At 42.6% G+C, this 72,089-nt stretch overlaps 1 protein-coding gene across 2 annotated transcripts; it reads right to left on the reverse strand.

Moving 5' to 3' along the window:
* Nucleotides 1-16,872: 16,872 nt before the first annotated feature.
* Nucleotides 16,873-58,902, reverse strand: LOC147619683 (uncharacterized). Of its 2 annotated transcripts, XM_086773377.1 has the most exons (7): nt 58,227-58,902; nt 31,571-31,702; nt 31,206-31,451; nt 30,944-31,060; nt 17,788-17,970; nt 17,428-17,642; nt 16,873-17,299 (listed from the first exon to the last, which is right to left on the reverse strand). In XM_086773377.1, the coding sequence occupies exons 1-7, from the start codon at nt 58,851-58,853 to the stop codon at nt 16,972-16,974; spliced, it is 1,848 nt and encodes a 615-aa protein (XP_086629503.1). In that variant the 5' UTR covers nt 58,854-58,902; the 3' UTR covers nt 16,873-16,971. The 2 variants fall into 2 exon arrangements, with proteins under 2 accessions (XP_086629503.1, XP_086629504.1); XM_086773378.1 differs by lacking the exon at nt 30,944-31,060 and having other exon boundaries at nt 58,227-58,901.
* Between the last annotated feature and the right edge of the window lie 13,187 nt (nt 58,903-72,089).

Raw genomic sequence — 72,089 nt, forward strand, 5'->3', positions numbered from 1 at the left:
TCTCTCTCTCTCTCTCTCTCTCTCTCTCTCTCTCTCTATATATATATATATATATATATATATATATATATATATATATATATATATATATGTCTCTTACTCTCTCTTTCATTGTCTCTCTATCTCCCACTCTCACTCTATTCTCTATGTCATCTTATTTACTCTCCATTCTGTTACCCTATGAATCACTCATGCTCTCTCTATCGTGTTTTCCCTTTTTACACTTATCTTACGCTCTCCCTCACTTGATCACACTCTTTCTTTATCTCCATGTTCTTATTTATATTGTCCATTTTTCTACCCACAACTTTAGTTTATTACATTATGAGAGAGAGAGAGAGAGAGAGAGAGAGAGAGAGAGAGAGAGAGAGAAGGGTAGGTGGCATGCATGATTTAAAAATATTGTTCTTAAAAAAATTATCTTCTTTGTCAAACACACGCACACACACATGCTCTCTCGCTCACTTAAAGAACATTACAAAATACCAAGGCATGATGTAGGAGAAATTGAAAAACCCAAAAAATAGAGGGAGGAATAAAAGAGAGCTATGTTGTGATGTTAAATTTTGGAGAGAAAGGGTGGAGGCCCTTTATAAGAGGAAGCCCCATGCATTCATGCTAAAAATAGGTCACTCTTTTTAGCATGAATGTATGCTAAAAAAAGTCATATGTTTTAGCATGCATAGTCTTGAGTAGAGAGCGAAAGGGGCATAATTGACTTTGATGTGACATATAGTCAAGTGCTACATGACTTAGATGCTAAGGTACCTGACAAGACCACTTAATTGAGACCATGGAAATGTATAGTGCTCATTGAGATACACTTGATTTGAAAAGTATAAAGTAAAATCACATATCAAAAATTTGATACAACCATGAAAATGTGCTTAACTAATTGTAATAGATTCCACAAATAGTGTTATGTGTGCTATCAAAATTTCTCAAAAAAAGTTGTAGTCTTTTTTATCAAACACACATGCTCTCTCTCTCTCTCTCTCTCTCTCTCTCTCTCTCTCTCTCTCTCAAAAGAAGGGTGGATGCTCTTTATAAGAGGAAGTCCCATGCATGTAGGCTAAAAATAGGTCACTCTTTTTAGCATGAATGCATGCTAAAAAAGGGCATATGATTTTAGTATGCATGCATAGTATTGAGTAGAGCAAGGGGCATAATTAACTTTTATGTGACATATAGTCAGTTGCTACATGACGTGGTGCTAAGTACTCATCATGACAAGGCCACTTAATTGAGAACATGGAAATGCATAGTGCTCATTTAAAAACACTTGATTTGAAAGATATAAAATAAAATCCCATATCAAAAATTTGATACAACCATGAAAATGTGCTTGAATAATTGTACTAGATTCCACAAATCTACTTGAATAATTGTACTAGATTCCACAAATAGTGTTGTTATAGGCTGCACCATCCCTCCTCTACTGTAAAGGAAAATGCTCACCTTAACTTATTGTGGGGTACTTGCCAATGTCCAAGCTTGTATCTCGGTAAACTCCAAGCTTTGCTAGTGGTAGCTATCACCACTCTCTTGCATCCTCCTTAAGCTGTCACCATGAGAGGTTGCCATGCTTCACACAAGGACATTCACTCCTCTCAACTCTCACACTCTAGTACACAAGCATAAAAGGAACCTGTACCAAGAATGTATCTCTCTCCTCTCAACTCTCTCTCTCTCTCTCACACACACACCATAGACAAAAAAGAGAGCAAGGATATAAGACTAAACTCAATTGGCACAAAGAGGGATTATTTCATTTATACATCTAGCCCTTCACACTTGGGTACCCAAAACTTATTAAAAGATGGACTCAATGGTTATAAATTACATGGTTTTGTAGCATAGCCAACTATTCTCATAATTACAACCTTTAAAGTGCCGTTACATAACACTTATTATGCTATCTCTCATGTGTAATGGAGAGATGCTAGGTTAAACCCAAAATGGGGTTAACATCCCCCCTACCTTGATCCATATTTTTCCTCGAACCACAGGACTTGCTGTCCCAAGTATACCTTGTAGAGCGGCTTTTTTGGCTCTAGAGGACATGCAATGTACGGTGCAAGAAGTACAATGATCGCCAGAAGTTTGTGTCGATCATGTCTTCAAATGTTGTGTGCATATAAGAGGGAAGGCAGTGGAGGCGATGATAATAATACATTATGTCACTATCAAAGGGCCCTTTGTTGAGGTTGAATCACATACCTTCCCTGTTATAGCTATGGACGTGATCCTCCTAAATGACCATGAGAAGGATTATGAGCTTAAAACTTTTGACTATTATGATGATAATTGTTGGATCAAGAATGTCCTACCACTCATGGACCGTAGTGAGCATATACTGGCACTACTGATTAAGGGACTCGAAAGTGTTGTGCTCAAAGTAGGGAAATTTGTTAAAAAAATCCATGCACGCCTTTCGTGGAGCTCCCTGGGTGTGAATCTTTTGATGGTGGGCATATACAAGGGGTCCCCACGTAGATGCTGTGGAGATGTCATGTAGATGGCAGCATATTCTTTGATGGTGAGGAATGGCATTCTCCAAGTGGCCTAGATACCAAAGTTCGCAAGTGCAACATGGCCATCAGCCTCCACTAGAATCTCCTCGTAGCCTCCCCGTCACTCGATGAAATGCTCGCACCTCCACCTCTTATATGCATGGAAGTGACAATCCATATTTCAAGCAAATCCGCCAACCCCATATGTTGACGAGTCTTGAGCCACGTGCAACATTAGACCATAAGGTATCTTGTTGCTCCATTTACATCATCTCTCTGTCTTTTGGTCTATGTACATTCAAAGGCTGCAACCATGTTGCATAGGCTTCAAGTTGGAGAGGAGTGGTTGGGTTGAATGGTGTTATTTGTAGCACATCCTGTCGCATGAGTGAGGATTCAAAAGTGGATTCCCAGCCATGATCATTTTCTCATATTCCATGGGCTAGGAGATCCAAGATGGGATCCATAGTAGGACCCACCCACATCTTGTTCATGTGGCAAAGGATTAGCTTCACGCTCTGGCTTGCCGTCTAGTGGTTCCTTGGGGGTGAGAGCGTTAGTGTAAAAATCAAAGAAGGTGTCAGGAAAATCTCTCTTGGCTAGTGGTGCATGGGAGTCCTCTGTATTTTTATTTTCCTGAATAGTAGATAAATAAGAAGTGATAGGACTAAAGACCGGGTAGGTGTTATCATGTGTACCATCCTTATCCATCGCAATCATTGGAAGTCGACGATGGCTTCTTGGTGATATGTAAGGCATGGAGTTCCTCTTCCTTAGGGAATGTGGGAGGGATAGTATATGTGCACCTGAGAAACGTCATATTAAGCCTATTAATAAAATTTGTAAATGTGCATAGATTATATAAAAAAGGTAAAGAATTCCATAGGGATGATCAATTTAACTATTAGGTAAGAGGAGGTGTTGGTGGGTGTCTCAAGCCTCTACCCATCCATGTGTTAGCATCCATGTTAAGCTTGTTTGTAGTTTAGGAAGGGGAGCTACACATGAGTTAGGAAGAGATGGTAGCATGAGGTCAATTAGTTCCTCCCCCTTGCTAAAGTTAGTATAATCAACACCCTAGACCAAGATTTAAAATTTAGGACTTTAGGGTGTAAGGGATATATATACATAGATTGCACCTCTTGAATTTCAAGGACCCCTGTAAAGATAGCCATATTAATAGTGGGGTCCACGTAGCATGTAATATTTTGGTGAATTAATGTGAAATCCCCCTGAGTTAGTTCCTCACTTAAATTTAGATTATATTGGCGGAGAGAGAGTGTTAGTGAAGCAAAAAATAGAGTGAAAGTTTATTGGACCAAGGAACCATTGGAAGGTCAGCCAATGGGGCTGTCCTATCCACAAGCTTATTGTATGTATCATTGTCTTCAGACGCAGTCCTCCTTTGCAAATATAGTTGTTGTTGTGGTGGTGAAGCATTGTCAGGTGAGCCTCTTAATAAGTCAGCAAGGCTTCTATAATCTGAAGCTCCCTTTGTTGGTGAGCTTCTTGGAGTTTGAGGATCTAGGAGATGAGACTTGCCTTCTTAGTTTGGAGCAGTTCATTACCTGCTTGTAACCAAGAGGGAGCGATGACAGCATGAGCATCCATGATTTTCTCGTTAAGGTGCGAGATCTCGTGTTTAGTGACTAGCCAACATGGTTATCTTCTCACCTTGTAGCTCCTACATTGTGGCCTTGAGGTCTTTTACTTAGATGTCATAATTCTTGTAGCTTATCTCATAGATGTCCTTGCTTTGCTCCGACTACCCTTGTACCATGTCTAAGTAGGCCTCTTCAACCCTACTTCTATGGCTTGAAATTCCCTTTCTTTTGCTTACAATCACATGGATATCATTAAGGGCATTAGAGAGTTGGGCTTGAAGGTCCATCACTTGTGTGCGTGCCTTGGCATCAAGCTTAGATACTGTAGCTTGATGCTTCTTGTACATGGCTTCCACCTGGATTTGTAGTTGCATTGTGCGAGCCTAGGCATGTCTGGTTTCCTATCTTTGGCTTTCAAGCTAATGCAGCACATCCTAGACTTCTTGAGTCAATGTGGAGTTAGCCTTGAGGATTCCTCTCTGCTTCTCTTCTGCATCTTTGGTAAAGTTGCTCCATCTCCTCCATCAGGCACGCATTTTACTTCATTGTGATGCTAGCATGCTTCTTCAATAGTCTATTGGCTAACGCCTACATGTGGAAGGTGCATTCCATCATTTGGGTGGAGGTACTATTTGATGCTGGTGTACTTTGGCTTTAAGCAGTGCAATATCCCCTTCTCAAGTTCATGCATGACCACCCGCTTGGCTATGGTGTCCATCTCCTACAATTGCATGTAGAGGGGCTTGTTATGTTCCTTGCTCCTTTGAGAGGATTTTGTCTTTTGTCTTTTTGTTGCAATGTAGGTGGCTATGGGTTCTCTTGAGTGCTTTTTGGAGGAGGATGGTTGGATAGAGGCACGGGTTTGGACTCCAGCAACAATGAGCTCTTATAGATCAAATGGGTCAGCAGTGGCTGCCAAATTGGGTTCTTTTAGCAGGGCATCAGGCAGTGGAACTCCCACCTTGTTGCCATGTTTGAAGAGGAAATGAGTGAAATATTTATGTAGTATATTGGACGATGCAAGAAATAAACCATGTGCATATTGATGCAATTGTAACGATCTACGAGCTTCACTTACATCATCATAGAGGCAACTCGCCATGCTTTCTCCAACTAGTGATCTCTGAGCACAGTGAATTCTGGTCCATTGTTGTTTACATGTGAGGATGGGGAAATGTCAGAGAAATCTGCTTTTTGGAGAAATGTGAAGGCTTTGGCCCAGTTTGGTAGGTTGAGGGCCTCGCGGATTAACTTTTCGATTATTAACACAGCTTATTAGCACCATCTCCCCTAATAACCATTCCACACTTTGTGCCCTATTGGTAGGTGGCTATGCATTTTGCGCAAAGTTAGGTGTTGATCTTGCACTAAACTAGGGTGTTCAGTCCTATTTGCTCTATCTTAGCTTTTGACTTAAAATTCATGGACCAATCGTATGCAGCTTGGGGAGTGGTACTTAAAGTAAACCTTTGGGTAGTAGACCATATTAGAGAGTTTGGGAAAATTCAAATTCCCATTTTGCAAGATTAAAAAAGGGGGGACACGATAAACCCTTTCAAGATTTTGTCAAAACCCCCTCATGTGACATATTATTAGAAAGCTCTTGAAGAGGAGGTTCTAAATCCACATTCTCCGACAACTTTGGAATTGGTATGCTCAAGATACACCAAAAAGTAGATTGAAGAGAAAATTCCCAAAGTAATAGGATTTTCCCAAACTCTCTAAGATGGCCCTTCATTGGCTGTGTGTGTGTGATTATAGTTCCCTAGAACCTGTCCAATAATGGTCCAAGGTAGCTTCCCTTTTGTTTTGGTTTCTTCTTACACTTGTTCTTCGAGGTCTTGTCATCCCCCACGAGGAAGTTGGAGAGCTTAGGTCCTCATATAGGGTATCGAGGGTTTGCTCCTTGCCTTCCATTAAGCTAAAAAAGATAATGGAATCAGTCAGAGCATATGAGCCCTTATTATATGTTAGCAGTTAGAATGTGAAATTAGGATGGCAATGTTGACACCTTTGGGAGTAGAAATAGTTCTCTAGATTTACAATCACAGCCACAACTGTAATTTCAAAAATTGTAGAATCACAGCGTGCCAATCTTCATTCTTTTTATGGAAAAGAAGGTAACAAACATTGGAGAATGTGTAATTAGGAAGATTGAATCTCTGACTGGAAGCACTACCCTCCGTGATTATGCAGGCAACCATGACGTGATTGTGCAAAAATGGTGTGGCAATCTCACAATATGATCCATAATCACAACATGATTCTTTATCTGTGATTTATTGACGTGGTGGCGTGATTATTTTAACAAAATTTTTTATGGTTGTCATGACATGTCATCGTGATTGATGACATGGAATTCACAACGTGATTTGTTAGGCGTGATTACTGACATGTCATCGATGATTGGTGATGTGTCAAGAACGCACTATGATTCAATAAACTGTAGAATCATAGGTTACAAGGGGTGGAATTTACCATCAGAAGTTGGTAATGGGAATGTCTAGGGGGGTGGGTAATTGTGAGTTTGGACATCGTTTGGACTCCATGATTTTTCAGTCACATGTTTTAGATGCCGTGATTTTGCAAACTGCAAAATCACGGCATCAAGGGCATGTTTCGTTTTGTTGTAGAGTGCAAAATGAAAATATTCATTGAGGTAAGGGTTTGGTCTAGCTTGGAGATAGACAGCATGTGATAAACATGATGAGGCAAATATTGAAGTCATGAAAACAATGAAACCCACTAATTTGCATATCGTTTATGAATCATATAAACGATTTGCATATGATTTATGAACCACATGAATATTGTAAACATCATTAATCAAGAGAAGAAAAACTAAAAGCACAAGGGCCATGAGTCCTACCTGGGTGTGGTAGTCGTGGTGGAGAGAATATGTTCAGACAAGAAAACGTGAAGATCAGCACACATGTGATGGAGAGCTTCAAGAAGACAATGAAATCGAAGAGAAAGATCTAAAAAAGTGTGCTAAAAATGAAAAAATGGACTATTTATAACCAAGGGGATCACGGTGTGGCTAGGTGAATTATGGTGATGACATGTGGCACATTTTCACTGGTCTTGGGATCTGTGTCATGATCACAGTGACGGTCGGCGTGATCACAGCAAACATGACCGTGATTATCAGAGAATTATGCTGAGTGAAATTTCCAAGAGGGATTTGATTCATTGATATCCAAACATATAACCTTACCATGCTTCTGTAGAGATGATTTCTTGAACATTTATAAGGTGTGATTATGTAGACATGAGAATCACGGCCGTGAAATCGCGGTGTCAAGACAGTGGTCTAATGGTCAGTAGGGGGCTAGATGTGTTGGAGACATGGGGTAACTGATTGTGGCCCTCCATGATGATTATAGGAAGAATTTAGTTGGCGTGATTCTACAAAATCACGGCCCCATGATTCTGCAAAATCACTATGGTGAGTTAGGCAGAGGCTATGGAGCTTCTTAGTCCTTTGAGGCTTGTTGTGTTAAGTCACGGGGCGTTCCTGGCTAGATTCTCCACGGGGGTGGACCCAAGACTATCTAGATAAATCTCTTGATGTACAGGGAGCATGCTGGTGTAATTTCTATAGCTCCTTAGTGGAACATAATAGCTCTTTCTCCATCCATTGAATTAGCCAGTCCATCGAGTCTATAGCAGGTTCTAGTGGGAGCTCTATCGTGGACTTGTGTTCTTGTTTGTCAACTAGAACATCTTATTCCCTTGAGGTAGGGAATTAGATAATTCACATGTTTTCCCATTGCCATCTTCTATGATGTCAAGTTGGGAAAGTTCTTGTGCATTTTGTGAGGTTTTTGTGGCTCTCAGCTGCATTTTCAGCATTTATTGACTTCCGTCTCTATTCCCATGAAGGCTTGGTCTTGCTGATGGATTTAGTGAGATCAGGTTTTAAATTGGAACTCAGCTTGGGGACCCATACCTATTTTGTCACTTGATGTGGTAGAGTGGTATTCTTGGGTAGTACCCACTTTGGCCTTCCTTTTCTGGTATCCCTTTTTGTGGCTAGATTGGTCATGGTGATTGGGGTGACTAGCGGTTGTTGATGAGGTTTGTGGATAGAACGCTTTGCCACAGGATTGTGTGCCTTGGGTATCCATATTTTTGTGCTCCCTTCATAGTACCCTTGTGCTTTCAACAACCTTTTGGGAACCCAATAGCACTGGACATAAGGCTGATAGTTCTGAGACTTTTGTTGTGGAGTGGGATTATGGTCTTTATCTATCCTAGTTGTTGCCTCTTTCTTGAACACTTGTGGTGTGTCTCAAGTGTGCCGGAAGACATAGTAGCATTGTGGAAGACTGTGGTGACTCAATTTTGAGATTATGGGCAGCTGCTATGGTACTCCATAGTGGCAATGTGTATCTGCAACTCCCTAATGTCAAGTGAGCAGTCCTTTGCTCCCAATTGACTTCACAATTCATAGCAGAGATCTAGCTTCACCCAAACAACATCTCTTCTTCTAAAGCACCTGCATGCATGACAAAAACCTTACACGGCCATGGATTATTTATGGTGGAAACACCAACTTTTAAACATCCCAAAGCTCCTATGGTTTCTACGTGTAGACTCTTAGCTCTAGCTAATGTGGATTCCAACTCTGGTTTGTTTAGCTTTACCCATGTCTCATACAAGAGCAAGTTGTGACTTGCCCCCCTGAGTCAATCATCATTATGAGGAGATTAGCGGTGGTCCCTCCCATAAAGAGTCCTACTTTGTGCCACGTAGGCTCTATCTCAAGGTCCTTTTCCTCAATCAGGATGAGAGTAGCCATGTTTATGTGGAGTATCTTTCCACCTCGTTTAGCCTTTGCTTGGGCTGCTCTGGCCTTAGCCTTGTCTTGTGCTTCTTATTTTAACCTTTCATGTCTTAATTTTTATTGCTTCTTCTTGCATGCCTATTCCAGCATGTCTTGGGTTACATTGAGACGATCGATGGAATTGAGATGAAAGGCTACATAAACTCAAGAAATACTGCACTTTGCCAAATTTTTCTAACCTTCTCCCTCCCTTCTAGTCCTTAGCATCCTCCACTCTCATCATGGTGACTGCTCTGTTGGGGCCTCAAAGACCTCCTCCAGCACAATCCTCCTTACTCTCCCACCAAGAAGAGGAAGGCCACTACGATCGCCAACCAGCTCTAGGGGACACCCAAATCTAGATATGATGTGCTCATATGGACATTTAGCAGTTGTACCATGGTCTTCTTTTCGTGTAGATTTTTCCTCTAGCCATTTTTTAAAATAGTCTGTAGCCATAATTATGTATTGGGCTTGCGTTTTTCACGCAACTGGGCTTATGTGTCCAATGAAACCTATTCCCCATTTCTCAAAGGGTTGTTGCACAATGATCGGAACTAATGGCATTATGTCTTGTCCATGGGGGAATGCAGAAACGTTGACATTTGTCTCACAATGTTTGACGAATTCCATGGCATCACCAAACATTATTAGCCACCGTAGCCTCGCTCTTGCAAGATGTTCCTTGTCATTACTTTGCCTGCAAAATGCCCTCCAGCAATTCCACTATGGTCAGAAATTCATCCTCCCTAACACATCGTCTTAACACGTGATCTTTGCCTAACTTATACAATTGACTAACGGTTAACTGATATGGTGCAGCTAACTTAATAATTCATCGCATTCTATCCTTGTTTAATGGCTTGTCTTGTGGAAATCCATAGGCAAGATATTTAGAGATCTCTTCACTCCATTCCAGTACCAGATCTGGTAATTCATCAACACCAGTTTGCAGCACGTAATTCAGTCTGTCGTCATGCAAGGCTTATTGACCAAGTACAACAAAGCTTGATGATCCACAAAGAATATGCACTTATTAGCCAACAAGTAGTGTCTATACTTTTTTATTGCATGCACCATGGCTAATCCTTATATTTCAATTGTGGTATAATTCACCTCAGAATCATTGAGTTGTTGACTTTTGTGAAGCAGATTTGGTAATCCAATTTATGCTCCCTAGGCTATGAACACACCCAATTACAAGGTTTGATGCATCAATATGTACATGAAAACACAAGGTCCCAATTTGGTGGTCTCAAGATGGGTACACTGGCTAATTTCCTCTTTAATTCATCGTATGCCTTATTGACATTCTTTGGTCCATTTAAATATAATCAAAAGCTTATACAACGGCCTAGCAATATTAGCATAGAATATGATAAACCTCCGGTAGTAGCCAACGTGTCCAACCTTGGAGAGATCTTTATTGGATCGACTCAATCCTCTTGTTTCTAACCCCAAAAATGTGGTTATGATTACTTATATGTGGAAGCAACCCAGACTAGAATAGATTATGATCTCTCGAATGTATGCTTGTTCAAAATTAATATGGTGCTTAGTTGGATTAACAAAATATCCCAATACCTTGCTTATGGTTTTTTGCAAGATCGACCCTTGAACTAAGATAAGATGCGTCAGCTAATCAAGCTAGCGAAACCTTATCAAACTAATACTGGGATAACTATATAAGCTATGTAAAGATGATGTTTTACAGAGGTGTGTCTGAGTGGACAAATTTATACATATGTTACAGGATACACACTTAGGAATTGCATGAGGACATTTTGCTTCGAATTTGCTTGGGAAGTGACAACACAAAAGGTTCTCCAAGCAAGACTATGGTAGCCAACCTTATTTGGTGATGCGACAAAATTCATCAAAGGTTATGATTAGTGTCAACAATTTGTTGTACCACAACAGAGAGACATGGTGCCCCTCACTCGGGTAATAGTCCTATCGTAGGATGCAAAAGTCCTATCGTATATATAAAACCTAAGTGCGGTACATCATAGAAGCAATGGACTATTCCACAAAGTGGGTAGAAATCAAGCTAGTAGGAAAGTCCATGCTCATATCACTACCAAATACTTACACAAGGAGGTCACTATACCCATTCTTTGGAGCTTGTTAGTGACCAAGGGTTGCATTCAATGAGGCGATTGATTACCTCATGATAGTTCACATAAAGTCTTCCTCATATTACTCGCAAGTCAATAGCTAGGCAGACAGCACAAATAAACTCCTATATGACATCGTCCAAGCCAGTATAGAACGAATTGGGAGCATAAGCTTATAGGCGTTAAAACATCATACAAAGTGGTAATTGGGTAACCTCATTTCTATTGACCTATGGGGTTGATGTTGTAATGCCACGAAATACCAAACATCATACAAAGTGGCAAACCCCATTTTGATTGACCTATGGAGTTGATGTTGTAATGCCATGGAATACATAGTATCCAGTTTCAGTATTGCATTTAGTGAAAGGATGACTAAAAATGATATGGTTACGTGACTAGTGGACCTGGAAAATTTGGAAGAGACCATTGCCTTCTTGCTACTCTTGCTGTCTAGCAACTACCTATAGAGGTTTGCTTCTAATTCCAAGGGAAAGATATGAAGTTTGCCTTACTACTAGTGTACCGCTTCCTTTGCTTGCCTCTTGTTTTCCCCTTGACCTCTTCACATAAACCAGTGCTCTAACACCATAAGAATAATGCAGGCGGCGAGAGGGTGACTTTGAGCTCCTTGCAAGCAACATTAGAGAAATTATGAGCTCATTTTGGGACCCTCTAAGGAGTTTCATGCTCTTTCTCTCTCTAAACAATGGGGCCATGGGGAGCCCTATCAATATTATGTCAGAACCCCTCCATGTGACATATCACTGATGAGAAGCTTATGATGAGTAGATTTCAAATATAAAATCTCCGATAACTTTCAAGTAGTAATGCTCAAGATACACCACAAATAAGACTTAAGATGCCAAAATGTAATGTCACATGGCACATCATCACTTTTGAAAGCACTTTTTGGGAAGCTTCACTATCCTATGTTAGAACCCCATCATGTTATATACCATTGGAAAGACCTTGAAGAGTACATTCTAAATCTACCAACTCCAAAAATTTTGGGAATGATGTGCTCAAATTTCACCGTGGCCCCAATTTTTTGAGAGATAAAGAACATGAAACTCCTTAGAGGGCTCCAAAATAAGCCCATAATTTTCCTAGCGTCACACACACACACATAAGAGTAGCCAAGCACGCACTCAGCTGGATTAAGGTAACCCAATTATAAAATCCATTGAGATACTTTAGTTTTCCTCTATTATCTCTAGAGGATGAAGTAAACCTCCTAGAAATATCTCTTAATTAATGCAAGTGTCTTTGATTGCATGGATGCCTTGCACGTAGAAAATCATGACACTTAAAGAGAATTCTCCTTTGTAGTCATTGACATTCGGCACCACATAGACTTTGTCTTTTCACATTAACAATCCATTGCGAATGGAATGTTGCTAAACTAACTTCCCTTTCGGCATGGTTCATCTGGGCATTCAAACTTCCCAAATCTCTAAAGCTACCCCAATGGTCTGAATGAGCTGCCAGATCCTTTTGAAGAAACAATCTCCCCACTGGTCTGAATGAGCTTGCAGATCCTTTTTGAAGAAACAATCTCCTTGCCAAAGACAAAGATAGAGGCTAGTTGATATTTGAGCTATTGGCAAGGCATTCACCTTAGGATTCTGACTAAGGGCATCTGCAACCGATTGCTAGATCCCTTGCGGTATCGTATTATCTCAAGATCGAACTCTTGCGTGAGTTCAACCCGGTTGCTAGATCCCTTGCGGTATCGTATCTCAAGATCAAACTCTTGCATGAGTTCAACCCACATGGCCTTGCAATTGTAAAAATTGCCTTGGTCACAAATGTACTAGTACTAAGGAATGATGGCCAGTCCATGCAACAAACTTGGAACAGTAGAGATAATGCCTCCACTTCTTCAAGGGATGGATGATTGCAAGCAACTCCTTCTCTCGTGTCCGTAGTACCGCATCTCACCCTTATTGAGCTTCTTGCTCTCAAAGGCAACATCCTAGAAAAGAGCCACTCCCATGACAAAATCACTAGCATCTGTCTTGACCACGAATGGCTTGCTAGGATCCACTAAATGAAACATAGGTTCCATAGTCACACCAACTCTTTCAGAGACTCGAAGCTCATGTTAAGAATTTCATTCCAAAAAACTGAAGGATTCTTGCCCTTCTGTTTCAAAACCCCCCCTTTTGAAGTCGTGTCAACGGTGCATCCTCTTTGGTATTGTTTTAGATAAACTTTTGAAAGAAGCTCGTAAAACACAAAAACTATTTTACAGTATGTGCCACCAACCACTCAAGAAACTGTCTCACTTTGTCTAGGTCTACGCATATACCATCCTAATGATAATATGACCCAAATAAAGGAGCTCTATTTTTAAAAAGTCACTTGGATTCCTTTGCTTAGAGCTTCTCCTATTTCAATATCTGTAAGACATTCTGCTTGTGCAATGACTTACTATACATGTTTGTCATCTAGGAATACAATGATAAACTTTCCCAGACATGGTCAAACTAAATCATTCATCATTTGGAAAGTAGTTGCAGCATTGGTTAAACCAGAATAGATCGAATCCTTATCTAATGATACCCCGACCTCAAATCAATTTTCGTGAAGTACTGTACTCCTCGAAGCCAACCCACGAGATCATCCATACATGGCAATGGATACCCATTCTTTAACTATGAGTTTATTAAGCCCCTTGTAATATGCATTGTGCATTCATTTTTCTTAGCCGGTGCCCCCCCAAGGAGACTTTCTTGGCCATATAATCCCCCCCTCGATAATGGGCATCTACCCTGACCGAGAAATCTACCCTAGCTACCCAGTGTCATCGACAGCTCCTGGCTTCTCCCCAGCTCTCATCGACAACAGCCCCCTCTCAGGGGCTCAACTGATGCGTTGATGTGCCCCAATAGTTGATGGAGCAGGACCAGGCCTAACAACAAGGTGGTAGCAGTCAACACCAGCGCCAGTGTGACGACTCTTGAGAGTGAGACAGGCAGACGACCCAATCTAAGGCACCATGTTGCCCTAGTTGGTTTGACATCTAGGGAGCAGACGGAGGTTTCAACAGGCGGCAGAGTTTGCTATCGTCTACATTTTCGCAGTCGAGTAGAGAGGCTCCACCCTAGACTATCCTTGTTTATCCGAGTCCTTTTGTAAAGGCTGGAGCCTGGGATCCTTCGAGCGGCCATCCATGGAGCAAGCAACCCTACTGTGTTTCTTTTATTACTGTTGCAACATTTGTACTCTGCATTCTAGCCAGGTCCGGGGACAAAAAGATAAATTCAAATTACAAAATCTTCTTAAAGAAGTTGAACCAAAAATAGCAAAAATTTTCCTATTTATATTTGTCTCTTAACCATGGTGCTCTCTCTCTCTTCTTCCCATCCTCCTCCTCCATGTCAAAGTTTCCCTATAAATCTTTGCCTCACTTTCCCAAACACGTGCTCTCTTTCTCTCTTTTTCCCATCCTCTTCACCTTCCCATCTTCCTGCTCTTCCTCTTTTTCCATACTTTTGTTTGGACTTTTTATTCTGATGGATCTAAATTTAGAGGTAACATAGCTTGCTATGAATTTTCATAGGAAAAGGATCCATTATTATTATGATTATCATCATAAGCTATGAAATGGTTTTTTTCCAACCGTATTATCAAGATTGAGCTTCACACATATGGACACCCAAACTTGGAAACAGAAAGTGAGCTACTTGGGTCCAAAATCAAATGCCTTAACTCATGCAATTTGCCTTGCCTTTTTGCCCTATAGTCTACACCCAACATAAATGAGCCACCTCTTGCCAAACATGGTGCCCAAGGTGCTTGGAACTTGCTTGTTGAGCATTAAAATTGGAGATTTATGTCGTCCACTCTCTCCAAGTCCTAAAATTGGTATGTATTATGCCCAATGCTCTACACTTGACCTAATCAGTTGTCTAGACCTTAATACGATGAATAGTCCAAGTGGGTTAAAATTTTATTTGGGACAATGCACTGATTGACAAAACCTTCGAGCCCTCATTTTCATGCACTATTTTCATATTTCAATAGATTAGAATGGCCAACAAGGCATTCTTATCATTATTGGGAACCCATGTACCTACACACACTCTGTGTGCGTGTGTTGAGGAAGCACAATTGCTTTTTGTTGGGTTGTCACGCCCGTTTTTAAGCATTTTGGCAGTAAAATACTTGCATCTCTATATTATCTTAAGCGTTTCACAAAGCTACCACATGGCAAGAATTTGGAGGTTCGGGAAAGGAAGGAGGAGGTATGGGCAGGCTTTAAATTTGGCACCTAAGTCTAGGTGCCATAGAAAATCTAGTGGCACTTTTGCCATCAACCATGGGTGTCAAAATGTCACCTTTGGCTAAAATTTTGAGTGCCCCTTTTAATAACAAACCACTTTACTTTGAGTAATGAAAACATATTAGTTTTGTAAGTGCATTAAGCTTTCACAATTCAATAGACGTCTTCTCATCACACAAAATACATTATAGCAAGAGAATTTTTAAAGGCATCATAAATTATTGAAGACTTTCCATATTTATTATGTATTGTGTACTATATTATATATATTTACTATATTATATATATTATATAGGATATATACCCCTGGTCACTTAGACCCCTAAGGCTAGGTGCCATTGGGCACTTCCCTTGTTTTTTCAAAGTGCCACGTTGGCACTTTTACCAAAAAACGGAGGTGCCATTTGGCACTTGAAATTGTGAAAGGCTCCCGTACAAGTGCCAAATTTAAAGCCTGAGTATGGGTAGAATTTGATTTTGGAAGCCTCAAAAGACGTGCGAAGCACGAGTTCCCAACTATATTTTTAAAAAGCCCATCAAAAATTACACTGAAATACAAAAAAAACATGCTATATTTTACCTTCAAAAAGGGAAGGAAGAGGATATCCACGTGGCACCCTCGTATAGCAGGTGCACGTGACAATTTTAGACACGAGAGAGATTCTTCTTGTACATAAATTTACACTACATGCATTTGTGCATGCTAGTTGCACCACCTTAGACAAGCTCTCTCGCGCGCGCACAAACAACAGCATTCGCGTTGGACTCCAAGTTCCATTCTCTACATTATGGTCTCACGATATGGGTCATACTAGTCCACTATGTGGATCGTTTGGTCTCACAATACGGATCATACCTCGTCCATTATGTGGATCATATGTCATCCGCTAGCTTGGCTACAATGCTAAAGGCATCTATCCACCCGTGCACACAAGTGGTCCACTACATGAGCCACTCGTTTCGCTATGACGTTAAAGGATTCATCTCATCTCCACCCTATGCATCTTATACGCAATGCGATAGCTTGGCTATGATGTTAAAGAATCTCACACACACACACACACACACACAGTCACCTATATGGAGAGAGGGGTTGGAGATCAGACAAAATCCTTTAACGTCATTGCAAAGCTAACGTATCATGAATGGTCTCTCTCTCTCTCTCTCCACACACACGATACCCATAACAAATTGACTCAAAATTGACTTCATGCCATGACCACCCTCAGATTTCTGAATGGGTAAAATATGGTATCCATTGCAGGATGATGGAAGACTCTACCATGAGAACTAGCCTCTACATTATAGCTCAACTCCTATGTATTGCATGAAGGGCAGAGGGACAATCAACACTTGCCTCTGTTGGTCTTTTTCTTAAAGTTAACTGATATCTCACATTATTGGTAAAGTTGATTGTCAAGTACTTTCTGCTGGAATTCATCATTGAATAATATGCTCCAATAAAGTACAAGGACTTTGAAGAGAAGGGCATTGTGCAAGTCTCAATGTAGCTGGCCACCTGATGCATGTTATGCTGAAAAATGGAATTCTAACTAAACCAAGGACGTTCAAATGACTTGTAGGCTACCAATTTACAAAATTTCGAGTCTAATTCGCTCTAAACAGGAGGCACAAGCATCCGCCCAAACCCAAGATGATCTTGTGCAAACTGATCATCGCTTTTCGACAGCATGCTCTTCAGATCTGACTCAATATTCAAACGTTTCAGAACTCTGGACCTGGGGAGAATCTTCTTTCGAAGGCAATAACTAAAATATCTGGGGTATAGAACCACCTCCTTTACTGGGTGACAAAGAACATTCTGTAAGACGTCAAACTTGGGCCTAAGAACACCCTCAATGGAGTAGCCCAGCAGAGGAGGGAACCCACAGATCATAAATGAGATTTCCTCATTACTCAGGCCCATGCTCTGCAAAAACTTCAACCTGTTGCATATTGCAGTCTCCAATCAGAAAATTGTCGTGCAGCAGCATACATTAAACCCAAGCTTTACACTCGATGACAAGGTACTGTTAGATACCATAACAATCTTGAGGTTGGAAAAAGCATATACCGTGGCTTCAAAGATTCTTCCACACTCATCATGAGCACTTCAGGATACTTCTGCAGAACAAACTTCAAGCGCTCATTGCGTATTCCAAGCTGTTGGAGGAACGTGATTTTCTTTCGTAGAGATGGTACAGTTGATGCAAACAAAGAAGGCGATTCCACCAAAAGCTTTGGCATATCACTCTCATCAAGTCCGAAGCTCTCCAAAAACTTAACAATCTGCAGCAAGGGAAGCCAGAACTCATTGCAGAATCTCATGATAATGAAAAACTGATCAGCCAAGCTAATTAGATCATAAACAAGCACTATGATTGCTAAAGCAGCACCACACCACACACTAAACTTTACCCTTTATGGCACTCACTTCAAGGAATGAACGTGGTGTCTTCAGTAAGAGTTGTGGGCTACGGGCTATAACATAGCCTATCCTCTTGCTTTTCACACCAGTTAAAATCATCTGCTGAACCATTAACTGCAGAGTCCTCGTAGAAGACCCGAGCAGATTGGGACATTTTGTGATTGAATCTCCAACCTTTCCTGGTGGAACCTGAAAAGAACACTTGTCAACCTTAGGAAATCATCAGAGTCAAGTCTTTACTATTGACTTTCTTCTTCTTCAAACATTTCACTGCAAGCAATACATTACATACTTTTTGAAATGTTCTAACTCATGTGACATTGAAGACGTTCCAGATAAGCAACCCAGGCGAGGTTGACGAGGGATATGCTGCCCTGATCCTCCAGAGAGAGTGCTTTCAGGCACACTTCCAGGAACCCAGTACTAAGGGGTGGCTCTTTGACACTTCAGTGACTCCTGTGCTGATGTATGGAGCTTCGATTTGCAGACCAGATATTGGAGCACGGGACTGAAAGAGAATTGAGAGGCTCTAGGTTATGATGTTCTCCCACATGACTTGGAGTAAACAATCCGTACCACACCATCCATACCAGACTCCATCATGCTACCAGAGTTTTGAGCAGCACCTCTCCTAGTAGATGCACTTTTTCTAAAGTGACATTCATATAATAACGTGTCTACACCTCAGACACAGAGAGACCCCCAAGGATTGCATTGGAGTCATCGTGGACTAGCAAAGTAGGGACATAACAGAGTATAGTATGTCAGGGTCATTTGATGGTTTCTCTTACAAGGGCTTCACGTAGACTGCCTCCAGGATCCCACCGATACAGTACAGCCTACATGCACCTTTCCTTCATCTCACTCTTCAAGAGGTTAACCATCTCATCTGTTCTGATCTCCTCTGCCTACACACTCACATTACATCATGGTTCACACATTCCCAGATAACCCCAAAGATGCAGTTTTACGTGAGTCACAAAGGATGGTTTCATTCAGAGGCCCAGATATCTCAATAGACAGAGGGCATCACCAAGGGGGGACAAAATCTGTAGTCTTTGACATAACCCCGGCTCTATTGATGCCTTGTATCAAAGACATGGGTGTTTCTTTTATTAGCCACGGGTTACACTGTACTCTGATCACCTTGTATTCTAATAGAAGTGCAACAAAAGTTGTCAAAGGGATGAGTCCATTACAGGTCTACTCAAGCAAGAAACCTTCAGCCACACACTTGAAAGTTTTTGGGGGTGAATGTTATGTACATGTTTCAAATGCTCAGAGGACCAAATTTGATGCCAAAATCTAGAAATGCATCTTCTTGGGCTACAACATAGAGTCGAAGGGATATTGGCTTAGTGACCCTCGAGAAAAGAAGATCATAGTGAGCCGTGATGTGGTATTCCATGAACAACTACGTCGAATGGAGGTACCTACACATGATAACCTAGCAAATTTGTTCACGAAGGCACTTCCTCGTGAAAAGTTTGAAGCGTTCCGCAACGCTTTGGGCTTACTGCGTTCTGGGAATTAATCTGCCATCTCCATGTACATGTTCACATCATCACTCCAAGGGGGGTTTGTAAAGAGAATGTGGGGGATGTTAAAATATTGCATCTCTCTTTATGCTGTCGTGGAGTCCTGTCGGCCTGTTTTCTACAGCCGACTGCTTCATGCACAAGTATATAAGAGTTGCTCTCTTTTATTCATTCAATCATCTTTCATTGCCCTATTTGCTGGCTCTTGTACTCTATAACCTCAAGATAATTAAGCTCTTGTTCTTGCTTGCAATCTTTCTCTCTCATGTTTATTTGCTTCCGCTTGTGCACATTCTTTCAGGGTATCATACGTTTAGGCTCTGGCTGTTGCACAATCTGCTTCTCTCCGTTTTCTGCTTCCCTAGATTCTCCAGGCTGTAGATCCTTCAAACAGTGGCTGTGTTTTTCTTTCTTAGCTGCGTTTTTTGCTCTACAAGCCCTCCAATTGCTGTCGGCCAGCCCCCAAGCTGCGTTTTCTTCTACAGAGGCAAGTGGAGGAGTTCTAGCTGCAGATTCAGTAAGTGCATCAGACAAGTGGCACATCAGCTCTTCTCCCTCCAAGATCCCCTCCCTCTTCCGGTAGGAGGTTCCCGGTGGTGTGTTTTTTGGGTTTCTTTTGCTGCTGTCCAGCCTGCATCTTCAGAGGGGGCTACTAGTCCCTAGTTGGATCCTGTGGAAAGGTGCTTGAGAGAGCACGTGGATTGCTTAGCTACAGAGGTTGTTTGAGACATAGCTTCTTTGAGGCAGACATGGGTCCCCCTTGCACGAACAAGGAGGACAAGCTCAGTGGTTCAAACCATGATCACTGGAAGCTACAGATGAAGGTCTGGTTCACACACAAGGGACTCTGGGAGATCGTTCAGGGCCACGAACAAAAGCCCGAACGCCCTACCAGCTCTAGGAAGTGGACTCAGGACCAAGAGGATGCCTTTCTCGCAGAACTTTCAGCTTGGGAGAATCAAGACTCAAAAGCTCACTCTGCACTTGTACGAGCCATCTCACCAAAGGTCTCCCCCGCCGTGCAAACATTGGATTGTGCTGCTTCTGTTTGGAGAAAGCTGACAGATCTATATGCACGGGACTCTACAATGCGGTCTGTCAACCTATTGGGTCAGCTCTTTTCCCTGGAGTTTACAGCAAGGACTTCCATGCAGTCATTTGTGATGAAGGTTAAGGTAATTCATGACCAATTAGCGGCAATGGGTACTACCCTGACCTCTTCTCAATTAGCTGCTCTCCTCCTCATCAAGCTTCCTGCAGATTATGACATGGTTTCCCGAGCTTTGTGGGTACAGATCACAACACGTTCCCTCGAGTTTGATGATATGTGTACTCTCCTCTTGGAAGAGGAATCCATCCTAGTTTCACAGGGGAAGTTGAAAGTTTCATCGTCTATTGGACGTAATCAGGCACTCTCGACGGTGCAAAAGAAAGTTCGGAGTCGGTGTTACAAGTGTGGAAAGAAAGGCCACCTGTCAAAAGATTGTCAGGCCAAGGACAAAGGCAAAGCCAAGGACAAGGGCAAGTCTTCAAAGAAGGGCAAAGACAAGTCACATGACACTGACACAGACTTGTCTAGTGATCCAAAAACGGCTTGTGGGCGGGAGAGGGAGCTTTCAAAAGCTCTCTTATATTAAATCTAGAGCATGGGACCTGTGTGTCGGAGTTCCAACTATATAGACAGGCAAGTTCACTTGTTGATGGTCCGGATGAGTTCCAGGATCAACCAAGTTTCCTTCATCTTCTGACTTTTTTTTTTGCACACTTCAAGATGCAGAGGGGGTGTTAAAATATTGCATCTCTCTTTAAGCTGTCGTGGAGTCCTGTCGGCCTGTTTTCTACAGCCGACTGCTTCATGCACAAGTATATAAGAGTTGCTCTCTTTATTCATTCAATCATCTTTCATTGCCCTATTTGCTGGCTCTTGTACTCTGTAACCTCAAGCTAATTAAGCTCTTGTTCTTGCTTGCAATCTTTCTCTCTCTCATGTTTATTTGCTTCCGCTTGTGCACATTCTTTCAGGGGAGAGGAAGAGCTTCAAACCCTAGCAAGCAAGCACACACACACAAGAGAGAGCAAGACACGAGAGAGATGGATAGCTGAATTTTCTTCTATCTTCTTCTTCTCTACTCAACCAACATAACATAAAGATAAGAGTACACACTATATGGGTTAGTACTCAACTACTACAACATACAAGGGTCGGTCCATAATGTGAACCCGACTAAATGAGCTGCGCTATAACTACGCCAGTCTCTAGTAATCCAAAATGACTGTCACACAGCCTGTAATCCCACTGGCCGCATATCACCCATAATCTCACCAACCATGCCAGTGGTGTAGATGCGGAAGCTATCACCCAGGCGGGTCATCAATGTCCGCTGTAGCACTAGTTGAGCTCGATATCTCAACACTCTCCCTCGAGCTCAACTCCACACACTACACTCCAAGTAAGCTCCTAAACCTGTGAAGCTTCTCTGTGTCCAATGCCTTCGTGAAGATGTCAGCCACCTGATCCTCTATGCTGAAATATACCAGATCTACATCTCTTGTTAGAACCTTCTCCCTCACAAAGTGATAATGCACCTCAATGTGCTTCGTTCTAGCATGATATACTGGGTTACTGGCCAATTGTATGCTGCTCATGTTATCACAATATATGACAACTTTGCTATCCACGAGCTCTCCCATGTCACCAAGTAGCTTCTGAAACCAAGCTACCTCACAAGCTGCCATAGCAGCACTCCTGTACTCTGCCTCTGTACTCGACAAGGCAACTGTTGGCTGCTTCTTACTGCACCAACTCACAGCAATACTCCCAAATGAGGACATAAAACCATTGGTAGATCTCCTGTCTGCAATACTACCAGCCCAATCAGCATCTGTGTACCCATGCAACTGTATCTCTGTACCAGTCTCATAGAAAAGTCCATAATCAACTGTGGACTTAATGTTCCTGAGGATCCGTCTAGCCGCATCCAAGTGTGGCTTCCTAGGAGCCTGCATAAACTGACTCACAAGTCCAACAGCATAGCTCAAGTCTGGCCTTGTAATAATCATGTAGATCAAACTACCCACTATGCGCCTGTATGTAGTAAGGTCCTCCAAAAGCTCACCTATATCTGCGGAAAGCTTTGTGTTCTGCTCCAATGGCAGTGAAATAGGCTTACAGCCTGTCATACCATACTTGGACAACATGTCCAAGCCATACTGCCTCTACAATAGCAAAATGCCACGAGGTGATCTCACCACCTCTATGCCCAAGAAATACCGCAGCTCACCCAAATCCTTCATCTCAAACTTCTGCTTCAAAAGCATCCTGACATCATGTATGTCTGCATCACTATCACCAGGATAATCAAGTCATCCACATAGATGACTAATTCCCGATCTTGTTTGACCATGCTCTAGGTGCCTGCTTCAAGCCATACAAGCCTTTGCGTAACCTGCACACAAAATCTGGATGTGCATCACTCTCATAACCTGGTGGCTGCATCATGTACACTTCTTCTTGCAAATCACCATGCAAGAAAGCATTCTTTACATCCATGTAAAGACCAACCCTTCGTTGCAGCCATAGCAATGCCAGCTCTCATGGTTGCCATTCTTGCAACCGGGCTGAATGTCTCCTCATAGTCTATGCCATAAGTCTGCGCATAGCCCTTGGCAACCAATCTTGCCTTGTACCTGCTCACTGAACCATCAGCATTGTGCTTGACTTTATACACCCACTTACATCCAATTGCTTTCTTTCCCTTAGGCCAAGGCACTAACTCCCATGTTGCATTTGCATCCAACGCTGCCATCTCCTCATCCATGGCATCTTTCCATTTCTTATTTTCAATTGCCTACTCAAAGCAAGTGGGCTCAACCTCCTGTATTGCTTTTATCATGTAAGCATAATGATGGGCTGTATATCCATCATATCTCAACCTGTCAACAGGGCATCTAACCCTGGTAGACCTACGTACACCTCGATCACTGCCAGGTGTCCTCAAAACAGCCCTGGTTCTCCTTACACCAGGAGTAACCACAGACGGAATGCCAAGCTCCTCATCAAGGCTCTGCTCAGAGCCACTAGAGTCACCATCCACATATGAGTGACTTGCTAACAGATCGGGCACAAAAGGTTGATCTACCTTTTCCTTCCCTTTCCGTAATACATGTGTACCTGCATTATTCCTCAACCTGCGTGACCATGGGCTAACATTGGATCCACTACTCGAGGACTTCCCTGGTCCACTCAGCACCTGTGATTGCTGCTCTACATGTGATGCAACATCAGCACTTCTTACATCTGCATCTTCTGTTGCCTTCACTACTGGTGCGTACCAGCTACTCATCTCATTGACAACATTTCTGCTCACTCGCATCTCACGAGTGGTAGGGTTATAGCATCTATAACCTTTTTGCTCCATAGCATAACCAATGAAGATGCATTTCTCTGCCTTTGGATCCAACTTTGTTCTCACTTCAGCAGCAACATGTACATATGCAATACACCCAAACACTTTCAAGTGAGACACATCCGGTCTTATGCCTGTAAACTTCTGTTCAAGAGTCATACCATGAACAGTTGCAGTGGGTGTCCTGTTCATAATGTACACAGCAGTTGATACTGCTTCTGCCCAAAAGTAATGTGACATATTCTTTTCAGCCATCAAGGCACGTGCCACTTCTGCAATGTGCTTGTTTTTCCTTTCTGCAACACCATTATGTTGCGGAGTGTACCTACACGTAAACTGCCTCTTGATTCCCTGCTTTCTCAGAAAATCGCTGAACTCATTGGAGAAATATTCTCCCCCACCATCTAATCTTAGGCATTTTATTTGCATGTCTTTTTCCTTCTCGACCAAGGCTTTAAATCTCTAAAAGTCAGCAAACACCTCACTTTTCTCCTTCATGAAATAAACCCACACTTTCCTAGTGTGGTCATCAATGAATGTAACATAGTACCTGCAACCTGCAATCGTTGCAGTCTTGGCCGGTCCCCATACATCTGAATGTATGACATCCAATGGCCTTGCATTGATATGCTTTTCATGTGGGAAAGCATGTTTGGCCTGCTTACCAAATTGGCATGCTTTCACATATCTTATGCATACCGTCAACCTTAAACTTTGGCAAACCTGCAACAATATTTTGGGCTTGCATAGACTTCAGTCGCTGTACATTCACATGACCAATGCCCTTATGCCATATGTCAATATCTGCAATGATACCTGTTCCATGCGCAAACATGGCTGCCTTTATCTCAGGCATGTTCACATCCAAAAAAGTAAGCATCCTGCCATTTCTGTTACCCTTTGAAACAAGCGACACTTATTTTTGAAGTCTTCCACAAAACATCCTTGAGGATTAAACCTCACTTGCAGACCCTGCTCAACCATCTGCAACAGAAACCAGGTTCTTTGTAATTTTCGAAACATGAAGTACATCAACCAAGTACTTCATTTTGCCATCCTGCATAGACAATGGCACTTTATCAACATGCACAATGGGATGCACAGTATCATCACCTGTTTCTACATAACCTGGTTTTTTCATTTTTTGCATATCTCTAAACCACTCAGTATGACTGGTCATGTGGTTAGAGACGCCAGAATCCACATACCATATATCTTGAGATCCTAAAACATCCCCTGTTATGGAACTAAGCATGTGCTGCATCACAAACAACTGCTCACTTCTGTCATCATTGTAACGTACCCATCTTCACTAATAAAGAAATGTCCATGTAATTATGAGTTTTTATGGTATAAATATCAATAATTTTATTATTTGAGTCATTTCCACTTAGAATCTTCAAATTCTGAGCCCAAATTTGGAATCTGCGCGCGATTTTACCCTAATATAGGATTTTACAGCATCCAAAACGGACACCGGATCAAGCCTATACGCTAATTTCAATCATTTTAGTTAGAAAACGGCGACCTTTAAACCTTAATAAATGCACGACCACACGTCCGATTGACGAACGGTCTGAACCCCTGCGACCAGAAGAACCTCCCGGACAAAAAAAAATTTCGCCCCCCGGGGCGGTCTGGCACGCAAATCGAGGCGGGCGTCCCAAATTTGGGTAACCCGTCCCAAAAATTTGGTCCGTACACACTTACTAGGGCGCCCGTACAATGGCCGTCCAAGAACCAAGGGACGGCCGCCCACTGTTTGGTCCACGCGTACAGACATCCCTCTGAGGGGCGGGAGGATCGAGCGATGGAGCCTGAGAGGGCGACAGGCCGGCTTGAGTCCTCGCCAACGGCCGACGATGAGGTGTATGGTCCCGTAGGGTTTTGCCCAGCATGTAGAGGCTGGAAGGCCGAATTCTAGATCATCGGCAGAATAATAATAAGAGAGCCGGATTGGCTTGTATGGAAATGGATTCATGTATAAACTTTTTATATAATTGCATCTTGTCTTTGGTATGATTGTATTGTGTAAGAAGGCTGTTATAACGAACCTTGTGAAGAAGGGCCCTAATTAAGGAATATGCTTATTTATGTCAAACAGTGTGGTCGTATTAATTAGAAAACAAATTGATGCGTGAGTAGGGTGAAAAGTGGGAGGATGGAATGCCCTGACGGCACCATCCTACGGATGGGTGGACCCGATTAGTCGGGTAGCTTTCCAACAAATTAAGTAAAAGCCCTACGTTAGATAGTTAGGTTCTTGGGCAACTCTATTCAAGAAGACTAGGCCAGCGGCTGTGCCTTGCATAAGATGAGGAAAAAAGCGTTGTCCCTAGAAATCAAGTCTAGTAGTTGCCCAATTTTTGATCAATTGCCCTAGGGTGATTTGATGTTTAGGAAATCACGCTCCCCCTGCGGGATAGAGCTAGGTCATACCTATAAATCGTATCCTTGAATCTCTACAGGGTCAAGGTGTCGATGAATAGGAAATTTTTTTTCCAAGATAAGACTTAGCGGACTATCTTAAGTGTTTCTCCCATTTTTTAAGGGAGGAACCTTACAATCATCTCCATGTTTGCTAGATGATGCATAGTTACCTTACTGCAACTTCCCACTTTTAATGTCATTCTGCTTTTTGTAGCAGTCCTTTGCCATGTGTCCTGGTTTGCCACAGTAATAGCACTCTATGCTATTTACATCTTGATTTCTTTGCCAACCACCTCGGCCTCTTTGGCTTCCCCTGCCTCTGGATTGGCCTCTTCCACCTGTGTATGATTGCTGCTATGAATCATTGGACTGTTGTTGTCGAGAATTCTGATTTCCTTGCCGGCCACCACCTTGGCCTCAACCACGCCTCTACCTCTGCCTCTACCTGAATTAGAGAGAGAAGGCCTGTTCCGATGTGTTCTTACTTTGTGAAGAAGAATCCTCACCTAAAGCCTTTTCTTCTATGATCAGTATAGATATCAAGTCCCGAAAGTTAGGAATATTCTCCTTAACTGCAATGGACGTCTTGAATGGCTTGTACTCTTTGCCAAGCCCATTCAGACAGACACTCACCAAATCATCATCCTCCACTGATACATTGATAGACCCAAGGGATTCAACAATGCCCTTGATCTTTAAGGCATATTCATTGATGGACATGCTTTTCTTTTTCACACTATGCAACTCTTGCTTTAACTGCAACTTCCTTGCCTTCGTGTTAGTCTGGAACATCTAAACCATTCTGCCATGCAACTGCTGGAGTGTTTGCATCCTGTATATGTTCTATCATAGTGTCTGTGACACTAATTGAAAGCTAGTACATGACTTTTCTTGCACCTTGATTCCAATCCTTGAATGCCTTTATATCTGCAGGAGTAGCATTCTCCTCGGATAACTCTGGAGGCTCCTCATTGTCTCCTCCTACATAATCCCAAAATCCTTTACCCATTAAGAAATTGGTCATTCTGAACTTCCAAGCATGGAAGTTATTCTTATCCAGCTTCTCACTAACAATCTAATTAATTCCGTCAGACATGTTTTCCTGCAACAATCAAATAACCTACAAACAGACAACTTCTGTATGCAACCTGTAATATCTCCTGTAACTGCTACAGCAACGGTACTTCAACACAGCCTGTGTGTCACCAAATGTGACCAGAGTACATGTACGTACACCCAGCATCAACAAAATCATTCACCCAAAATTATTTACCCATTAGGAAATTGGTCATTCTGAACTTCCAGGCATGGAAGTTATTCTTATCCAACTTCTCACTAACAATCTGATTAATTCCGTCAGACATGTTTTCTTACAGCAATCAAATAACCTGCAAACACATAACTTCTGTATGCAACCTGTAATACAGCAGTATCTCCTGGAACTACTGCAGCAGTAGTACTTCAACACAGCATATGTGTCACCAAATGTGACCAGAGTACATGTACATACACCCAGTATCAACAATACATGTGCAAACCTTGTCTGCACTTCCAAAATGCACTGCTGCACTGCAATAACCAGATTTCGAGCAAAAACAGTTCTCTACCAGAACTTCCAGAAAACTGCCGAAAATACCCTGCAGTGACGAAACGGTGCCCGTAACGCGTCCGAAACGCGAATCTAGCCGAAAAAACTTTATCGAATAGGACATCATACCTACCATGTAGCTCCACTCCCGTGAAGACACCTTCTCAAACAGAGATGTGTAGCTCCCAGAGCTACTGAGGGGGTGTTGTACCTAAACCAAGAAGGGAAGAGAGATGATGGTGCTCTTACCCGTGTAGTACCACTTCCTTCCTTGCTTGTTCTTGCCTCTTGCTTGCCTCCTTAGCTCTCACACGAACCAGGCTCTGATACCATAAAGAGAATGTGGGAGAGAGGGAGAGCTTCAAACCCTAGTAAGCAAACACACACACACAAGAGAGAGCAAGACACAAGAGAGAGATGGATAGTTGAATTTTCTTCTATCTTCTTCTTCTCTACTCAACCAACATAACATAAAGATAAGAGTACACACTATATGGGTTAGTACTCAACTACTACAACATACAAGGATCAGTCTATAATGTGAACCCGACTAAATGAGTTGGCGCTATAACTACACCAATCTCTAGTAATCCAAAATGGCTGTCACACAGCCTGTTATCCCACTGGCCGCATATCACCCATAATCTCACCAACCATGCCAGTAGTGTAGATCGGAAGCTATCACCCAAGCGGGTCATCAATGTCCGCCGTAGCACTAGTTGAGGTTGATATCTCAATAGTTTGTAGACATCTATGTCATGGCAGTGATGGGTGAACTCCAATAGGACTAGCAAGGGACACTTTTACCCTCCATAAGAGGAGTTTTTTACCCCATGCACTCTAGGTGTAAACCCACCCTTATTTCAATATAGGGTTCATCTTATATTGTACTTTTGGCACTTATCACGTAGTCTACAACATTGCTTTGTGTCTCTCCTTGTACTCTCACGACTGTACTCGTGTGTGTGTGTGTGTTTGGGGAGGGGGGGTGTTATGTGCTTGGCTGCAGCATCTCTCCAACACTCTCCTCTAACATCACAACCCACAACCCATACCCATGCTTCACTTCCACGCCCCAAAAGAGATCTCTATGAGTGAGCCCAATTTTTCTCACAAGACAAACGACCTTGATTGAGAGAACCACGGCCCTCCACCATCCAACAGGTAATACTTTTGGTTTCATAGACCCTTGGAGTCTTTCGTAGACGTTAATATGACTCTCTCTCTCTCTCTCTCTCTCTCTCTCTCTCTCGCCTATGTATCACATATTACACCCCCATTATGGTACTGGTTGGAGCTAGACAGATCTGCATTGCATTCTTGTATACCCTACGCATATAGGTTGCATACTGAGCCTCTAGCAGTAGTGCTCCATCCATCACACCCCCCCACTAGCTCAGTACTTTCATAGTTTATTTCATGTTCATTTTGTCCTTTTTTTTCTGGACATCCAGAGACATTGATTTGTCTCATAGGTCGAGTTCGGTCTCTAGTAGACGTTAATACAGCTCTCTCTCTCTCTCTCTCTCTCTCTCTCTCTCTCTATATATATATATATATATATATATATATATAGATGATACTACTGGCACCTAGAAAATGAAACTCGAACTGGAAGGTAAACAGAAACCCTTATAGGGTGTGAATAGTGAGGGGGGGGGGGGTACGCTATGGAGGTGAGTGGAGTACAGTGAGGGGATACAATATCATGTGGGATGGGGGGGTACACTATGGAGGTGCCTCCATCTCATAAGCATTCAAAATGCATTGTAGCTATTCGGTGGGGCTATTCCCCTATAGCAGCGGTGCCATTTGTCATTACTTCTTGCACCATGGGAAGGACTTAGGAAACTACTCTTGTTGTGGAGCTTTGTCTCACCACCCTATATATATATATATATATATATATATATATAGAGAGAGAGAGAGAGAGAGAGAGAGAGAGAGTGAATGAATATGTTGATTTATTGAAACGTCGCAGGTTTTTTAACAAGAAACAAAGATTTTGGAAACCTCAAAACATTTCTTGTGACTATGAGAGAGGCTGACTAGGTTCTTGAGTTTTTAAAGATAGACACATAAAGTAGTCTAAATAAGACTATGTATCTGGAGCTGTCTAAAAAATATTGTGGGCCATATAGTGTATCCTAAGTTGTCTGACACATGTACGGGCCTTATGAAATCAACGAGAAGATGAATGACGTAGCTTTCAGACGAACAATGCATTTCATGTGAGTCTATTGAGAGAATTGCTAGACAACAATGCCCCACTTCAGAGACATCTCTAGCTCATGTTTGTACAGCCCCCATTACGAGGAGAATCCATATTTGATTAGCAATAGGCCTAGGAGCTTGGTTTTACACCAAACAGAGGTCATGATGAACATGATCACAAGACAACATGAACACGTGAGTGACCAAGCAGCAAGATGTTGCACCGAAAAAGGTTGGAGGAAGCCCTTTTAACCAGGACAGTGTCACAGAACTGCTGGAGCAATGTGGCCTGCCATGGGCAGCCTGTGGGCACCTTTGGGTGACCTTTAACCCCTCAAAAAGGACACCCAAATGCAGGCAGCAAGCTTGCTGCCACATGGCAGGTTTGACCAGGCTGACCAGTAATAACTGCAGGTCAGCTGGCTGCAACTGTTTGGAACTTGTGTCAGCTGGCACAACTCGCTTTCCATGTAGCCTCATAAAAGTATGGCAAAAAATAGACACCGCATAAGAGCAATGTCTTCAAGGTAAGCATAAAAGGACACCCTTTGCAGTAAATGTTTGAAAAGGGATGCACACCTTTACACTGCTCATTATTCTTAGGGCATTGCCAAAAGAAGTTACCCAGTTTGGTTGGCCCTTACCCAAATTGTTAAATCCTATCAGCCAACTTTGAAGGTCTCCTCTGAATCCCTGTGCCTCTACTGAGACTTGACCACAAGAATTTTTCGTGATGGGGCATAATTATATGTATGATATGTAAATGCCCAAAATATAAACCTACCAGCCCTCGTTCTTCTTGCAAAAGTCTGTGCAATAACACTGCATGTATTAACAGAATAAAGCTGCATTGCATGGGGCGTAATCGTATGTATGATATATAAATGCACAAAATATAAAACTACCAGCCCTCGTTCTTCTTGCAAAAGTCTGTGCATATACCACTGCATATATTAACAGAAATCTGCTTCAGGAAACAAAATTACCTTTATTGTTGTTAGAAAATCAACAACGGCTTTCACATTGTCCTCTACACTTCTGCTCAAAATCCATGGGTATTTCACAACCATTCTTCCAAAGTTTCTGGGCCTAACACTCGCTTGCTTTATACATGAGAAAATGCCAAGGTTAAATATTGAGCAATCTCTTCACAACGCACACACAGATCTTGAAGGACAAATGTCTACAAGAGATTGTCAAATTATATCAACAACAAAATGGCAAAAACATGAAGGAGCTTAATAATACCTTCTTCAATATTCGTAATCTACTTTGAAGTTCTTCTATAGAGCGGTAGAGAAGGATAGAAGGATAGCACATAAATACAGAAGCAATGTACTCTTTTGGTACACCAATGTCCTCAAAGTAATTAACCAAAGCCTTGAGATCTGAATCCAGATTGCGAACGAGCACTTGAGGAAACTCCTCAATAAGGTGTGATATAGCCTTTCTTGGGATGTTCAACGTACTTATCCCTCCACGCCTTGCCTCCATCTAAAAACTTAAAAAATTGTGCAACATAGAGCATGTCATTCAAGTAGACCTTTGTAGTAAAGTCTACTATTACCTCAATGTGGCAGAACCAAAATAAAAAGGAGAGAACAGCTAGAAACCTTTTCAAAGAATGAAAGAGTTTTCTGAAGACCTTCATCCGCACTTATCGACATCTCACGCATCATTCTACGAGTCCGAATGACGATCCCATCATCCTTGTCATCTGGACAAAGATCTTCAAGGAATCTTATCTGTAAAGGATATATAATGCATGTTCTTAAAGATAAAGATTAAGCACATAGGTTGCAAGTTAGAAGCTGACATAATCAAGAGCATTCCTCCTCAATATTTATATTTAACCCAGCAAAAAATAAGTTTACAAACAAGCCACACCTGTTCACTATCTAAACGCATTTGAAACCTTTGTGTTAGTGAGTATTGCAAGTGTTAATGTGTTATGCATTATCTTCTAAATGTTCTCATTGCATAAATCAATTTACATGCATGCAAAGTGAGGTGTTTTTGAAATAAAGCCATCATGTATGCTTTCCAATTCAAACAACCAAAAGTTCACTTTTCTTAGAAGTGTGCAGTGCTATTGTGGTGTTTGGCCAGCTGAGTGTCACACCCATCCATCCGCATATACATATGACATGACAACTCAAGGACGTGTATAGGCTTGGGCTAATAATAAAGGTAGAAAGCACAAGCATCCATCCTCATATACATATGTCATGACAACTCAAGGACGTGTATAAGCTTGGGCTAATAATAAAGCTGGAAAGCACACTTATTATTATATATAGCTGATTACAGCTCTTCACATTACCCTTGCCAATGAGTGCCATAACATATGTATGCATCCCATCCAACCCTGCCCTAGGTATAATCCTAGCCTCAAGATACACGTCCGCTATATATGACAATTGGGGTCATAACATGATCATAGTCTGCTTATGAGAGGGCATTTTTATTTTGACTACTAGAAAAGAGAAACTCGTATATAAAAGGCTTGCTATAGATGAAGTAGGAAAGCATACTTATTAGTAAATAATCCCTTTCACACTTCCCAAGCCATAAGTCCCCAAAAGTCCCCATACTTGCTTAATATCCATAGCATATCTATCCACAGCCGCCCCCAGGTAGAAGCCTAGCCTCAAAATATACACCAGCCATGTTATGATCTTTGGGGCCATAATATATTCTCTCCTTTAAACTAGACCCCTCCACCTATTAGAAAGAAAGTCGAGGAAATGAGTCTCCCCAAGATATATCGTCTTCAGTATGATCCCTCCACTTGATGCATCTCTGGAACACTCCCATGTTCCTATGTGATCTCTCACAATGGCCCAAAATAAATTCTGGCTCATGCGGAACATGCTAAGTAAGCTAGATCCTTCTTCAACGAGCTCGTCTGAAACCAAAGTATCTCCAACCCCCAATATCTCATTCAGTCTACATGAATGTAACATGCATAAGCTTTGGGAATTCTTCTTTCAGCCCTAAGCACTGCATAGGAACACCTGATGCAAGACCAATCAGCATAGACAAAGAATAGAGAGAGAGAGAGAGAGAGAGAGAGATGGTTGTATTTTCAGTATATTCATAGAGTACAGAAAAAGGTACAATGTCTATGGCCTTAGGCCTTCCCATAAGGTAAACAAAAGCCTATTCTATGATCTACTCCATAAAGGAGTGAGATGAATCTACAATGAACAAGGTAATGCCTTTTATAGGCCCTTTGGCTGCCAGTCCAACTGGCCAACTGCTGTCGGCCAGCTTAAGTGGACATAAAACTCATTTACTCCACCACCGACCTGAGGTAAATCTGGCCGACTCCATCTGTGTCCACACTAAGCTTCTTCTTGAGCCTGTCTGAGCCTAGCAAATGCCCTAACCCTAATGTTTATCTGCTGCAAATCAAGTTTTTAACCTGGGATTGTGCATGCACGTGACACCCCCTTCTGGTAAAGTTGATGATGGATTCGAACCTTTAACCCTGGATGATTGTCGTCATCCCCTATCTCCACATATGGCCTCCCATACCTATCATCGTTCCCTTCCTGGCAACCTTTTCACTGAAAACCTTGCCTTACGTCTTTGAATCCATTCCAAATCTGATGTAGAGATCTGTGCATCTGTTCCACTTTGTCCCCTTGCCTTCTTGCCCTGTCCCTGAACACAAACATGAATCCTTCTTGAAAACTGATCTTGGCACCCTTGGCTCCACCCCTTGGATGGACTTCATCCCTTGGAGTTGCTCCATAAAAGCCTTCCTTGGCAGCCCCAACTGGCTCTACCGACTCTCATGAAACCCTCCCCTTGGATTTTCCTGACACCAACCAGCTTCTGGGGGTCTTGACACATGCTGCGTTTCTCTCCTTGGACCTGTACACTTCTTATGGGACACCAACAGCACTTAGCATTGGTGATCCTGATGCTCTGATACCAATGTAACATGTGTAAGCTTTGGGTAGTCTTCTTTCAGCCCTAAGCACTGCATAGGAACACCTAATGCAAGACTAGTCAGCATAAACAAAGAATAGAGAGAGAGAGAGAGAGAGAGAGAGAAACAAAGAAAGAAAGAAAGATTTTATTAACGTCTTCCAAAAGACCGAACTCGGCCTATGAGACAAATCAGTGTACCTGTGTGGGGTATCCTCTGTCATCCCAACAAAATGAAAAAGTACTGAACTAAAAAGCTGAATCGGGGTGTGCAATAAGTACAATGAGTGGGGAAGGGGATGGAGCTCTACTACTAGGAGAATGCAAAGCTATATGCATGGAGTATACAATCATGATATGCAACCTAGCTAGCTCCATCCTGTACCATACTGGGGGTATAAAATGGTATACATCAATGAAGGGGGTGTCCACAGCTCCCTGAAGAACATGCCTGGGTCTGCTCTTAAGCGAGCCAGTCGCTCCGCACCCTCTCTGTGAAACTGAGCTCTGATCTCTGGTATAGGCGTGGTGTCCGAAAGCCAAGTGTCCTCTGTCTCCTGCGGGCTCTGAGTGTCTTTGCTCTCTCTGGAGAGTAATTCCCTGCTGTGTAGGGGTTGGGAGTGGGGTGGATCTCTGAAAAAATGTAGTAATCTGTGTCTGTCGTCCCCCCTCTGGAGCTGTCTGAGCCTGTAATGATGTCTCTCTATGACGCTGTATGTCTAGAATGAATCTCCCCAATATGCGCTAGTCTGCTGCCTCAAAGATCTGGTGTAGGGAATGTGGCTCTCTGAATAAAATGGGATATCTCTCTCTGATGGCTGTATATGCTCTGCATCTGCATACATAATGCTCCTCACTCTCCACCACCTCTCTGCACAATCTGCATACCCTCTCCTCTCGGGGGATCCGTGCTGCTTTGCCAGTCTCGATCTCCAATCGATGTGATGAGACTCTAAGATGACCAATAGCTACTCGGGAGCCGTGTGGTAAAAAGCTCTCCATGTATCTAGGCCTCTCTATAAATCCATCATCAGTGATACTCATGAAGTGATCTCTGTAGTATAGCATCTTCGGTGGAAGAGGTTGTGTAGGCGATATCCATCTCTCTCGTGGATAGAGCTGCCATAGGTCCTGTCTCAATACTCTGTTCCTCTCACTATGAGGTTGACGGATATGTGGTGCATCCCTGTCATACTGGAATGAGAGAGAAAGAAAGAAAGAAAGATATATTAACTTCTACGAGAGGCCAAAGTCGGCCTATGAGACAAAAAATAATACAACTGTGTTCTTCCGGTCATCGGAAGAAAAGAAACAAAAGAAAAAGTGTTCATGTGTCTGGATACAACTGTGAATCATCATGGATCGGTGGAGCCCATATACAAACAATATAAGGGGGGGTGGGGATGTGGATGGAGTGTCTATATGCTGAAGGGGTAGTACAAGCATGCTATGCAGAGAGAGAGAGAGAGAGAGAGAGAGAGAGAGAGAGAGAGAGAGAGAGATGGCTGTATTTTCGGTATATTCATAGAGTACAGAAAAAGGTACGAAGTGGCCTTAGGCCTCCCCAAAAGGTAAACAAAAGCCTATTCTATGATCTACTCCATAAAGGAGTGAGATGAATGTACAATGAACAAGGTAATGCCTTCTATAGGCCCTTTGGCTGCCAGTCCAACTGGCCGACTGCTGTCCGCCAGCTTAAGTGGACATAAAACTCATTTAATACACCACCGACCCGAGGTAAATCTGGCAACTCCATGTGTCCACACTAAGCTTCTTCTTAAGCCTAGCAAATGCCCTAACCCTGATGTTTATCTGCTGCAAATCAGGGATTTAGATGCTATGATGCTAATGTAAGATGTCCAATAACGGAAGCAAGCTATTTTAAACTATTGTTATTCATAAAACTAAATATACTCCAAGAATAGAAAGAGAAGAAGAGAGATGACAGCAGAAGACTTTCTTTAACCTAACTTGCTGCATATATTTGATGCACTCGAAATGAATATTTACAATGATATCTGCAGGATCTAGACTATCAATGTGCCTTAATTGTACTCCTGATCTGGACAAATTCTACTACTTTCTTGAGTGGATCTTCTCTCTCTAGACTGCTCCAAAAAGTTTTTGTAAGAGATGCAGAATGGGGAGTATAAAAGTCATCAAAACGCGTTCATACTGGGATAAAAAGGTTTCCAACTCTTGGCCCCTTGGCCAAGCTGGTTTACTTACTTATGCTTAGACTGGCAGCACTCCCAATAAAGGTGGATCCCATGATCAACACGTGGCATGCCCAGTGGCTTTGCTTCAGCAACTCTTTGTCCTTGACGGAGTAAAGATTGATACAAGGGTGGGCCGGCTTCCAGGCTTCTCTTTTTTCTTTTCTTTTCCATTCCACTTCATAGGCATCGGCATCTTCTGTGCTGCATCTTCATCATAGGGTTTCACTGTGGAATGGTGCATACTTTGGTATGCAGACACCTGGACATAAAACTTTGCCCAAAACCTGCACATTTCTAGTCCATGCTGATTGACAACGGATTTTACCCTAATGATAACCCTAATTACCTTGTATAAGTGTCCTCAATCGTTATGGGGCAACTCCATATGAGGCCAGATGCATGTGACAAAACAGCTCTAAGACAAATCCGATGTAGTCGTCGATTGTCATAGGCAGCTCACAGTCACAAAACATTATCCAAATAAGTTTTCACGAGTCCTAAGACTAATAACCTTAATACCGAAAGAAAAGAGATTGAGTGGGTTCATATGTATTAGAGTTTCATGCCAAAGAAGATTTCTTTTGCAAGTGCATTGGCGTCCCCAAGAAAGCCACCCACCAAAATGGCTAGATCTTCTACAGAAAATCAACCTTCTCCACCAGTAAAATACCTTCCTCAAAGGACAGCTTCTTGAGCTTGATGATTGTGTCCTAAGACTGATAACCTTATTACCTAAAGAAAAGAGATTGAGTGGGTTCGTATGCATTAGAGTTTCATGCCAAAGAAGCTTTCTTTTGAAAGTGCATTGGCATCCCCAAGAAAGTCACCCACCAAAATGGCTAGATGATGCATCTTCTACAGAAAATCAACCTTCTCCGCCACTAAAATACCTTCCTCAAAGGACAGCTTCGTGTCACATGCGGAAGCTCTAGGAGTCTTCTTTCAGCCCTAAACCCCATCCTGGAACATGCTTGATGCAAAATGCATATAGAAGATAGAGAGATAGCTGAGAATTCAATATATTCTATAGTACAAAAAATGGTACAAATCATGGCTAGCCATTGGCTGCCCCATCAAAAGGTGGTAAAACACCTAGATCTACATCTAAATCTATGACTCAGTTCACTAGGAACTGAATGATCTAAGCCTTGAGCATGTTTGCCCTTTTATAGCACTGGAAAACCTCTATGGACTGGCCAACTTGCTGTCGGCCAAGTCCAGGACAAAAATTCCATCACCATGCTTCAGCCGACAGAGAAATACTCCATCCAAATCTGACCGACGGCCTCATGTCCTCTCCACAAGGTTCTCCTGCCCAAACCTAGTATCACAAGCTCCAAAATCTGGTTCTATTCATGTCTTTTATCTGTTGCCGCTCAAGGGTCAACCTACACGTCTTACACATGCACTACTAAGCTTGATTCCAACTTCTATTCTTGGATGACTATCATCATCCCATTGTCCATTTCTACAGTCCCAAACCTGTCATCCTTCCCTTCCAAGCAACCTTTTCACTGAAAACCCTGCACGGTCTTCAAATCCACTCCAACTCTGATGAAGATCTATGCATCCGTTCCATCCTGTCCCCTTTCCCTTCATGCCTTGTCCTTGAACACTTTCTCTGGTCTTCTTTCCCTAAGTATGGAGTCTAGCACTCTCACTCCACCTCTTGGAGGATAATCCTCCCTTGGAACCGTTGCCTAGAAGCCTTTCCTGATGTATTGAGTCTGGCACTCTCACTCCACCCCTCGGAGGATCATCCTCCCTTGGAACCATTGCCTAAAAGACTTTCTTGGTGTGCCCCAAGTGGCACCCGACTCACAGGACTGCCATTCCCCTTGGGTCTTGTGGAACACCACCAACCAACCTCTTGGGAACTTTTTCCATGTCTTGTGCTCCTTTCCTTGGTTTGTGCACCTTCATCTGGGAAGCCTTGTTGAGCCTGATGCTCTGATACCAATGTCACATACGGAAGCTCTAGGAGTCGTCTTTCAACCCTAAATACTATCTTGGAACATGCATGATGCAAAACACATACAAAAGAGAGAGAGAGAGAGAGAGAGAGAGAGAGAGAGAGAGAGAGAGAGATGGCTAATATTCAATATATTCTATAGTACAAAAAGGTTATGGCTAGCCATTGGCTGCCCCATCAAAAGGTGGTAAAACACCTAGATCTACATCTAAATCTATGACTCAGGTCACTAGGAACTGAATGATCTAAGCCTTGAGCATGTTTGCCCTTTTATAGGGCTCGAAAACCTCTATGGACTGGCCGACCTACTATCGGCCAAGTCCAAGACAAATATTCCATCAACATTCTTCAGCTGAATGAGAAATACTCCATCCAAATCTGGCTGACAGCCTCCTCTCCTCTCCACAAGGTTCTCCTGCCCAAACCTAGCAACACAAGCTCCAAAATCTGGTTCTATTCCTATCTTTTATCTATTGCCCCTAAAGGGTCAGCATTTTCAGCCTTTGGACCATTTTTATCTTGGTTTTGGTCCTTTTTAGGTGGCTGTCCATTATTTTGCAGGTTTTGGACAGGCCTCTCTTTGCCTTGAAATGAGGGTTTAGCCTTATTGGATCAACTCAATTTGAGTTCCAATTGCTCGGTGGCAGTGGTGGCTACGATTAGTTGGTGTAAGGAGTGACCAGGATACATTTGTAGTCCCGCTTTGTACACGGGTTGCAATCCCGATTGAAACCTTCTCTTCCTTTTCGCCTCGGTGACATGCATAAATGGAGACACCTCCAAAAGCACTTTCCAAAACTTTTGTACATATGCATTCACTGATTCCCCCTCATTTTGCTTCACCCAATCCCACTTCATTGTTATCTCATTCAATGCATTGGGAGGCAAGAATAGGGCATAGAACCTCTCCTTGAACTCTTCCCATGATCTAACAGGATTCAGTGAGAGCTTCTCCGTGAGCCACCAATGGGCAACAGTGCCTTTCATGAACATGCTTACATGTCGGATCACGGATTTCTGAGTGAAATCCTCATCACTGAAAGCAATATCAAACTGGGCAATAAAAGCAAGTGCCTTTGACGCATCATATTCCCCATGATGTGTGTCAAACTTCACAGATTTGTCTCCGGCTTTGAAGTCACGAAACTTTGATACATGTGCCAACATCTCAACATGTTTTCTCCCATGTTTGTCCATTGGGACAGCCCCTGTGACTGGCATCATTTTAGGACCAAAAGGTGATGCATACGGCATAGATACATGTGCCCTGTAAGCATGAGGCATGGCTGGCCCCTCAACATGCATTGGTGCATTTTCAGCCATAGCTTCTCCCTCACGAGCACACTCGAAGGCATGAGTGGCATGAGAGATACACGGAATACTTGCACCAACAGAAAATTGCAGCCCATATTGCATGTGTTGTGCATGCACATTTTCAGCCGCCAACAATGGCATTTGACATACATTTTGACCACTACCATAAACATTGTATCCTTCACGGGCTACATAGGTATTCCTGCATGGCGTGAAGTCACTAATTGTTCCTCCCCCATAGCATGGAGATTCATCCTCTTAGACATAAGTTCTTGTTCGGGCACCTGTGGGGATTCCAAGACATGTGGGGATTCCAAGACATGTGGGATGGTCGCCTTTTCTGCATAGGCATCCTCGGTACGAGCCAAGTATACACGTGTTGCATCCCTCGGTTGCATGTGCAACTCTTGAGCAATCGTTGCCATTGCATGATCCATATAGGATTCAGCTTTCTTAGCCTTCAAACGGTCATGTACCAATGAATCCTCGCGGCAGTAGAGATTTAATTCTTCTTGCTATGCATGGAGAAGAGCCTGCATACGAGTAAGTTCAGCCCTCAAGACTATGGACTCTTCTTCCTGCATCTTCTCTTTGCCACGGTACGGTTGTCCCACATATTCATGTTCCCTATTGTGCACCACATGAGTTTTCTCATCTTGTAAAGCATTGGAGGCATGCATTTCATTGTCCCTGCCTCTTGTGTTAGCATCTCCAACATTCATTGTATGGCTGTCTATAATATTCTAAGTGTAGAGATAGCTAGTGTTCACGGTGATCATCTCTCACGATAGAAGTGAAAGAGAACCGTTTTGCTCTTATACCAATGTGACTTGGTTGAGCACAATGCTAATCAATACACTAAAATACACTAAGATTTTATGGACACATGCTCAAATACAAGAAGTAATTTGTTGAATTGACAAGAGACACACAATGAGCCGGAACCACCGACCCCTCCCTCAAATAAAGTATATTGATCTTGGGAGAATCAAGTACATAGTGTCATGGGCATTTCTGACCATGATTTCCATACCAATGCATATGAATACAGTATTGCAAACAAGTGGTTCTCGATGTAGACTTGCAACCCACACTACCCTCTCAAGTGCCCATATTTCCTACCATCTGCTCTCTATTGTTCCACCAACACATGGTAGCAACAATCTGCAAGAGAGCACGTAGGACAAGAGAACAAACACTACACAGGGTATGTGATCTTGTAATCCGGTTCCTCCCTCCTGCTACTTGCTTCCATATTTAAGCATTAAAGCTTACCAATTACAAGTAGAGTCGATGACAGCGGAAGTCTTCGCGATGGAAGTCCTTGGAGTGAAGAGATCTTCAATTTTTCGAATTTCTTCGCGACAAAAGTCTTCAAGAGGATAAAGGAAACCTTGGGAAAACTTCTCCTATGGTTAAACTTGAGAAAGAAGGACTAAAATTAGGGTTTTCAGTAAAAAGACCAGAAATTACAGCAATAAAGAGAGATGTTTTGCTGAATTTCAATCATTGGGAGTGTGTAGGAGAGTGATTAGCACCCGGAAACACTCTTGGAAGCTTGAGAAATACCTTAGCAAGCTTGGATATGGAGTTGGGAAGGAGAAATTGCAGAAAATGCAGCCCAACAGCCCTCATGAAGGAGGCACCAATCTCTAGAGAGAGGAGGAGTGAGGTGGTGAGTTGTCCACTATAGGTAGGGGCCAAAATGGCCGCCCCTGCCAGGCGGCAGGCAAGTGCTTTGTGGAGCAAGCTAGAGTGGACACATGGTTGGTTACTCCCTTTGTACAAAGGGATAAGGTCTGGGCGGTGGACATTGGATTTTGTCCACCTCGGGACATGAGTGTGTGTGACACCGAGCTGGTCATAATTTATAAGTGAGTTTTGGTCGCCCAAAACTTAATGAATCGTATACACACTCACTTACAAATTAGTGCTAACTCTTAAGGCTAGGTTTATGACCAATACTTACCACCTATCACATGCCACATAACTATGTCAGCAAGCAGTTTCATACGCACGGTTCGCGGGCGGGCGTCCCCTTACCCGAAACTACACATTGGTCAAGAAAGCATGAAAACAACATGCAATTTCAATTGCAAGCAAGCACATAAAGATGCTATGCAATGCAGCATTCGTATAGACAATCCCCGTTCATGAGACTATACCAAAATAGACGTGCTCCAGGCAAGTACACGAGGTACCAGACCCAATGGAACACCAATCCACCAAGCATTTCCGACATATACACCAAGGCACAAGTCCCAACGGAAAGCCAAGTCCACAGTATCACATGAGTGGCATCAATCCCCGGCATATACAACTGCCATGGACACCAATCCAACGTACATACATGATGAGAAAGCACAGGTGGACCAATTGGGTGGCCAAATGGTGACAGTTCCATTCCAGTCGTTCAAGATCAGGTGTGCATTGTCCTGCACATGAGTCTAAGGTCAAGTGTGCATTGTCCTGCACATGAAACAGTGCCAGTCCACGCTGTGAGTCTCCCTCTGGAATGATGTCAGTGGTTTTGTGTATCTGGTATAGTACTGGATGCCAGATCACTGTACAGTTAGGGTTTGCATATAAGAAAGGGGCCAGCCCATAGGGCTACCCCAAGGACATGTGGGCATGGGGAAAGTGTAAGACCACCCCCATAAGGGCCAAGAAGGCCCTGGCTGTACCCACCAGCCATGGGATGGCCATAGGAGGGCTATAGACAGCCCTGGGGCTCTTGGACAGGTGGCCGATTGGTCACACAGCCCCCAAGGGTCTATAATCCAGATGTGGGGCAGCCCACACAGGCTGCCTAGCAGCCAGGCTTGAGACATCTGGTGGCCAGCATTTATTCTAAGCATGCGCAGCATTTTATGCTGTATTTTTCAATCATGGAGCAGTTTTGGCACAGCCGATTCATTTACCAAGTGCTGAAGCTGCACCAAGGGCTAGGACAGGCAAGAACAAGCTAACGCAGAAGGGGTGAAGGATTGAATATATATATATCTAGATAAATCCAAGAACATGTCCAAATTCACCTTTTAGGAACGTGCATGTTATATACTCATGGTAGTCAACCCACAAGACTATATAACTATCAACTCCATTATGCATAGTATGGACTAGATACTACGACATCCCCACTAACGTCATCAGTGCCCAATAGTGGGTGTAGAACTCTGTATCAACATATGCTCACACACGCACTCCACACACACACACACACACACATTAGAGCATATATTCACACAAAGCTCTTCGTACTGAGTTTCTATCAAACCTCTGGAGATGCAGGGCAGACTCAGCCATAATGAAGCCTAGCACTAAGGGAAGTAGCAAATAGAAAGAATTAGTGCAGCAAATAAGTAGTTGATAGGGCAAATGCACCGCTAAAGATAGAAAGAATTAGGATTGAAGGTCAAGGGCAGAGATCCATCTGCTGCTGCACCTCATCCTCTTGTTACTCTTCTTGTTGACTCATCTCCCATTCGGTGAAGGAATCTGCCTTCTTGGTCACACTCTTGCAAAGCATTCGCAAGTTCGCGCTGACGAAGACAAGGTCATTGGCATGCTCTACCCCGAGTCGGTTTCTCTTCCTGGAGGCAATGTGGCTGTAGGTGCTCCAAAGTTGCTCCAAGCAAGAGGAGCTGACGGCCTGGCTAAGTATGCGGATGGCCAATTGTTGTAGCTCCGATCCATCCAAACCAAAGTCCTCCCACCATAGAGCAACACCAACTTTGGAGCGGTCAATCTGTGCATCATGACAGCCATAGGAGCTATGAAATGACCTGTACATGGAAAGCTGGTCCCTAATCTAGCACCTAACCGATGCATCAGGCCCAAGACAGTCCAAGATGATCCTCCATCCAGCGTTCACCTCCCAGTCGCTCTCGTGCTTATTGCCTTGGAATTCTGGGTGCACCACATAAGCTGCAGCATGCAATGGAGAGTAGTAGGAATTCCACCTTCCTAGACACAAGGCATGGATCTCCTCGTATTTGTCTTTGTCAGGCACGAAGTCTTTCAACTTCTCTATCATGCGATCCATGGCCTCGTAGACCTTGCCTATGCATGGTTGCATAGCGTCTATAATCCTCAATATGTGGACTATGGGCCTCACCATAGCATCCGTGGTCTTCACACGCTCCCACCAAGAGGCGTCATCTACCCGTAACCTACACTCTTGGCTAGTGTTTGTACGGAACTCTTGCATGTCGACAAACTCGTTGCTAAGAAAAAGCCCCCTCAAAGCACTACTACAATCCTTCAACCGGCCCAACATGAGAAAGTTGTAGACAAACCGGGTGTCGGAATATTTGAGGAGAGAGAGAGAGGGCCTCTTGTTGAACTCATGCCAAAGTCTTTGGTGGTTGAGGGCAAAGGAGACCATGGTGTTGGTCTCCTCAATGAACGGGCTGATCCATGGCAATGCTATGTCCTTGAGGAGGTTGTTTAGGCAATGAGCCATACAAAAGGACATCGTGACATGTCCATACATACCTTGGAGGATAGCTCCCACCACCCTATTGGAAGGCTCCCCGTCCGCCAACAAAGCCCACTACATACTCCGGGCCAATGATCTCCACGGTGGTAGCCCACTCTGCCGCAAGCACATCCGCGCTCTTCTCGGTGCCGGATGCATCATGAGATGAGATGAAGTACATCTCTCCGCGGGAATATGCAACCACGCCATGAATACTCCTCTTGCGGGTGTCGCTCCATCCATCCACAACGAGGGAGACTCCGTTCCTCTCCCATTGCCGCTTTGTGTTGTCGGCCGCTTACTCTACAATGCGACTCTCCTTCTCGAGCAATGTAGTGCGCAAGCTCTCGGATGAGGGGGACGTATAGGTGAGCCATACTTCCCAATCTTCTTAACCATGACCTTGAAGTATTTTGACCTATTCAAGAAAGCAATTTACAAATCAGAAGGGGACTAGGATGATGAAAACATGAATGATGAATTGCCAATGATCGACTGCACTTACCTAGCCGCTTTAAAGGCAATGTGGTCGTGGAAGAAGAAGCGGGCCACCGCCATATCCACCTCCTCCTTCAACTTGGGGTTCCAATTCTCCCCAAGTGTAGATTGTCGTCGTGGGCCACGCAAGGGTTGAGAGGCCTTGGAGATGGAGGGTGCCGGCGTCATGGATGGAGCAACATTCCGACTCGATGGTGAAGGTGATGGTGTGCATGATCCCGATCCACCACATGACTCCATCGTAGAGGCTTGAGTTCCTCTCCCCATCGTCGCGGGATCCACAGCCATTCATGGTGTCCTTCTTGCCGCTTCGACTACCTCATAGACGGCAAGCTTGTCAAGAAGTTCCCGTCTCTTTTCAAGCGTGACATTCATGCAAAACCACACCTCATGCCCACTCTCATGCAAAAGATGGGCTCGCACTTTGTCGGCGCCACCCGTTCGCCGGTATGGGCAAAGCTTGCATGCCCATGGCCGCGAACCGCCTCCATGAGCGGATGGGGTGTAGTTAACCTCCTCCCACCATGTCCATCCCATCGTCCTTCTACGGGAAGCCTCGGCACATGAGGAGGATGCCATGGTTGAAGACGGCTTGAGCCTTGAGAGAGAGAGAGAGAGAGAGAGAGGCTTGAGGGAGAGAGACTAGAGACTAGAGTGCTTGTGTGAGAGCCTAGTGTCACCATTTGGTCCATCTCCATTTCTGGAGCCACTTCTATGGGACTGTCACTCCTTAGAGCGGCCAGATTTGTGCCATGTTCACATGGGGCCAGGCCAGTGTCCCATGTGAAAGGGCCAGTGTCCCATGTGAAAGGGCCAGTTTTATGGTGTCACATGGATGGGAGCCAAATCAGTGCCACCCGTGTGTGACTAGTGCTGCGTCACATGGACGAGAACCAGTTTTGTGTCACCCGTGTGTGATTTGCTTCATGCTATATGGACGGGAGCCTGTTGGTGCCACCCGTGTATGGCCAGGATGGTGTCTTACCTATGGGACTGTCACTCCATAGGAAGACCAGGACATACTTATTTATGTTTGTCGCGCCAGTTTTGTGCCCGACAGGAACCTCTTGTACAAGTTTCATGGAAGGGAGATTTCGTCCATTATTTGTATACATGCATTTATGCCTGCATGCATAAATTTGTTTTTGCATGACTTGTTTGCGTGTGTCTGCCTGTTATGCCATGCCAGTACACTGGACGGGGACGCCCCAGTGTACAGTGGAATGCTGTTTGCTGACTTGGTGGTGTGGCATGTGAATAGGTGGTAAGTATTTTCATTTTGGCCTTTTTTTTAAGGTAAATCCATAAACTATGGTTAACTTTAATGTTTATAAGCTAATGTGTTCACACACATTTTAAAAAGGGGCTGGACATTGCCTTTTGATGGTGCCCATAGTATTAAATTGGTATAAAGGCTTTATAACCTTTGAAAAAGGTATTGCATGAAAGTTTGGTATTTTATATCCCACGTGGGTAGTGGCTGGATATTTTTTCTCTCCATCACCTGCAATCCCTCTCTCTCCATTGCCTGGTACTCTCATGCAATCTGACTCGCCTGCTACCCACCTGAATGGTACCTGCTGCCCGAGTACTGTATGGCTGTTGTACCTGCCTTCCACCTGCACACGTGAGCTGTCCTGTTGCTGAAACCTGTACCTGCCTGCTCTGAACCGGCCTGTACTTGCTGTCCCATGTGCTGAATCTGCAAATACAGTATCTAATGTACCTGCTGCAAGTACAGAATCTGAATATTGGCAACCAGAACGCTCACCACCTGTCCCTCAGGGGCCTTTTTGATAGTTCCTAGCTCATAGTACTGCACGTGTGAAGCATCTAATGTACCTGTTGTACCTGCTGCAAGTACAAAATCTGAATACTACCTAGCTAGTTGTACCTGCACACGTGTGAAGTACTTGATGTACCTCTTGCAAGTACAGTACCTGAATAGTACCTGGCTGGTTGTACCTACACATGTGTGAAGTACTTGATGTGCCTGATTGTACTTGCTGCAAATTGTACCTATTGTACCGGAATTGTACTCATTGTACCAAGTGCTCTCATGTTTTTCTCATTTGTGTAATTCTGAAATTTGTTAATTTAAATTCAGAGAATTCTTTAAGTTGTATAGTGCAGGAGCAAAGCATGTATATGTTGACCATGCTCAAGAATGTTCTTCCTGGTGTAGTCAATATATTTCCCTGTGTGGTGTTGTTAACCGTGCTCTCAGAGCTTCTGAGAGCCAGTGAAGGTTTGACTCACCAGGGAATTTGGGACCAAAGCTCATTGGGGAGAACCAGGCCATGCTCCCTCCACGGTGTACCCCTTGGCCTACGTTAGTATGAGCGTGCCTGTTGGTGCACAGTCCCAGAAGACCAATGAAAGGCAGGTGTCCACCTAGTGAAGGTGGGAATGAGCCTGTGATTTGGGGCTACTCCGACCAACACCTCTTCATCGACTTGAACCAGTTTATTTCGTTGTTTTCACTCCCTTGTGGAGAAATCTAGCCTGTCAAGCCCGTGACACTTGTACAAATATAAATACTCCAAGAAATACAAAAAGTATTGAGGGGGGGGCCGGCCCTTTCCGACCCCAATGCTGGTGTCATTTGTATTTTCAGTATTTCCAATATTTATGTTGCTGATGTTGTTTCCATTGTTTAATAACAATTAAATTAAGTATTCTAAATATGTGTATATTGTCTTCCGATTTGTAGGCCTCCTTTAGGGAGCGGTCACATTGGTATCAGAGTCCGGTCGTCTCTCTTTCTCAAGTGGAGACACGGAGTTTTGAGATCCGAAGCAAGCACGCACATTTAATTCAATGGACAGCCAAGGCAACCCATTGGAAGTGCCGAATTCAAGGGGCCAATCAAGTGCTTCACGGGATTCCGATGCATTGTATGGAAGGCATAAGCCTCTTGAGAGAGTCTATGACAGTGCATACATGGGACAGCCATCACGTGGTAAAGAACCCATGCACGAGGAAGAGCCCAATGCATTGAGGACTGAGTTGGAGCACATGAAGAGGCTCTTGCAGGCAAAAGAGCAAGAGCTGAAATTCTTACATGAAGACCCTCATGTACAAAGTGTCATAGAAGCCAAGAAAGCTGATGCTATGATGGACATGACTTTTGAGTCTATGGCGGCTCGAGAAGTGGGCAAGAAGCCAAGGGAGCTTGGCACTCTCTTATCTTATCCGCAAGGGTGACCTTAAAGAGGGAGAAGATGGACAGCTTATGTTCAAGAATCCACCCCGTTTGCAGCATGGAGACCCAGCCTCTCAAAGGTTGAGATCATACTTGCATAAAGAAGAAGTTTCGGTCACCTCCCGCCATGCATCCACTCCTCAGGGCACAGGAGGAAACAGATTTATGCATGCTCAAGGCCATTTGGATTCCAAGAATGTACATCATGGGGACAGTGGTCGGCATGCAAGCCGAAAGACTTTGCCCATTGAGTTGTCTCGTGGTGAGACATTGCATCATTTGGGGAGGTCACATGCATCGGGGCCACAGATTCATAATGCACATGCCACCGTGCCTTTTGAAACATCTTTGGTTGCCCATGAAGCTCATGCAAAGAAAGCTGCCCCGTTGAATAAGAGGAAGAGAAAAAGAGAAGCACATGTACCACATCCCAAGAAGCTCAAGGAGTTCAAGGCAGGGGACAAGTCCGTGAAATTTGATGCCTTTCATGGAGAGTATGATGCCTCTAAGGTGCTAGCTTTTGTGGCCCAGTTTGATATTGCTTTTAGTGATGAGAACTTCACTGAGAAGTCCAAAATTCGTCATGCAAGCATGTTCTTGAAGGGGACAGCTGCCCATTGGTGGATCACTAAAAAGACCGCCAAAGATCCCATTTGCACTTGGAAAGAGTTTAAGGGCAGATTTTATGCCCAATTCTTGTCTCCTAATGCGGAGCAAACTCTCACCCAAAAGTGGGATAGACTTGAGCAAAAAGATAATGAAAGTGTGCAGCAATATGTCAATAAGTTTTGGAAAGTGTTGCTTGAGGTAACTCCCTCTATGCAACTCTCCGAGGATGAAAGAAAGAGGAAGTTTCGATCCGGATTGCAACCAGGTTATCGTTCGGGCATTGAATTGCACCCGAAACACACTCTACAACAGCTTATAGCCTCTGCTCTTGCTACGGAGCAATTGGTGCTCAAAATTAAGCAAGATCAAGGGGGTTCTAAGGGCAAAGAGAAGGCTGTCCCAAACCTGCAAAAAGGTGGACAGCCACCATAAAAGAGCTTCCGAGATGTCCAAAAGGGAGGTAAAGCTGAAAATACCTCATCCAAGGATCATGGGCCAAAGAAGAACAAATTTGACTTGACCCCCGAGCAAAGGGAGCAATATGCAAAGGAGAGGAAATGCTTTTCTTGTGGCAACAAAGAGCATATGTTTAGACAATGCCCCAACTGCAAACCAAAGCATGAGGACAAGCAACCCAAGGCAAATGTGCATGCACTTCCCGATGTGCAGGGAAGCACAAAGCATGATGGAAAAGAGAGGATGGTATACAAAGCATGGGGTCAAATCAAGGATCAGCCCGCTCTATTTATGTTTGATGATTGTGCAACAGATAACTTCATCTCTATTCAGATGGCAGTCGCCTTGGGTATTGAGGTTAAGCACATGGGACCTCAAATTGAAGCAGAAGCTGCCTTTGTTGGTAAAGAGGTGCAGGTTAGCCCACTTATTGGGAAGTTGCGCATACATATTCAGGGTTATCTTGATCATGAGCATTTCATGGTTGCCCCACTTAATGGATGCGATGTATTGCTTGGCAAGCCATGGCATCATAGGCTTGAGCCCCGCAAAGAGTACAAGACAAACAGAATTTCCTTTATGCATAGAGAGCGCATGCATGTTATTGATGCTGGCAAAGAAGGGGATTCTATCCCAGTTGTATCTCACATCCATATTAATAAAGCAATGAAAAAGAGTCTTTCTGCATACTTGGTTTTTGTTCGTGATAGCATTGAACCAAGTCATGAAAATGTGGATGTTTTGACTCATGATAGGCTGAATTTTCTTCATGCATACAAAGATTGTTTTACTGCTGCATTGCCAGGAGCATTACCTCCTCAAAGGCCCGAGGATCATCGCATAGATCTTGTGCCAGGTAGTCTTCTCGTTTGTGTGTCGATTATCGTGCACTCAATAAGCTGACTATCAAGAGTAGATTCCCGACGCCTCAAATAGATTATATTCTCGAGAGGCTGAATGGGACTAAGGTGTTCTCGAAACTCGATTTAAAGAGTGGGTACCACTTGGTGAGGATTGTGGAGGGGAACATCCCCAAGACAACCTTCCTTACGGAATGGGCCCACTATGAATTTGTGGTCATGTCTTGGCTTGAGGAACGCCCCAGCCACATTCAACCACATGATGATGCGTGTGTTCCGGGAATTAATTGGAAAGTGTGTGTTCATATTATGCCGTGCCACTACACTCGACGGGGACGCTCCTAGAGTACGGTGGAATGCTGTTTGCTGACTTGGTGGTGTGGTGTGGGAGCAAGTGGTAAGTATTTTCATTTTGGCCTTTTTTAAAAGGTAAAATCCATAAACTATGGTTAACTTTAATGTTTATAAGCTAATGTGTTCACACACATTTTAAAAAGGGACTAGACATTTCCTTTTGATGGTGCCCATAGTATTAAATTGGTATAAAGGCTTTATAACCTTTGAAAAAGGTATTGCATGAAAGTTTGGTATTTTATTCCCCACGTGGGTGGTGGCTGGATATTTTTTCTCCATCGCCTGCAGTCCCTCTCTCTCCATCGCTTGGTACTCTCCTGCAATCTGACTCCCCAGCTACCCACCTAAATGGTACCTGCTGCCCGAGTACTGTACGGCTATTGTACCTGCCTTCCACCTGCACACGTGAGTTGTACTGTTGCTGAAACCTGTACTACCTGCTTGCTCTGAACCGGCCTGTACTTGTTGCCCATGTGCTGAATCTGCAAATACAGTATCTAAGGTACCTACCTTCAAGTACAGAATCTGAATACTACCTGGCTGATTGTACCTACACACGTGTGAAGCATCTAATGTACCTGTTGTACCTGCTGCAAGTACAGAATCTGAATACTACCTGGCTAGTTGTACCTACACACGTGTGAAGTACCTGATGTACCTGTTGCAAGTACAGTACCTGAATAGTACCTGGCTGGTTGTACCTACACGTGTGAAGTACTTGATGTACCTGTTGCAAGTACAGTACCTGAATAGTACCTGGCTGGTTGTACCTACACGTGTGAAGTACTTGATGTACCTGTTGCAAGTACAATACCTGAATAGTACCTGGCTGGTTGTACCTGCACACGTGTGAAGTGCTTGATTGTACTTGCTGCAAATTATACCTGTTGTACCGAAATTGTACTCATTGTACCAGATGCCCTCATGTTTTTCTCATTTGTGTAATTCTAAAATTTGTTAATTTAAATTTAGAGAATTCTTTAAGTTGTGTAGTGTAGGAGCAAAGCATGTATATGTTGACCATGCTCAGGAATGTTCTTCCTGGTGTGGTCAATATATTTCCCTGTGTGGTGTTGTTAACCGCGCTCTCAGAGCTTCTGAGAGTCGGGGAGCAAGGCTCATTGGGGAGAACCAGGCTATGCTCCCTCCGCGGTGTACCCCTTGGCCTGCGTTAGTACAGGCGTGCCTGTTGGTGAACGGTTCCAACCAACACCTCTTCATCAACTTGAACTAGTTTATTTGGTTGTTTTCACTCCCTTGTGGAGAAATCTGGCCTGTCAGGCCCGTGACACTTGCACAAATATAAATACTCCAAGAAATACAAAAAGTATTGAGGGGGGAGCCGTTTCCGGCCCCAATGCTGGTGTCATTTGTATTTTCAGTATTTCCAGTATTTGTGTTACTGATGTTGTTTCCATTGTTTAATAACAGTTAAATTAAGTGTTCTAAATATGTGTATATTGTCTTTCGATCTGTAGGCCTCCTGTAGGGAGCGGTCACACACCTAGAGACTTGGAAGTTGGAAGACTCAAGAGGCTTAAGGGAGAGGTGAGAGAGAGAGAGAGAGAGAGAGAGAGAGTCTAGAGAGTAGAGCCTTGTGTGAGAGGCTTGGAACTTGGAAGTTGGATGAAGCTTAAGGAGAGAGACTAGAGAGAGTAGATACACTCATAGAGTGGCTTGCGGCTTGAAGCTTGAGCAATGAGGCTTGAGCAATGAGCAAAGCGCCAAAGACTCAAGACTCAAGAGACTAGAGAGAGAGAGTTGTTTGAAGGTGTGTGTGTGTGTGCTTGTAGCCTTGTTCTTATATAGATAGGCAAGAGAGAGAGGCAAGGGCCAAGCCTCAAAGGCTAAGGCAAGAGAGAGAGGCAAGGCCCAAGGGCCAAGGCCCAAGTGGCAAGAGGGGAAGACATCCCCAAACAGCCAGAAAAAAAGGACCGTTGCAAGGCGCCAAGGTGGTTCCAAACGTTATGTACGGTACGGATCCGTACGTACTGTACGTTGTTTGGTACGGAAAAAAAAATTTAAGGTACGTAAAAATACGTACCATTGGTAAAAATACATAAAATCTCAGAAATTTCAGCCACCTACATAAAATTTCAGTCCATGTCCACATTGACATATAAAACTTTCGAAATAGAGACACAACAAGGTCAAAAACCTACTAATTCAAAAGTGAGAAATTAGAATCACAAGTCAATGCATGATTGCTCTGACAAATTCAATGCACAATGCCATACAATTTCAATCAAGATTCAGCAATCATGCAATGCATAATATTTAGTGGGCAGCTCAGCTGAGAGAGAGAGAGAGAGAGAGAGACTTGAAACAGAGAGAGGCTGAGAGCTCTATGCACGGTCCACAGAGGATGGGCTAAGGCTCTGAGAGAGAGAGAGAGAGAGAGAGAGAGTTATGTTGCTGCCTTGGGGGCCTGAGCAAGGGTGGGTGGGGAAAACGGCGATAGTGAGAGAGAGAGTGCGACTGTGGAGGCCCTTACCGGAAGGTGTGCGCCGTACAGAGTCCAGACGCTATCGCAGGCGAAATGTTTATCGTCGCAGGCAAGCAAAGAAGGAAAGGGGGGGGGGGGGGAGGGGGGGGGGGGGGGGGGGGAAACCGGCGTACGGATCGATCCGTACGTACGGATCCCCGTACGGTACGGATGTACTGTACGGATCCCCGTACGGTACGGATGTACCGTACGGATTGGATCCGTACGTACGTTTTGATCCAACCTTGCAAGGCGCAACGGCCCCCTGTCGTCCCCCCACAGGTCCATCCCCCACACTGTCTCCTGCCAGCAGCCGTCCCCGTCCCTTGTGAGAGACGCCTCCAGGGGGACGTCCGACCGTCCCCTTCCTGTAACACGCGGAAGCTCTGGGAGTCTTCTTTCAGCCCTAATTACTCCTGGAAACATGCTGATGCAAAACGCAGACATGAATATAGAGTAGAGAGAGGGAGATATATATACTGGAAATTCTGTATATTTATATAGTACAAAAAGGTACTCTTCTACAACCCTGGGCTGTCTTCATAAAAAGGGTGATAAACACCAAAATCTGTCCTAGACTAAGGACCCTAAGAATCCACTCCCTAAAGGAATGAATGCCCAACACAATGAGCACCCTATGCCTTTTATAGGCTCTTGGAACATAGGAGAACTACAATCGGTCAGCCGACTGAGCCTGACCGACAAGGCCTATATTCTCCATAAATGCTGGTCGGCCATCTTGACTATGCTGGTTCTCCACAAACGCTGAAGCGCCTGCAGCCCTTTCTTCTGATACAGCCGACACCCTGGTCTTGCAACCGACAGCACCAATCCTGGCAGCCGACAGCCTCTTCCATGCCATGCTCCAGGTCCAAAATTCTGCCTTGTGCTCCAAAGTTCTGGTTCTTACTGTCTTTTTCTGGCTGCCTTCTTCTAGATAATCTCTGAGAATGTCCATAGCATATCCATGCACATGACATCCCCCTCTGCTAAACTTGATGACGGGATTCCAACTTGTTCTTGGATGACTGTCATCATCCCACTCTATTCCTGGAGTCCCTCTTTCATCGATCCATCCCTAGCAACCCTTTTCTCTAAAAACCCGGCCCGGACTCCAAAACCACTCTGTCTCAAATTACGATCTATGTATTTGTTCCATCTAGTCCACAATCCATTCCTCTGCCCTGACTCTGAACACTGTCTTGGTCTTCATTCCTGAGAAATGAGTCTGGCACTCTCACATCACCCCTTGGAGGATAAACCTCCCTTGGGACCGTTGCCCGAGAACCTATCTGGCTCACAGGACTGCCATCTCCTCTGGCTCTGTGGAACACCACCAACAAACCTCCTGGGAGCTCTTCCCGATTCTCTGTTCCTTGCCTTGGGCTTTGTATCCGTGTACTTTCCTGTACCTTGGACCTGTACACCATCATATGGAACTGAGTCAGTGTTTAGCTTTGCTTGGCCCGATGCTCTGATACCAATGTAACACGCGGAAGCTCTGGGAGTCTTCTTTCAGCCCTAAACACTCCTGGAAACATGCTGATGCAAAACGCAGACATGAAGATGAGAGAGAGAGAGAGAGAGAGAGAGAGAGAGAGAGATATGCTGGAAATTCAGTATATAGTACAAAAAGGTACTCTTCTACAGCCCTAGGCTGTCTTCATAAAAAGGGTGATAAACACCAAAATCTGTCCTAGACTAAGGACCCTAAGGAACCACTCCCTAAAGCAATGAATGCCTAACACAATGAGCACCCTGTGCCTTTTATAGGCTCTTGGAACATAGGAGAACTACAGTCGGTCAGCCGACTGGGCCTATATTCTCCATAAATGCTGGTCAGCCATCTTGACTATGCTGGTTCTCCACAAACGCTGAAGCGCCTGCAGCCCTTTCTTCTGGTACAGCCGACACCCAGGTCTTGCAGCCGACAGCACCAGTCCTGGCAGCCAACAGCCTCTTCCATGCCATGCTCCAAGTCCAAAATTCTGCCTTGTGCTCCAAAGTTCTGGTTCTTACTGTCTTTTTCTGGCTGCCCTCTTCTGGATAATCTCTGAGAATGTCCATGGCATATCCATGAACATGACACTTCCGTCCCCGTTTTCTGACGCGTCCCGGTGTCCCAAGCGGCCGTCCCTTCCATCCCCTGTGACTATGATTAGCATCATCATCAGCAGCACATCATCAGCATCAGCGTAATCATCATCAACAGCATTATCATCATCATTGGAGGGTGTAGGGGACCAGTCAGCAGCCATACAGGCCATTGGGCAGCAGTCAGCAGCCAGATCAGGAACCCTAACAGCAGGCCGCCAGGTTATAGGCAATGGCCATCATGTGTTTGGGCAACATCAGTTCAAAGCGCAGCATTCAAGGAATATTTTTATGAATAATATTTGTCCAAACCTGGCCGACCAGCTTCCTCCACACATATAGAAGTAATAAGCGTCGTTTTCCAGAATTCATTCAGTCATTTCATCATTCAGAAGTAGCATTCAGCACTGAGCATGTAGAAAGGGGCCAGAGGTCACCCTTTGGGACTGACCAAGGGCCCAACCATGTACAAGCATTCATCAACTTTTTTGCATATGCAACACAAGTTTAAGTTCTTACGCAGTCGAAGACATTCAGGGACACAAAATGTCACGTGCACACCAGTCAGGTGTACAGTGACATGGCATCATCATGTGGCATCATTAGCATCATAGATATTATCAGGCATTTAATCAGCATTTTACAGGCATTTTTAGGCATTTATGAGGCAGCCGACTGGTTATATTGGTATTTTTATGGGGATTTGTACTAGCCGACTGCAGTCCACCTGGCCGACCAGCCCTCTCACCCATATAAATACAGGCGCCTCTCCATTCAGTAGAGCAAGCTCATCCATTCAGTAATCAAGGGGCTCATCAGTGAAGCGCATCCTCCTCAGGATCATATGGCGTTTCAGCATATCAGCATCAGCCCTCATCATCCGCAGCAGATAAGTTAACGCATCACTCTCAGCATCATCTACAGTTAACGCATCATCATCAGCAATCATCTACAGCAAACGCAGCCAGTTCAGCCCAACAGGTCAGCGTTTCAGCATATCACCAGCATTCAGCATCTGTTCCCAAAGCTCTCTTCAGCGTTTCCTTCCCAGGAGACAAGGGAAAGAGTGGACAGCAGTTCAGCCCGCATATTCAGCATATAGGCAGCATATTCAGTATTACAGATCCTTTTGGATCATCATTGTAACATCATTCATTCATCTAATATAGCTGCATTGCATTGACACATATCTGTTTGTCTTTTGAACATCATTAAGTGCAGTTAAGTGTAGTCTAAGGTTGTGATTACTACGGTCTTAACCCTCACATGTCACATTGGTATCAGAGCGTTACAGGGTAACCAGCCTTAGAGCATGTTCATTCCAACAGTCATTCAATCAGTCATCATTTTTATCGCTTCCGCACAGTTAAACCCAGTTCTCAAAATTTTGCAAGCCACCCTTAGGGATTTTCCCTTAGGTCTGCATCAGTAACCCATCCATCTGCATTCTTGCACAGCATTTAGGGTTGCACATGGCTTGCATAGCAGTTATTATAGCAGTCATCTTAGCAGTCATCCTAGCAGTCAGTCCTGCATACATGTTACCCATGAACTCTCAGGGAAGAAGGACATCCATCATCAAAGGAGCACATAAGTTTTGGCTTCAACTGGCAGCAGCAGGGAGTTTCTCTTCCACAGAAGACGGAAGTTTGCTCCAACATCGCCTCAGGAGGTTCAGAGCTTCAGGTACGACGGAGATGGTAGGTGAAAGGTTTCCACAGGCAGGTCAGGGGTGACTCAGGTATTTGCCATTCAGTTCCCGCAGTACATAGAGTCTTGGCTCAAGGATCTCACTCCTGCAGACGGCCTCAGTCCCAGCACAAGACAGAAGGGGGCAGTGGTTCGGAGGAGAAGGATCGCAGACGAGTCGAAGGTTGCCAGGTATACACCCAGCAACAGTTTAGCAGCGGGGAATGTCACATGCACACCAGTCAGGTGTACAGTGACATGGCATCATCATATGGCATCATTAGCATCATAGATATTATCAGGCATTTAATCAACATTTTACAGGCATTTTTAGGCATTTATGAGGCAGCCGACTGGTTATATTGGTATTTTTATGGGGATTTGTACTGGCCGACTGCAGTCCACCTGGCCGACCAGCCCTCTCACCCATATAAATACAGGCGCCTCTCCATTCAGTAGAGCAAGCTCATCCATTCAGTCATCAAGGGGCTCATCAGTGAAGCGCATCCTCCTCAGGATCATATGGCGTTTCAGCATATCAGCATCAGCCCTCATCATCAGCAGCAGATAAGTTAACGCATCACTCTCAGCATCATCTACAGTTAACGCATCATCATCAGCAATCATCTACAGCAAACGCAGCCAGTTCAGCCCAACAGGTCAGCGTTTCAGCATATCACTAGCATTCAGCATCTGTTCCCAAAGCTCTCTTCAGCGTTTCCTTCCCAGGAGACAAGGGAAAGAGTGGACAGCAGTTCAGCCCGCATATTCAGCATATAGGCAGCATATTCAGTATTACAGATCCATTTGGATCATCATTGTAACATCATTCATTCATCTAATATAGCTGCATTGCATTGACACATATCTGTTTGTCTTTTGAACATCATTAAGTGCAGTTAAGTGTAGTCTAAGGTTGTGATTACTACGGTCTTAACCCTCACATGTCACACAAAACTATGGATAGCACAGGAGCTTTCTTCAATGCAAATGAAGCAAAAAGGTGCTGACTTAGCCAAAGTCCAGGCAGCTCGCAAAGAAAGTAAATGGGCAATATTCTGTGATGGATAAGCCCTCATTGAAGATTTCCACTAACCTATCAAGCATTCACTTGTTGTAACTGATATTCCAGTTACAACACAGCCAAACAAACCTGATCAGTAGAAATTCTCTTTTCTATTCTCTTTGGTGTTTCTTTTTCAGTCCTGTAGAATTGTTTAAAACCTCATGGTCTTCAAAGTTGTATAAGGTCTCATAAGTCATTTTGTCCTCCGCAACATTAATAACGCCTCTCTCTCTCTCTCTCTCTCTCTCTCTCTCTCTCTCTAAAAGGAAAAGGAAAAGCTCAGTATTAGACTGCATCTTGCAGTTAGAAGCATTCCTAAGTCTATTTTGATGGGACAAAGGGCCTGATTATATAAATGTGGCATCTTTGATCAAAGGCATCTATGACGAGGCATTTGAGCACATTTGAAATGTAAGTTCACTGCCATCCTTGCCTAACATTGACAAGATTTATACGTCTAGAAACTCAAAATGCCAGATTGGGTGAAAGCATGATTTAACCAATCCAAAAGTGCCATATCAAAATATCTTGTCAAGCAGCTCAAATTTCCATAACAAGAACCCAATGCTATACTTGCAAAGGCCTTATAGTTTGCTTGTGTCTTGAGGGTGTGTGGTATGTAGTCTTCTTGCCCTATCTATTACATATTAACCATGGACAACCAAGGCACAAGGAGAGGAGAGAAAAAAGAAATCAAAAAATAGGAGGAAAAAATCTCATCGATTTGACCCTTTGTATTCCGGCTCCCATTCCTGATTTGACCCTTTGTATTCTGGCTTCCATTCCTGCGTTTTGCTTCTTAATGTCTTTTACATACCGCAGCAACGTGTGGGTTGATACTAGTATATGTATAAACCAGTAGCCATATTCACAAGAGCAGAGAAGACTAGCATAAGGAAATAACAACATTAGGCCATAATACTACTTAATTTTAGTTCAGTTGGAAATTTCAAATGAAAAATCCATGTAGTGCATGTGGTAGGCAATATTTCAAGAAACACTACCAAAATGTGGAAGGTTAGGGGGGACCTTTCGTAGTACATCAGCGAGGTTCTGCGAGGCAAGAACGTGGCAGACTAGAGAGATATGGCGTTGCTCAACACCAATGCTCTCGATTAGGGCAGCAAACTGTCGGCCGGGGTTAGCCCTGGCGAACTCTAAGACCTTTTGTTCGAAATCCTGGTGCTTCTGTGGCTGTTTGGAGGTCCATGCGGCTAGCTCATCTAGCTCGAGGATTGCGCTGACAAGGGACCGGACTGTGGCGGGGGCCTTGGAAGCAATGAAAGTGGAGTCCTCCTGCGAAAGCCCGGCCTCGCAGAGCGCCATGGCCAGCGCAGCCCGTGCCTCCGCCACAACATCACTGTCGGATGGAATCTCTGCTGCCGCTGCTCCATGGCCTGGCTCCCCAACACCATAACCATCGGATGGCATACAAGCGCCGTCGGCTGCTGCTCTCTCCCCATGGCCTTTATCGGGCGAACTGCAGAGACAAATTGACCTGCGACGCCGCGGGCAAGCAAGCTGATAAGGGGCGGAAATGGCCACCCTCTTCGATACGTCTAGCTTGATGAATTCCACATGGAGATAGCGCGTCCACAGTGACGACGAGGCATCACATCGTTGTGGCCCAACGGCTGAGAAGGACAAGCTCCACATTCTCTGCTCTCAGAACTGTAATCTTACGGTGTTACATAATCTACGGCTTGCAACCCAAAGAAAATTCTTAGGTTTTTAATCGAATTCTAAATTTTTCCCTCTTTTTTAACACAATTGTGTTTCCCTTGATGACTATGTGACACAATTGTGTTTCCCTTTATTACTCTGTGACACACCATGTTTCACGAGGGATAGGAGGGATCTATAATTGGAAAGAGGCATTGCAATCGTGGCAATTTTGGACCGTTGATTGTTATCAGAAGTGAACTAGGAGTAAATTCAGAGTGAACTATGGGAAGCGATCCTGTGAGTGAACTAGGGGTAAACTAGGAGTGAAATAGAGGGAAGGGGGAGAGGTTTGGGACTTAGAAAAAAGTTCAAAAGAGGATTTGAAATCAAAACCTACATTTTGAAAATGATATGTCTAACCACTATGCTTTACTTTTTAGCACGAACTTAGGATCACCAAAAAAACTTTAATTATGCTAAAAAAGTCATCTTCCAATCCCCTAGTTCACCCCTAGTTCACCTCAAGCTTATTCCTCTAGTTCACTCCTAGTTCATTTTTTTGTCGGATAATTTTCATCTTAGTTCACTTAACCCATAGTTCACTTTAGAATTCAATAGTGCAGATTCAATACCGATCGTGACACCTCTTTCCAACCATATATCCCTCCTAAAACATGGTGTGTCACATAGTCACGAGGGGTTAGGCCCACCTTTAGAGGGTTTATTGTTGACCGGTGTGTAAAGCACTCTACACATGTTTTTACATCTAGGACACATGTACTTGTATATAGAACATATGCATACACACGTAAAACTAAAAACATTGTGTTTCTTTGAAGAAAGGAGTGGGTGGTCTCAGCCACTCTTAGGCCTGCTTTCAGCAGGTCATTGACCGGTGTAAAGTGCTCTACATGTGTATTTATGTCTATGATAGATGTACGCGTATATAGAATGCATGCACATGCATATAAACACACAGACACACACAAAGCATGCACATGCACATAGAATACACATGTATATAGCATGCATACACACACATATGTGCACACATATATAGATGCATGCACACACACGTTCATGCACAATGGGTGAGTGTGTGCACACGTACCATTTTTTTGAGGTCTTACACATGCATGCAAAGAGTTGCAAAATTATAGATGCATCAGATGTTTTATGCTACATTAGACAAAAACTTGTATCTATCATACAAAATAGCATATTAAATACCATATATTTTAGATAGAAATCCCGATATAATTGTGTACGACATATTTTCAACTCTTACTTCTTTTTTTTATACCTTTAAGAAAGAAATCTCTCAAATACAATTATGAACTCAACCACACACACACACACACACACACACACACTCTTTCCTTCTCTCTCTCTCTCTCTCTCTCTCTCTCTCTCTCTCTCTCTCTCTCTCTCTCTCTCTCCCCCATAAAGTGCAACACAAAAATATGTATATGTCAACAACATCTTTTAATAAAAAAAATGATAAAGAGCTTCTTCAAACCAAGCTCATGGCGTGATCTTGGCCTTATAAACAAAAGAGCTAAGTTGTCAATGTTCTTTTTTTTGGAATATATATATATATATATATATATATATATATATATATATATATATATATATATATATATATATATATAGAGAGAGAGAGAGAGAGAGAGAGAGAGAGAGAGGGAGAGAGAGAGAGAGAGAGAGTCAATGTTATAACTTATGAAAATATTTATCTAATTGCCAATAGCATAATGTGGTTTGCACTTTTGAAAGCACTCCACTATGGATAATACATTTTCTAAGCCAAAAAAATAACAAAACAAAAAATTTGTATAATGTTGGATCCAATCATTTGGAATCGAGTACCCCTTAAAAGAGGAGACATAGATCTCATGGTCAACCAATAGTCCCAGAAATGAACTCCTTTCTAAATAAGTCAATATCATACTCAACCTCAGGTACCCCTTAAAAGAGGAGACATAGATCTCATGGTCAACCAAAAGTCCTAGAAATGAACTCCTTTCTAAATAAGTAGATACCATAATCAACTTCAGGAAAAATGACCCCATATAGCTGAATGGCCTCATCAATGACTTTCACCATAAAGGTATCAACCAATGGTTAAATCCAAAATAAAATAGAAACAAAGAAGCTATATAGCAAAATGTATAAACATTCATATAATCACATGATTTATGTATATTTTGCCTACCCATATTTATGACCATAAATCATGTTACCAGTGATATGTATGTGAGATAAAGGTGCACACACCAAAGTGGTGGCTCTATAGAAAACCAAGTTATATAATGCGTGTTTCAAAAGCAATTTCAGCTTTGAATAAATAGAAAGTGTAAATGATATTTGTGACATAGAGTGGCTTGAACAATTTTCTTACCCACTTTATTATGCCCTTGGCAAACTTGTATATACATGATCTTGAAAGCAAATTGCTTTCTTCCAAAAACTAAAAATAAAACATGCTTTTCTCTAATGGCTTTTTGTTAAATATCAATCTATAACAAATATCTCTAAGTAAAAGCTTGTTCCTATGCCCTTCTAGATTTTCTTGACCTGCACTCTTCAACACTCCCCCTTGAGCTTAAGTTGAGGTGATGTTCATGTCTTCAACTCCAAGTAGTCGTTGAAATGTTTCAAACTTATCTCTTACCAATGCTTTGGTGAAGATATCCAAAATCTGATCTTCAATCTTCTTGAATCTTAGATCAACTTGACCTTATAGCACTTTTTCTATGACAAAGTGATAATGTACCTCAATGAGCATGCAACACTAGATTCTTTGCTAATTGAATGGAACTCGTGCTATCACTATATATAGGTACTGTCTCTTTCAAGGTTATCTCCAAGTCTGCTAAGAGTTGTTATATCCATGCAACTTCACATGTGACTTATGCTGAAGCATGTTTCTTTGATGTCCAAAAAACAAAACCATTCCCAATTGAGCAACACATGCTTGTCGTGGCTTTCGTATCCTGTGTCGCACATATGGGTTTTGTGGTTTGTGTGGTGGCTTTTGATTTTGATGCTTCTGCATCATGTGTATCTTTTGGGTTAATGTCCCCTTTTGGCTTTATGTCCCCAACCACAGGCTCCTTTTCCATGTCCTTTACTTTAACCTTGGTTTCGATAGTTTGTTGTCCCTTGTTTTTATTGGGTTTAGAAAATTTTGCTTTTTCTTTTGGGTTCTACTTTAAAGCATGTTCTTCTACCCACATTAAGGTATTATCTTTTGCGTTCTTTTTGACTGTTTCTCGTGCCTTGGCGTGTAAGCACATTCAAGGGTACCATGGACAATTGCCCGTTTTGTACATTTAAGATGTTAAGAGTTGTATTTTGTAAGACAAGTTGTATTGAAGCAACTCGTCTTAGGCAATCTTGGAACATGTGGGCAACGCCACATCGTTCACACATGGGTCGCAAGGTGTCAGTGACTATGGGTATGGAAGTATTCCAAACTGTATAGAGTCAATGATCCACCTCACTCCTTCTATAACCTTGAGACTTCATGAATGCATCAAACTTATGATACCATTCATACGGTGATTGACAACACAAAAAAGTGATTGATCCTAGGTTAACTTAGACATACGGTGATTGACTTGATCCTAGGTTAACTTAGACATACGATGATTGACTTGATCCTAGGTTAACTTAGACATACGATGATTGACAACACAAAAAGTGATCAGCTTCAAGATGGTGTGTATAAAGGAAGTTTTTACCAGATTCTCCCTATCTCAATTTGTTGGTTCTCAACAACATTAATTAATTAGCAGTTAGAAAGAAGTTAGTCCGTTAGTCCTCTTGAGGGGTGTTTATATTGATTTGTTTGCTTCTTGAGAAGTGTAATAGTTGGGGCAGTGTCTTGTGTTGTTGAGCAACAATTTATGCCCAGGTGTACCTTAAGGTTATCATTAATGTGGATGGATTGTGTTGTTGTAGATCTTGTAAATCCTCTTTTCTATTTCTAAAAGCTTCACATCTCTACTCAAACAATTGTATGAATTAAACATGATCAGTGGTGGTTCCATCATCTTTTCCCATGATCTAGGAGATCTCTATGGCCATGGTGCAAGATTTCTCGCATGGAGATCTCTATGTGGCAATGGTGCAACATGACTCGCTTGGGCCATGTGTAACTCCTTCGTATTTTAGAACACCATTTATGCCTTGTGCAACACCCTCTTCCTAAAGTGTTCAATATGGCTAAGGTTTGGGCATGTAGTTTGTTTGGGTGTTAAGTCCTAGAATTTGCAAGAGTTTAGGACTCATGGTTGCAAGCCTAATCATTGGGGGAATCAAAGTTACTAAGGGGTTTTGAAACCTGGTGGCACAATTGGACATATAAACTGGTCTAATGCATAGCAAAAGTGGTTGGAATCTATTGTAAAGGCATGAACCTCAAGAGTTGGTAGATTCTAGCTATTGGATTTAGTATTATCAGGGGTGCATTTAATTTGCTAGGTTTATCATTTTAAGGACGTGAAAATGTGATTTTCACACACATGAAAAACTATTTTTTATTTTTTATTTTGCATAAAATTTAATTTTAGAAAAAAGTTTTTTAGAGTCTAGTAAAAACTTAGTCAACGTGATTTTTTTGGAGGTTTAGTTTCTCACAACTTGAATAACTTTTAGTCATGTGAAAAACTTGGTCAATAAGAAAGTTTTTTTTATATTCACATGTATTTCGAGTACACACGGTTTCAATTTGCATGAGAGTGGTGTTTTTTAAATTTTAAATTTGCAAAGGATAAGGTTTTCCCATAAAAGGAAAGAGGGAATAAAAAGTCAACACTCCCTCTTATATCCTCTTACATATGTCTCCCTCTTATACCCCCCTCTTATACCCCCTTACATATGTTATAAAGGACATCCAAATGTGGATTCTACCCAACAACCCACTAGGCATCTTCTCATTGTATAAACTTAGCCCCTAACGAGTTGTGGAAAAAATGATTAAAGCTTAATCCATGATTAACACTTTCATTAATTTATCTCCCTTTTGGCTTGATTTAGAGGGTCTAATTAACCACTAATCAATAAATAATTTGTAATATTCTTCACATAATCGAATAATTATCCAATTTCTAAGCTATGATATGCTTTATCTAATATGCAAATTAACTAATAATCAAATATTAATAAAGTTCTAATGTTGGTCTTCTCTCTTTATAAAATAAAGAAAAAGAAATCTCAAATCCTTAATTTGATGAGTTTTGGGGTTAATTTGGTGTATTAATGCAAGCATGCATACCAGTGGGGGTTGTGACATCATGACCCCCTCCCACGACCACCATCGTCATAAGTGGAGAAAGGGAATCATGATGTTATGACTTGATACACACTCAAATGATTTAGTCTAGCTCATCTAGGGTAAAGAGACTTCTACCACAAATTTGTATTCCTTTACAAAATTTAAATTTTCCATAATCATGGCCAAGTTCAAACTTGAGGCATAGAATGGAAGATAATCTATGTCTATCACTACAATTAACTGTTCTTCATCTTCATCCCAGTGATGACACTATATAAATAAAGACTGATAATGGTATCTTAAATAAAACTCTTAATAACCGAGATGAAAATTTGCAGCCATCACTCTATCACTAGATAGATGCTTAAAAGCAACTCGGATCTCTTGTCTTTCTAAGGAAGGAGATAAGTTTTGGTCCATATAGCATTTTTTATTTTACATACCATTACTCAAAATGGAAGACAAGATTTAAACAAAAAATAAGATAACATATGTTTTATTCCAAAAAATTTCATTTGAATACATCAAAGGAAGGGCATCAATAACCAAGCTCTCATGGGCTGACTATACACATCAGAACAAACATGCCATAATACAATTGATCAAAGGCTCAGCTCTAATAGTCTAGATCCTACGTTGGGGAATATAACACCTAAGAATCCTATACATTAATCTATGAACCTTGAGATCTCTCCGAAGTGGTCCATAAATAACTATGCCCTCTTACAACATCTAGTCGAATAAGGATCGTTTGTAAGGGAAAAGTTCTCTACCTGATAACCGCTTCTCCTGGTTAAAGGTAGCCATGCTCCACAGTCATGAGTACCACTTATACCTTCGATGAGCAGTGGACAAAAAGTAAAAGCTAGGGTGACTCAATTTACGCAATGAGTTGAAGAGAGGAGACACTCGAATGCCAAATCTATTATGTCATCCTCTTGAGATAGCTCGAGGATTCCAGATAGATAGGGTTTTGCAAGCTACTACTCTATCTAAAAGAGAAACCCATTAAAATGTTGTAAGTTTCAGTTCCATTTAGTACATCATACGATAAAAATACATCTAAATGTCGTAATCTCACATCTAAACGTGGCTCATCTCTAATACTAGTTGTTTTGAGACCCCTTAGCCCTCTATCTATGGTATCGGAATCACACTAAGGGTAGAGAGACTCACTCTGCAATGGAAGACTATGCAAGATTTCACACTTTTTGAAGTAAAATTACTGAGGATGATAAACCTTCTAAAATAATGATGGGTGAATGGTCCATGAGGGTTAAAGAGGAAGTTAAAACATGTAGTAGCATCAATGAATGTGGAAGAAGCGAGATTTGATGGGCTAATGGAAACATCCAAAAGAACGGAAAACACTCTCAACTCTCAAAGAATAGGCCTGATAAGAAGAAGAAAAAGCATGATTCTTCTAACCTGTGAGTCCGAAGATAGTGACACAAAGGAAGAAGATAGTAAACTCTCAGTTTTTAATGCTGTGAAGAACTAAGGGGGGAGAAAAAAGAGAGAATCACATCATGAAAAACTTGGAAAACTCCAAGTTTTTCATGTTGTGAAAAAAACCAGAGGATAATCTTGCCCTGAAAAACTAGGGGAAAAAAAGAGAATCATGCCATGAAAAACTCCAAGTGTTTCACACCATGAAAAACTCATGTAAAAAACTTGAACTTTTTCATACTATGAAAAAAAAACTAAGATAATCATGCCATCATGAAAATTTCAGAGATAATCACGTGTTAAGTTTTTCACGTCGTGAAAAACTTAAAAAAATTTGAGATAATCACTTCGCCAATCAAAAAATTAGAGATAATCACTGCATGAAAAACTTAAAGTTCTCCATGCCATGGAAAAAAAAAGTGTCATGCCATGAAATACTTCGAGTTAGTCATGCATGAAAGGTTAGGGGTTAGAGGCTATATCTCCCAAACCTTGAGGCCAATGAAGGTATTCTAGTGCTCATCTTCAAGCTCTTTCCAGGCCCTTTAAATCTTTCCTTAAGCCGACTAAGATGTTTTCCATCGTTTTGGCCTTCAACCAGCAACTAGAAAAAGTCGACTTGGAAATTGAGGTAAAAAAAGCATTAGAATCAATAAAAACAAGCTTGTGGACCACTTTCGGACTACTGTTTGAGAGACCAAATGAAAGAATTTTGATAGGGTTAGGGGAACAAAGTTGTAGTACTCCAAAAATATTACAACTATCTAAAAAAAACTCGTTTCTAAATTCTTTTTGTAACACATTCACAAAAGGACTGCAAAATTTGAAAGAGTCAAATAGACACTTTTCCAAAACAAACGTATGATTTGAAAATTGGTTTTGAGACCTTCTCTACCATATGGGAAACCACTAGCATGCGCACATTTTGAAAAAATATTTCTTAGAGGTTATTCACATGCTCTATCACCTAAGAGGAAGTTCATAAAAACGAAAGAGATAAGAGTAAGTACTATAAGGGAAAGTACTCTCCTATTAGCACATACAATGGCCGGTCCATAGTGTGAACCTAACTGGCACTCTAACATAATCTCACCAACCATGCCAATGGCATAAGTGTGAAAGCTATCACCCAGGTAGATCATCAATGTCCGTAGCACTAGTTGAGCTCGATATCTCAACACTCCCCCCTCCAGCTCAACTCAAAATATTGTACCCCAAGTAATCTCCTAAACCTATAAAGCTTCTCTATACTAAGTGCCTTCGTGAAGATGTCAGCCACCTGATCCTCTGTGCTAACATATACTAGATCTACATCACTTGCTAGAACCTTCTCCCTCACAAAGTGATAATGCACCAATGTGCTTCATCATAGCTTGGTATAATGGGTTACTCACTACTCACGTTGTCACAATAAATGACAACGGCCCTATCCATGGGCTCACCCATATCACTAAGTAGCTTCTAAAACCAAGCTACCTTACAATTCGCCATAGCAGTGCCCCTATACTTTGCCTCTATACTTGACATGGCAAATGTCAATTGTTTCTTGCTCCTCTAACTCATCGTAGAACTCCCAAAAGAAAACATAAAGCCAATGGTAGATCTCATGTCTGTGACACTACCAGCCCAATTAGCATCTGTGTACCCATGTAGTATCTCTATGTCAGCCTTGTAGAAAAGTTTATAATCAAGTGTGGATTTTATGTACCTAATAATTTGTCTAGCCACATCCAACAACATAGCTCTAAATATGGCCTAGTGGTGGTCATGTAGATGAAGCTACCTACTATAAGCTTGTATATAGTGGGATCCTCCAAAAAGCTCACCTATATCTGGCCTAGTAATGGCTATGTAGATCAAGCTATCCACTATGAGCTTGTACATAGTGGGATCCTCCAAAAGCTCACATGTATATGGCGGAGAGCTTTGTGTTCTACTCTAATGGCATTGAAATATGGTTAAGCATGCCGTACATTAACTCAGATTCTCTCATATACACGCTTATCGATCTATTTATTTAATCTCAAAATAATTTAAAAAATAATAATAAAAAGAGTGTTTGTGTACTTCCCCGATATATTTTCTGATGTCTTGATTGATTGTTGGGAATCCATGTCTACTCTCAAGAAGTTGTGGAAGAGCTGCTTGTAGATTTGGCAAGCCTCTCAGATCTGCTGTTAGGGTTGCAATCTGCAATAGGTTTAACTTCGGCAAATAATTATCAGATACTAGTCGTGTGGGTACTTAAAATTACCAGAACACATGTGGTCTACAACCCAACGTTAGCGGAATTGCCAAAATCAGTTGAATGTGAAAGTCGACTCCAAAAATAGGTCACGTTTTACCTAGGGGGCTCTCTTTGGTGAAGCAAACGGGTAGTGTATATTGCCATCCAGATTCATTTCAAACCTTGTTTTTTCCTTGCAAGGTTTTCACAAATAATCTACCAAAGTGTTAACAGTCATTTTTTAGTTATGCAGTGTTTTTTATGTATATTTTTGCACAGACTGTTATACACAATGGTCAATTTGAAATGCCTACAAAGATTTTAGGTTCTGCACATGTGTGGTAGATGTATATTGATGTGATTGATTACATAAAGTGGTTGTACAATAGGTTTATAGAATCGATAGTAGTTATGTAATTGTGTTTATATCTCTTCAAACGGATTATTGGAGATTACAGGATTGCTAGTTAGCCTATAGAGAATACCATATTTACTATAGGTGAAAGTTACTACAAGTAACGATGTCTGATAGTCTATCCTAGGATTGTGAGCGAGAATCTAGATACAATCTATCATACTCTACTTGGATAATATGTCCAAGCCATACTACCTCTATAACAATAAAATGCCATGAGGTGACTCAACCCCTCTATGCCCAAGAAATAGAATAGCTTACCCAAATCCTTCATCTTAAGCTTCTGCTTCAAAAGCCTCTTGACATCATGTATGTCATCACTATCACCAATTATAAAAAACAAGTCATCCACATAAGATACTCCCCAATCTTGTTTGACCATGGTGTAGGTGCCTGCTTCAAGCCATACAAGACTTTGCATAACCTGCACACCAAGTCTGGGTGTGCATCACTCTCATAGCCTGATGGCTACATTATCATGTATACTTCTTGTTGCAAATCATCATGCAAGAAAGAATTATTTACATCCATCTCATGTGAGGAACTCGTATAGGCTTTTGTGGGACGGTGTTGTGGAGAATTTTTCTTTTTTCTTGGCCTCTGAGTACTGCGTTGAGGAAGAGGCTTTGATGATCGAGGCACCCAAATTGGATTGGTGCCTTCGTAGTAGCCTTGGTCTACAAGTAGCTTCTTCTCCACCCACCTTTGATACCATTAAGATATCTTGATCTTTGTTGTCTTGGTGGATTTTTCTTTTTGGTTTCAGTGGAAAGTTGTGGGCTCTCCGACACATTGGTTGGCGTTGAGGTTGTAGGTTTGAGACTCATGGGTATTTTTGACGATGATGAGGCTAGAGTCTCTTGTGGATTGGCTATCGATGTGATGAGGCTTTCGAGCATGCGGTTGTCTCCTTTGGTGAGGTTTATCGATGAAGAGGCATAGGCTCCGGGGATTTTCCTTTGAGCTCCTTGTTAGAGATAGATGGTTACGCAGGGGGACTTCTTCAGGAATAGCTGTTGATTGTGAGGTTTTAGCATCAAACTTAGTTCGTGAGGATGGGGTTAAAGGAGTAGATGCTTTATCGGAGTCGGTCGTTGACACAGATGGTAGGTCATTTTGTAGAGGGGCTTTCATGGAAGAGGCTTGTAACCTTTTGCGTTCAGCATTATAGAAATCCATTAGGGTTGGATCCTGTTCCTTGCAGTATGGTATTGTCAACTCTGTCATTGACCATCATGATGACCCTATCGTTGGCAAAGCATAGTGGTGCTTGGGTAGAGCAATAGTCCATTTATTCCCCAAGATCAAATCTGCTTCCAACACATACGCAACCACAAAAAACTTGCAAGTAAGGGGGTTAGTTTCAATATACATTGTATACTCAAAGTACCCCAAACATGGCATGTTCAAGTCTTGTGTAAAGGGAATTCTTTCAAGATGAGCCATGAGTGTTGGTTGACCTAACAAATCCCATAATTCGAGGATCATGAGATTGTGTTCTTGTGTTGGATAAAGTTGTGCTTGAGCTATGGTGATTTTATTGGAAAGTTCCAATCCAACCAAGATCCTAGGGATCTTTTCAGTAAGATATGTTGGAAGTTCCAGCTCCTCCAAGGTCTCTTCCTCCTGTAATAGCAATTGTACAATGCCTGCAGGAGTGTTCAAGGTGACTATTTGCGTGGATTCATCAATTGAATACAAGAAGTCACGTATTTAAGTTCCACCAAAAAGACATCATCATACTCAAGGAAATGTAGGGTAACTTGGAATGTAAATTCCACATCTCCATCGATTGTTTGAGTAGCATAGCTAAAGTAACCGGGAACTTCAATGTTTTGTCGATTGGCTTCTCTTGCAAGACCATTGTGTGTAGGGATGAGTTTAGGTTGTCCCAATGACACCCAAGTGTCTATTGTCTTATGACTAGCTCGAGGGCTAATTAATGCACATTTGCGCTTAACATCATTGCCTGTAGGGAAATCCAACCATATCATGATAGAATCTTCAAGATGAACCATGGATGTTTCAGTTTTTGTTTCAGCTTCAGATCCCATTTCTATTTCATATTCTCATTTAATTTCATCCTCTTTTTGTTTCTTAGCTTTTTCAAGAATACCCAATGTGTACAATCCAATGTGTACAATGGCACACTTGGTCCTTTGACAATTCTAATTGAGTTTAAAACTTGTGAATCCTCATAGTCTTGTTGTATTATGGAGCTCTTTATGTCTTTGTATAACTCATGTTGAGCCCTTAAAGGTGCAAGTGCTGATGCTATTCTGGCTTCACCCCACCATGAAAGAAGAGCATTCCTCCAAATGAGGTTTTGAGAGATTGCTAATTTTGTAAGGGAATTATCAAATTCCTCACGTGCTTTCTCAACTGCATAATTCGTGCAATCTATCTCTAATGACTCTTCTGTAGGAGAGTATGTCTTCCTCTTAAAAGGGGAAGCAACACTCCTCTGGGTTTTGTATTTTGGTTGTTTTTTAGGATTGGCATTATTAGGTTTAATCACAACTAATGATCCTGTAAGACACTCAACCATGCTAAGCATGCTCTCCTGAGCTGGCTTTTTGTGGTCCACATATGTCATATGATCATGATTTTCAATTTGGGGTGGTTGGGTGGGTTCTAGCTTCTTGATTGGTCTATTAAGTGCACTAAGTTACGAATTAGAACTTGTTTCATCCTCACTAAGTAATGTACTAGAACTTGTTTCATCTTCTGAATTTCTTTGGATCATCAGGTTTTCATTACGTTTGCCCATACGGTGAGATCAGGTTTTCTTTTGGGGTTTTGTGTCGTGTGCAGGGATTTCATTAACGTCTTCACAATTTCGTGATCACGTTAACAAAACCTGTTGTTAACATATTAAAACTTGTGATCACATTGTATATTCACATGACCTGAGCAATGACTTGCCAAAACCCACTAGTCCCGTAACACCTCCGGGCTTCTTGTTTTTCCGGCGGGCCCGTCGGGATATTAGATATCCCAACGGGCCCGTCGAGAAAACAAGAGAATCCCGACGGGGTTCTATTCTGTTTATAAACATTGCCCGACACCCATCGTGAAACTTTTGGGGAGATCGTCCTTGTTTTGGGGGCGTGATATCTCTCCTCAAAGTACTTGTAGAGCTCTCGAGTTGCTAGAAGTGTCCTCTTGGGAAGAACGTCCTTATCTTAGGGGCTGTCGTCTTTCCTTGTAGGCACTCCTAAGGCTATTGAGCCACTCGTCCTTAGTTCTTTGAATTGGGAGCAAGGTGTGGTTCGTAGCTAATACTTGCGGAGATTTAGGGACAAAGTCGGAGTCATTCAGCTTTGCATTTGAGCTACGTAGGTAATCTACCTCATTCTGCTTTATGAATGGTTTGATGGAGCCAAGAGTCCTGCTTAGGGGCTTATATTGGTTCTTGATACTTGATATAGTTTAGAGTAGACAAGGGTCTATTGTCCTATATTAGAGTATTGGGCAAGCATAGATCTTTGATTTTCTTTATGAATGTTAGAGAAGGTCTATTGTCCTATACTAGAGTATTGGGCAAGCATAGATCTTTGATTGTATAAAGTATCCTTAATTGGGTACAAAAGGCATCCTTCATTGGGGGTGCAATGTGCATGATAGTTTCAAAGTAGTTTTGTAGTCAGACCTTGTAAGATAGTTTCGAAGTAGTTTTGTGTTATGTGATGATCTTTTGTGTTTGTCAAGATAGTTTCGAAGTAGTTTGTCTGCTAATGTATGTTTTGTAATACGTGAGTGACTTTGTTGTTTTTTTATTTGTGTATTCATTGTTATATGCTTGGTTGAATAGGTTATTTGAGATGGAGGACAATGTTGGATCCAGTGATA

The sequence above is a fragment of the Cibotium barometz genome, chromosome 33 (assembly GCF_041138505.1).
Source record: "Cibotium barometz isolate CiBa-2024 chromosome 33, ASM4113850v1, whole genome shotgun sequence".
In the NCBI taxonomy this organism is placed as follows: domain Eukaryota; kingdom Viridiplantae; phylum Streptophyta; class Polypodiopsida; order Cyatheales; family Cibotiaceae; genus Cibotium; species Cibotium barometz.

Bases quoted from the DNA above. Each gene is read 5' to 3' on its own strand.
- LOC147619683 (XM_086773377.1), bottom strand. From the start codon at position 58,853: ATGTGGAGCTTGTCCTTCTCAGCCGTTGGGCCACAACGATGTGATGCC. The intron at 31,703-58,226 runs GTCCCCCCTAAC...TATCCTTTACAG, and splicing joins TCGCTGATGTACTACGAAAG to ATAAGATTCCTTGAAGATCT. The intron at 31,061-31,205 runs GTATTATTAAGC...TCATGTATAAAG, and splicing joins GATTACGAATATTGAAGAAG to CAAGCGAGTGTTAGGCCCAG.